The 62283-nt window shown below is 41.2% G+C and overlaps 2 protein-coding genes across 2 annotated transcripts; both read right to left on the bottom strand.

Moving 5' to 3' along the window:
* Nucleotides 1-2222: 2222 nt before the first annotated feature.
* LOC134078980 (zinc finger protein 260-like) lies at nucleotides 2223-27907 on the bottom strand. The gene is made up of 5 exons (XM_062535143.1): nucleotides 27812-27907; nucleotides 26550-27180; nucleotides 14841-15818; nucleotides 8518-8922; nucleotides 2223-2263 (listed from the first exon to the last, which is right to left on the bottom strand). Exons 1-5 carry the CDS (start codon nucleotides 27905-27907, stop codon nucleotides 2223-2225), a joined length of 2151 nt encoding a protein of 716 aa, XP_062391127.1.
* A 4918-nt stretch (nucleotides 27908-32825) lies between these two features.
* On the bottom strand, nucleotides 32826-42899 carry LOC134078822 (gastrula zinc finger protein XlCGF26.1-like). The gene is made up of 4 exons (XM_062534972.1): nucleotides 42640-42899; nucleotides 39889-40403; nucleotides 39456-39834; nucleotides 32826-33601 (listed from the first exon to the last, which is right to left on the bottom strand). The coding sequence occupies exons 1-4, from the start codon at nucleotides 42851-42853 to the stop codon at nucleotides 32826-32828; spliced, it is 1884 nt and encodes a 627-aa protein (XP_062390956.1). The 5' UTR covers nucleotides 42854-42899.
* Nucleotides 42900-62283: the final 19384 nt, after the last annotated feature.

Raw genomic sequence — 62283 nt, 5'->3', positions numbered from 1 at the left:
GTGTGAGTGTGTGTTGGGGGGAGGTTATGTGTGTGTGTGTGTGTGTGTGTGTGTGTGTGTGTGTGTGTGTATGTGTGCACACAAGAGTGTATATATGAGGGGCCGTTTAGGACATTATTCAGAATTACCTCTCACACACTATACTGAAACCTCTCGCACACTATACTGAAACCTCTCACGCACTATACTGAAACCTCTCACGCACCATACTGAAACCTCTCACACACCATACTGAAACCTCTCACACACCATACTGAAACCTCTCACACGCACAAGTGAAATGCTCTCATATACACACCTGAAACGCTTTCATAAACACATGTGAAACCTCTCATACACTATACTGAAACCTCTCACACACTATACTGAAACCTCTCGCACACTATACTGAAACCTCTCACGCACTATACTGAAACCTCTCACACACCATACTGAAACCTCTCACACACCATACTGAAACCTCTCACACGCACAAGTGAAATGCTCTCAGATACACACCTGAAACGCTTTCATAAACACATGTGAAACCTCTCATACACTATACTGAAACCTCTCACACACTATACTGAAACCTCTCAAGCACTATACTGAAACCTCTCACACACCATACTGAAACCTCTCACACGCACAAGTGAAACCTCTCACACACCATACTGAAACTTCTCACACGCACAAGTGAAACGCTCTCATATACACACACCTGAAACGCTTTCATACACACATGTGAAACCTCTCATACACTATACTGAAACCTCTCACACACTATACTGAAACCTCTCGCACGCACAAGTGAAACGCTCTCATATACACAACTGAAACGCTTTCATACACACATGTGAAGCCTCTCGTACACCATACTGAAACCTCTCACACACTATACTGAAACCTCTCACACACCATACTGAAACCTCTCACACTCACAAGTGAAACGCTCTCATATACACAACTGAAAAACTTTCATACACACACGTGAAACCTCTCATACACCATACTGAAACCTCTCATTCACACTAGTGAACTGCTTTCAGACACAACTGGTTTCATGTGTATGTGTGAGCGTTTCAGTTGTTTGTATGAGAGGATTTCAGTAGTGTGCGTGAGAGGATTTCATATGTATGTGTGAGAGGATTTCATATGTGTGTGTGAGAGGATTTCATGTATGTGTGAGAGGATTTCATATGTGTGTGTGAGAGGATTTCATATGTATGTGTGAGAGGATTTCATATGTGTGTGTGAGAGGATTTCAGTTGAACAGGAAGCCATTTCAGTTGAACAGGAAGCCATTTCAGTTGAACAGGAAGGTATTTCAGTTGAACAGGAAGAGCGTCATTGGGTGCATCCAATTGACGAATCCGGCACTGGATTTGTCTATGTTGACGAGTCGGCGCTAACGTTTATGATAGCTAGGCCTACCTGTGGAGTTGAACAAATCGTCTTTTCCCCCCCTTCGTTTTTTGGCTTACGATGTCGGGAAGAACCTGTTGTGTGTTTGGCTGTTACAACAACAGAGGGAAAATACAGATATGGAACAAAAATATATACGTTCACCCGCCGTTATTGCACAGCCTGCCCCTGTGTAACACCTACATAAGCACCAGAAAAAAGGTAGACTAAATGCATGTTTCCCAAATCCCGAGCAATCACGTGATTGCTCAGCATTTGGGAAAAATGCATTTAATCTACCTTTTTATGTTCCGTGTCAGCATTCATCCAAAAATTAGGCTATTTGACTCAACATTGAAAATAATTAAGGATTTTCCTACGAATTCTGTTTCAGCCGTTCCTCGTATTAATGCCTAATTGAAGCTCTCCCAAGCTGGCCTAGAATATTATTAAGAAACTCTTTATTAACGACTTCATCAATGGACCAAAATAAAAACCAAACCCCATAGAGCTCGATTGAGTGTGTCAAAAACACACCTCTCTGTTACATTTCTCCGCGATTATAAATTGCAGCGAGATGAAACCTTTATTGCACGAAAGAGCAGACGTGGGGCTTTCCAACTAACCACTTTATAAGTTGCGTAAGGACGCACACATTGCATGCTCATACCAAATGTAGGCTATATGCCTTGATGACATTAAATGAATTGGTATTTCCTGATTTGGTAAACTTTTAGTTTATTTTTCTTCCTGTCCATGGTTCCATACCATTCGATCTTGCTTCAAATGATCAGACTTGGGAAGCACGCATCGCATCGGAAACTTCGCTGCTCAGTAGCCTAATTCTCTGTCGACGAGGCCAGCTGCAGTTCGAGAAAAGCTGCAGATCATAGAGAAAGCATAGCTCTGAGAACAGAACATAACTGCATATCAAGTGTAGCAGAGGGTCTGTCTACGCAGAAACAACAACTGGCTTGGTGCATGCACCCCGCTTTCAACATCAATTGACTCCCAGCATTTCTACATGTTCGTGACAAAATGTGGGGGATAGAATCGCGTTTTATCGGGGGTGCTGCAAATGATTTCTGTCTTTTCTTAAGACAATTACGTGTAGGCCTACGATATAAATGACAAAAAATTAACGGCATATTTAATTTAACCGACCCGACCAAACATGACCCGAATATCATTACAAATATTTTTTCTTGACCCATAACCGCTGGTGACCGAGACTCATATTGCATCCAAATTTGTTTGACAAATAAACACTTTTTTGCCTTTACTTTGTTCATTGCAATGTAGTAAAAAGTTATTATAGAGAATCATCATGTGTGCACGTCATGTGTGCTACCACGCAAACAAGTCAGGTCAGATCAGCTCGTGTCACAAATATGGAGCACAGAAAGTGTCAAAACACAATTTTTCATCACTAAATAGAAATTGCCATTTATTTCTGTAAGGCACACACCACCTATTTCTGTAAATTGCTCAGCTCCAAAGTCCGACTACATGCATTCTTAAATTGCCATTTTCAGGGCAGTCAGGCCTACACAAACATGAAAGTCACGTCGAGCTGTCAGCTTGCTGTGATGAGATACAGTCAAAATGTAAGAATTTGTATAGTATGCTTTTTGAATTTGTATTATCTATAAATCAAAATCAAATCAACGCAAGTATTAATTAAAGCTTTATAGGCTAGGGAATGTAAAACTTAAGTTCCAGTTTTTACACCATTCAAATTGTGTGTATCTTTTCTATACACTTTAGCATTATGTTCTATAAAACATTATATTATATTCTGCAGTGCAAAGATGCCCACTAAAGACAGGAAAAGAACGCAGTTTTTTTTTAAATTTTGTTCCATGTGCCCTTTTTAAAAATTTGAGCCCCTGCCCCTTCAAAGGTCTCTGCACGCCCCTGAGCCCGCGTATCACGTTAAACGTTAGCGACGACTCATCAACATAGACAAATCCAGTGCCGGAGTCGTCTATTGGATGCACCCAATGACGCTCTTCCTGTTTAACGAAAACACCTTCCTGTTTAAGTGAAATGCTCTCACACACACATATGAAATCCTCTCACACACACACATATGAAATGCTCTCACACACACATATGAAATCCACTCACACAGTCTACTGAAATGCTCTCATACAAACAACTGAAACACTCACACATACACATATGAAAGCAGTTCACTAGTGTGTATGAGAGGTTTTCAGTATAATGTATGAGAGGTTTCACATGTGTGTATGAGAGCGTTTCACTTGTGCGTGTGAGAGGTTTCAGTATGGTGTGTGAGAGGTTTCAGTATAGTGTGTGAGAGGTTTCAGTATAGTGTGTGAGAGGTTTCAGTATAGTGCGTGAGAGGTTTCAGTATAGTGTGTGAGAGGTTTCAGTATAGTGTATGAGAGGTTTCACATGTGTGTATGAAAGCGTTTCAGGTGTGTATATGAGAGCGTTTCGCTTGTGCGTGTGAGAGGTTTCAGTATGGTGTGTGAGAGGTTTCAGTATAGTGTGTGAGAGGTTTCAGTATAGTGTATGAGAGGTTTCACATGTGTGTATGAAAGCGTTTCAGGTATGTATATGAGAGTGAGAGGTTTCAGTTTAGTGTGTGAGAGGTTTCAGTATAGTGTGTGAGAGGTTTCAGTATAGTGTGTGAGAGGTTTCAGTATAGTGTATGAGAGGTTTCACATGTGTGTATGAAAGCGTTTCAGGTGTGTATATGAGAGCATTTCACTTGTGCGTGTGAGAGGTTTCAGTATGGTGTGTGAGAGGTTTCAGTATGGTGTGTGAGAGGTTTCAGTATGGTATGTGAGAGGTTTCAGTATAGTGCGTGAGAGGTTTCAGTATAGTGTGCGAGAGGTTTCAGTATGGTGTGTGAGAGGTTTCAGTATAGTGTATGAGAGGTTTCACATGTGTGTATGAAAGCGTTTCAGGTGTGTATATGAGAGCATTTCACTTGTGCGTGTGAGAGGTTTCAGTATGGTGTGTGAGAGGTTTCAGTATGGTGTGTGAGAGGTTTCAGTATGGTATGTGAGAGGTTTCAGTATAGTGCGTGAGAGGTTTCAGTATAGTGTGCGAGAGGTTTCAGTATGGTGTGTGAGAGGTTTCAGTATAGTGTATGAGAGGTTTCACATGTGTGTATGAAAGCGTTTCAGGTGTGTATATGAGAGCATTTCACTTGTGCGTGTGAGAGGTTTCAGTATGGTGTGTGAGAGGTTTCAGTATGGTGTGTGAGAGGTTTCAATATGGTATGTGAGAGGTTTCAGTATAGTGCGTGAGAGGTTTCAGTATAGTGTGCGAGAGGTTTCAGTATGGTGCGTAAGAGGTAATTCTGAATAATGTCCTAAACGGCCCCTCATATGTATACGTCTGTTTGATGTGTTTTTTATGAGCCTGTGTGTGTGTGTATGTGTGTGTGTGTGTGTGTGTGTGTGTGTGTGTGTGTGTGTGTGTGTGTGTGTTTGTGTGTGTGAGTGAGAGTATGTGCCAGTGTGTGTGTCTGTTAGGGGGAGGTTGTGTGTGTGAATGTGTGTATGTGTGTGTGTGTGTGTGTGTGTGTGTGTGTGTGCGTACGTGTGCACACGTGAGTATGTGGCAGTGTGTGTGTATTTGTGTGTGTGTGTGCGTAAGTGTATGTGTGTGTGTGTGTGTGTGTGTGTTAGCTGCATGGTCATGAGTGTGTAAAGTCTGTAAGTGTAGTGGGCGAGGAGGGTGTGTGTGTGTGTGTGTGTGTGTGTGTGTGTAGCAGGTGAGCAGGGGAGCTGTCTGAGCCTGGCCACATCAGAGGGCCAGGCGTTCCCCGGGAAACAGAAATGTTCTTCACACAGAAAAATGGTCACACAGAAAAAAAGAAGAAAAAAAAAAAAAAACGTAACACCAACGTAAACACAGTCTGACAACTTAAACTAAATCACTTCCTCTCCACTACACACACACACACACACACACACACACACACACACACACAGAGACACACACACACATCCAACTAAAGGAGGTTGGATGTTTAAATGTAATGATAGCTGTATGCGTATGTGTGTGTGTGTGTGTGTGAGAGAGAGAAAATGTATACAGTATACATACAGTGATCCCTCGCTATATCACGGTTCACTTTTTACTTTTTCGCGGTCTCGCTGTTTCGCAGATCTTTTTCTAGTGCCTTTTTTTCCCTTTTTACCCTGATAAATTTTGGGCCAGAAAAAAACTTTTGATCTTTGTTTTTATTCTCTAATAGTCTGTCCTTATTTTTCTATGAAGGTTTGAACTTTGAGTATTTAAAGAAGATAAAATGTGAGCAAATGTTAATACCAGTCTGAGAAAAGTGTATAAAGTTTGTAGTGAGGGGTTTTACAGCCTTATAGAACCTGATAATGTAATAAATACCTGATAATATAATAACCCTGATAATGTAATAAACAAATGGCACTTGAGTCCATTGAAAATGTAATACAACCTGATAATGTAATAACTTCCCGATAATGTAATAAAGTGTATTTCCCAATAATGTAATACACTTTTTACCAATAATGTAATAACGTATTGCATTAACAGGAGGTTATTACATTATCAGGTTAGCCTTCATTTCGCAGGTCCTGATAATGTAATAATCTCGGTAACACTTTACTTGACGGGTTCGTTCATAACACATTCATAACAGCTGTCATGAACTGCACATGATGCATTCATGACTGTTTCATGAAACATGACTCAACATTCATACCAACCCTTTCATGAATGTGGAAGACAAAACGTCAAAAACTTGTCAAAATAAATGTCCAATATTTTCCGCTATTCTGACTAGCCTTTAAGAAAATTGTCATCTTATACGGACTTGTTGCCTCAACCTAATCAAATCTATATTTTTCGCGGAAGCCTGGACATTACCCATTCATATATCATCTGGCTGCATAGCTACAGTGATTACTTTGATAAAGTTTAGCGATTTGGTTTTAAAACCGCTAAAACATAGGTGGTGATGACAAAGTTTACAAGTAGCAAAACCTGTCTGGCTGCGCTAATAAACGTCTTATCACAAAATAGCTGCTGGGTTCGTGACGTTGGACTTAACAACCGAATTATAGAACACATTTAAATATAGAACAAAAAATTCAGATTTGTATTTTGTGGAAAGTCTCTGATAGTGCCTCTACATTGTGTAGCTACTATGAACATTGGTATTCACCATTACTGAAGTGGGATGGCAGTAAGACAATAAACATGGACACAGAGGTTCATGGTGCTGGCAAGACTGTGCCAAACTTTTAATGGCTTCAGCATCATCTACAAAGACAAAAGCATGAGGTCAACCTTTCAAAGTAAAAACATACTCCACTAGAAATCCATGCACAATTGGTAGCATCACACAATCAGAAATCAGTTTTTCTTTTTTCAGAAGGGATCATCCAGTCTCATCTTGAGGTGAGATATTGTAATAATTGCTTTCCCTCGCTGACACTGATGTGGTGTCCTGACATTTCACTTCAGTTCTTTGTTTTAGAGAAAAATCACATAAAATTGTCACTCATTTCTCCAGAGGGTTCCAGTGTCTTCAATTTAGCAAGTTGTGTTAAATTCCTGTCACATTAAAGCTGCCGTCGGCAGCATTTTTTTTTAGGTCATATTAGCTTGAACTGTCATGGGATTCTGGAGGTAGAATATTAAACAGGCTGTTTAGGAAAAATCCGGAATTCTCTAGCTCCCTCTGAAGCCTGTAATCGTGCTTGCAAAATTCGAGCGCTACCTATTTTGTTTAAGTAATCACGTTAGGGGGGAGGAATCGATACCTGTCAGCAAAGATCATTAAGGGCGGAGCAAGATACTTCATGAAAAGCCACTTCCTGGAACCCTTATCGCAAGAGGGAGGGGGGGCAAAATCCCCCTTTATGCAGAGCTGTTCCATAGAGAGCCGAAGTCCCGCCCTTCTACTTCCGGTCTATGGGACCTATTTTTCGATTTTTAATGCATGGGAGTCAATGGAGAGATAACAATTATTTTTTGGTCCCGTTCGAGTTGGACCGTGCATTTCACATATGATGTGTGGGAATTTAAAAGATAATTTTCCACATTAATAAAGTTCTGTTTTTCGTTAGACTTTAAAAGTTATGTAAGTTTTGTGCGAATCCGTTCAGTGGACTACATCTCTTGTCTCAAGCGATGCACGTCACCAACTAGCAAACGAGAGGCTGGCTAGTTAGCTAGCTACTATGCTAGTTAACGGTTACATCTTGCTGCCAGCTAAGTCACTTAACAGTACAGTGTTTGTACAGTCTATGAATGAAATACAACTTATCTGGTGTGTTTAATCCTCTGACTCATGATATTTTCATCGGCAAGGGGGAAGCTCAAATAAGACCTGTTGCTGGCGCCCGTGGCTGTGAATTGGTCTAACGTCACTAACGCGACTGATGTGTTTGTAGTCGTTGGAAACACGATCTTTCACAATGTTGTAATTCACTAGTTACAACATACTTTTCAAATGTCTTTACATGAAAATTTGTCATTAAAATTGACAAACATCATATGGGTAATTCAAGGCACAAGACAATCGGGACCAGAAAATAATTTATATTTCTCCATTGACTGCCATTAAAAAAAAATCCAAAGATAGGTCCCATGGAGGCAAACGGAAGGGGCGGGACTTCGGCTCTCTATTGAAGTCTATGGACATGTCACGCATGACACACCCCCTTTATGCAGAGGAAGTGATCCCCGTTTTGTGCCCATAGACATGAACTACGACAACGTATCTTGCTCCGCCTTAAGGATCTTTGCTGTCAGTCACAGCTTGTGCACATGCTGCTATCCAACCGCTGCTACTCTGCTGCTCTTGTACACAACCTCGTCTCCAGAGGGGGAGGGGTTTGGGGGGCAGTTTGGAGCTTGGTAGAGGTTGGGGGAGGGACCTGAAAGTTGAATCAGTTTGAATTTTTCGACTTTAGACTCGGAATTTTGAAGGCTTGCCGACGGCAGCTTTAAGAATACTGGTAATGTTTTGTCATGTATGGATCTTTAGGTGTCTCGTGAGAGAAGAGTTATGAGAAAAGGCCTTTCCGCATTGTGAACATGGATATAGCTTTTTATATCTTTTTGTTTCTCCAGTGTGTGTAGTCTCATGTGTCCTGAGATTACCCTTCTGTGTAAAGGCCTTTCCACACTGCAAACACTGATGTGGCTTTTCTCCAGAATGGATCCTCTGATGTAGCTTGAGTTGACACTTCTGTGTAAAGGCCTTTCCACACTGCAAACACTGATGTGGCTTCTCTCCAGTATGGATCCTCTGATGATTCTTGAGATCAGCCTTTCGTGTAAAATCCTTTCCACACTGTGAACACTGATGTGGCTTTTCTCCAGAGTGGATCCTCTGATGTTTATTAAGATTAAACTTATGTGTAAAAGCCTTTCCACACTGCAAACACTGATGTGGCTTTTCTCCAGTATGGATCCTCTGATGTATCTTGAGATGACCCTTTTGTGTAAAGGCCGTTCCACACTGTGAACACTGATATGGCTTGTCACCCGTGTGGATCCTCTGATGTTTCTTAAGAGTGTACTTATTAATAAAGGCTTTTCCACACTGAGGACATTGATGTAGTTTGGCTTTTTTTTTGGCTGATGGCTTTTCTCCAGTATGGATCCTCTGATGTCTCTTAAGAGTGTACTTATTAATAAAGTCTTTTCCACACTGAGAACATTGATGTAGTTTGTTTCCAGAATGTGTAATCTGATGGTCAGTGAGCAGTTCCTCCCTGGTTTTTAACTCCTGTGATACTTTCTGGTGTGACGGCTCCTGGCTACATGAGAGCTTTTCCTTCCTGTGTTCTGATTTAATAGCTTGATTCCTTGGAATGTCTCCTACAACATAATAACAAATCGAGTGTTTGAAATATTATATATTCACATTTTTTTGTATTCGTCTTTTTTTTTATCATAGTTCAAACTGTTCAGAAACTCACCTCTTGTAAAATAATCTGTGTGATCATGAAGATCTGAAGATATGTCTTCCTTTTTAATTTCCTGTAGTGACATGAGTATTTCATTCTTACATTCATGACCCAGTTCAGGTTCTTCTTTCAATTTCTGAGTTGTAAACAGATACTCTTGCAGGAAATCATCAGATTCCTCTCCACTCTCCTTCTTCACTGCCGTGAGCTGTTCAGATCCTGCCATTTCAAACGTCAGTATAATAGCAATCAAAAAATCCTTCAATGTAAAGACAGATGTAGTCCTGTGGTTAGGTTTACCAAAGGTGACTTCAGTATTGAGAGCCCAGTCTGTTGTGTTTATAATGTAGTCCTTTTGCCTGCCCCATTAGCTTCTAGAATTCATGCCTAGCCAATCAGCTGCAAGGGCTATTGGAATGCAAATCTGATGTGGGAGGGAATTCCATATGTATGAGCTCTCTTCACACACCTGATGGTCCTCAAGTGGACATGGTTATACCTCACACGGCTCACATTCCACAAAGGACAACAGGTGGGGGTGGGGTGGAGCCATGGCAGTGTGGAATGTAAAGGTTATGGCTTGATCTGGATACATGCTGAATTCTGTAGCAAATAGTGCATGTTTGCATTGCCTTTTTTACAGTGGTCTCACATGGTAGAATGTGGTAAAAGAGAGCCGGTCCAGTATAGTTTATGTAAACACTGACTTCAGGTATGTCTGGTCAACAGGAGCTCAGGCTTATTTGACATTATATCTGAATGGCTGTGTTGTCACATGCCGCAGCTATTTTTAGGATATTGTTGCATGCTGCACTCTTCCTGAAAACTTTTATGATTTTTATTATAATCATTATTTATGTCTGTATTGATGAGCACATACACTATCGCTATAATTTAGAATATTATATTTGATTTTTTATAATTTTATATGAGCATTATATTAGGACAGAATACCAACATGAATTATTTTTAAAACAACACAATTCAGGTATGAGTATCACGAGCTTTAAACATAAAAGTTGCATGTTGGAGTAGGCAGAGAGTTATCTCTGCACCAGAATTGTAAACATGTACACTGCACTTACACTCTTTGTGCATTCTAAATGACCTTTGAACTGCTGAGATTTGTTCTAATAGCTCAAGTTTTCTTTTCATTGTTTGCTAAAGAGACATTTTAGTTCCTTTTAGTCCATTTTAGTTTACATTCCTATCCTCTATTAGCACTGACAGATGCAGTTGCAATTCACCTTTGTGGATTTAAGTCATGCCTTCTCTCCCCTCTTTTGCCTTCAGAATTGTGGATCAAACCCAAACAGATCGTCTGAAGAGGCTATAATGCCAGTCATAATGACTGAGGGTTCTGGGTGGGAACTGCATAGGAATGAGTACTCTTCACACGTCTGATGGCGCTCAGACGGCCATGGCCATTATTCAAACTGCAGAGATGAAGGAGAGCAGGAGGATGGGTGGAGGGATACATTTCAAGATTAGCAGGGATTGGGTTGGTTGCCCAACCAATTCCTCTATTCGAACTGAAAGCATTTCATATTGTATGCTGCTTCTGTATGTAATGCAGTTCAGTTCAGCCATGTTTGTTCTTCAATTTAATATGATTTACCCCCCTTGAGTATTTTCTGTGTAACAGTATTACCTTTCATTTTGTTGGTCATAGTGAGTTGCAATTTAAACATGCTAAATCTTGTTTATTTACCTGCACTGTATAGGCCATAGCTTCTCAACTCTCTGGGGCTAAGGCATACCAATGGCCAAATCAAATCTCCAAAGCTCACTACCACTGCTAACTATGAAGCGTCACACACACACTGTTGCAGGCTAAACAACGTTTATTCATTATTCATGAGCCTCTATGTGCATTAGGTTCCTCATATGCTGAGAGTTAATTATAGAACACATTTAAATTATAGAACAAAAAATACAGATTTGTATGTATTTTGTGGTAAATCTCTGATAGTGCCTCTGCGTTGTGTGGATATTATGGACCTTGGCTTTCGCCATTACTGAAGTGGGATGGCAGTAAAGAATACCTTACATTGACAGACTTTGCAAAGATTTGGAAAAGATTTTTGAAAGACTACAGTCTCAGACCCTCTCACATCTAATGACAATTCATCGAGTTTCTAGTCACAGGCCAGTCTCAGATTAGGATTTTGCAAAGACTGTGGGTCACTATTTACGAGACTGCTACAAGATTCCTTCAAATTATTTCCACCGTGCACTAGGCTAAATGTCATCATCAACAGGATCTCATATGATAGCCTACTCATATCAAAGTCATTTTTTCGTGTTTCTGCAGCATTGTTTCATGTGTGACATCCTTAACAGATATATAGCTGTTCTGTCACGTAGAATAATTAAACTAATAATTTACATGAAATGAAATAACAAATAATCATATAAGCTGCAGCTGTCGCCTATTTTCCCCCTTCCTGTTTCGTGTTGGAGCGAGGTCACTATTGGTTATTAATGTTCACGTCACTATTTGCATGAGCCACGACTGAAAATCAAAGTATTTTTTTCGCGTTTCTGCAGCATTGTTTGATAGTGTGACATCACTAACAGATATAGAGTTGTTCTGTCACGTAGAATAGCCGACTAATAAATTATAAGAAATTAAATAACAAATAATCATAAGGCTACAGCTGTCGCCTATTTTGCCCCTTCCGTTTTCGTGTTCGTTGACCGAGGTCACTATTGGTTTTTAATGTTCACGTCACTATTTGCATGAGCCACGACTGAAAAGACTTACGATAATATCAAACATGTTTGATATTGTCGTAACGGCAAAACTAGAAAAAGACTGACTCCGACGGACTTAAAACTGCTAAGATTGGCACCTTACACTAAACGATTTAGATGACGGGAGCGCGCCGAGATTCGATTTTTTTCCGATTTTGGAAAAGTAGTCGGCGACTGTTAAAACAGACTAAAATCGTGCAATGTAAGCCAGCCTTAACTTGGATGAAAGAGAGAGAAGGTGACATTCTTAATTCGCCAGGTGATATTAGAATGTCACCTTCTCTCTCTTTCATCCAAGTTAAAATAGGATAAAACTGTTCTACACCATACCTGGTGATTTTTTAATTGTCTTAATTAGAGATGCACCGAATACTGATAACTGGATAACTGGCTTGGTGTACATAGGTGCTACATAGGCTGAGATGTTGGAAAATGACAACAAAAAAAAAACGAATTTTGAGAAGCCTTGAAACACAGCAAATGACAAAAGCTACATTCTCAGTCCACACTCTTCTTTCAACATTCGCGATTGCTTGCAGATACTAAGGAAGTGTCCATATTTGGATGGCATAATAATGTCATGCAGGAGAAACACAGCTTTCCAACGACACCACGCATGATATGTTTTGTATCACGGTCGCGGTAGTTTTGACATGTTCAAGAATGCTAACTTTTGGCGAATTTAGAAGAAATATACAGGCGTGATCAGACAAAAGGTAATGAAATGAACCTCTAAATGTGTAAATCGGACTTAGTTGTTGTAGTAGTGTGAAAGAATACATGATAAGTTGGCGAACCGAAGCAAAACTATGTTTATTCCTGCCGTGTCTCGCCTTAAGTGGAGTATAAAGGCTATCACTGCTTATTGATAATAGCGCTTGTGGTTCAGCTGTGGGCACGCAATTAGCGGCAAGGACGGGCTTTGATGAACGCTGTAACCTGAAATGACAGCTTAGTAAATTCCACGCAATGTGGCAAAGCACAGCGTTCGCTGCATAGAAAAACTCAGTATTAACGCTTTATCCAGCCCTGACTGTTGGCCTTTGCTAGCTTCATCAAACTTTGCAAACTCAGCTGTGTGATGTTGTTACAAGTAAGTGCGAGTGCATTTGACCGGCATAAAATCGGCATGTCTCAGACTGACCGGTAATCTAAACTTTGGCCGGCATAGAGTCATCCCCGCTAGCAAACCCAGAAAAATGTGACTCATCAGAGTCACTCTCACCAAAGTTTTGAATAAAAAAGTCTGCTTCTTCCTGATTCCTAAACACACGCGCCGCCATTGTTTAGGCTACTAACTTTTCGCTGAGCCTCTCGTTGCTCTGACGCTCTGAGGTAACTAGGGAAGTAACTCGTCTTTTTCCCACTCATAGTTCGACAAACTTCGGAAAACCCCGCGAATACATATCCCTTACTCCTATTTGTTAGTATACTGTTGCTAGGCTTCAGATCTGCCAATCAGATTATCTGTTACAAAGGCAAACACGGAACTTTCTCTTGTGGCCGTCAAAACCCGTCTTTATTGAAACAAAGGGGCCGTCAAAACCCGTCATTAAGGATTGGGGGGGGTCGTCAAAAGACGTCTTTATGGGGAAAAGAGTTAAGGCACATTCTGTTCAAAGGATATACGTAGTTCCCAGACTTCCGTGTTCTATTTCGAAAACAACGCTAATACGTACACCACAGTGTTCCGTACAGTTGACATTTTTGAAAGCGGGAATAATGAACTATGTTAAGGTCAGTAAAAACGTGAGTTTGAGGACCGCTAGAGCTAAATAAGTATGTCAGCATACACTTTGTACCGAAGATTTCTCAAAATGGCACCGGGGAGGGTTTTACCTGTGTTCTCAATTGACGTGGGAGAAGAGTTTATGCTGATAGAACAAATTTAAATATAGAACAAAAAAATACAGTTTGGTATGTATTTTGTGGTGAGTCTCTGAGAGTGCCTCTACATTGTGTAGCTACTATGAACATTGGCATTCACCATTACTGAAGTGGGATGGCAGTAAGAAAATAAACATGGACACAGAGGTTCAGGGTGGTGACAAGACTGTGCACAAACTTTTAATGCCTTCAACATCATCTACAAAGACAAAAGCATGAGGTCAACCTTTCAAAGTAAAAACATACTCTTGATTTCCATTGGGAATCAATAAAGTATCTATCTATCTATCTATCTATCTATCTATCTACTAGAAATCCATGCACAATCGGTAGCATCACACAACTTTTGTATAGACTGCCATTTGTTCTAGTTGCGTAAACTACCCACCAAATATCTTTTAATTTTAGATCTTGTATTGAAGGCTTTATCACACACTAACACATTTATAGTTGAACTGCTGGCTACTCAATTCTGTTTTTTTCCCCAGAAGGGATCATCTAGTCTGTAATTGCTTTCCCTCGCTGACACTGATGTGTTGTCCTGACATTTCACTTCAGTTCTTTGTTTTGGAGAAAAATCACATCAAATTGTCACTCAGTTCTCCAGAGGGTTCCGGTGTCTTCAATTTAGCCAATTGTGTGAAAGTCCTGTCACATTAAGAATACTGGTAATGTTTTTTCATGTATGGATCCTTAGGTGTCTCTTGAGAGAAGAGTTTTGAACAAAGGCCTTTCCACATTGTGAACATGAATATAGCTTTTCTCCAGTGTGTGTAATCTGATGTTTCTTGAGATCACACTTCTGTGTAAAGGCCTTTCCACACTGCAAACACTGATGTGGCTTTTCTCCAGAATGGATCATCTGATGCATCTTGAGGCTGGAGACTTGACTAAAGGTCATTCCACATGTAGCACACTCATGTGGCTTTTGTCCAGTATGAGTCCTCTGATGTAGCTTGAGATTAGACTTCTGTGCAAAGGCCTTTCCACACAGCAAACACTGATGTGGCTTTTCTCCAGAATGGATCCTCTGATGGTCCTGAAGATTATGCTTATGTGTAAAAGCCTTTCCACACTGTGAACACTGATATGGCTTTTCTCCTGTATGGATCCTCTGATGGTTCTTGAGTGCACCCTTTAGTGTAAAGGCCTTTCCACACTGCAGACACTGATGTGGCTTTTCTCCAGAATGGATCCTCTGATGTAGCTTGAGATGAGACAACTGTGTAAAGGCCTTTCCACATGTAGTACAATGATGTGGCTTTTCTCCAGAATGGATCCTCTGATGTAGCTTGAGATGAGACAACTGTGTAAAGGCCTTTCCACATGTAGTACAATGATGTGGCTTTTCTCCAGAATGGATCCTCTGATGTAGCTTGAGATGAGACAACTGTGTAAAGGCCTTTCCACATGTAGTACAATGATGTGGCTTTTCTCCAGAATGGATCCTCTGATGTTCCTGAAGATTATGCTTATGTGTAAAAGCCTTTCCGCACTGCAAACACTGATGTGGCTTTTCTCCCGTATGGATCCTCTGATGGTTCTTGAGTTCACCCTTTTGTGTAAAGGCCTTTCCACACTGCAAACACTGATGTGGCTTTTCTCTAGAATGGATCCTCTGGTGTACTGTAAGATTATTTGCATGTGTAAATGCCTTTCCACACAGCAAACACTGATGTGGCTTTTCTCCAGTATGGATCCTCTGATGTATCTTGAGATAAGCCTTTTGTGTAAAAGCCTTTCCACACTGCAGACACTTATGTGGCTTTTCTCCAGAATGGATCCTCTGATGTCCCTTAAGAGTGTACTTATTAATAAAGGCTTTTCCACACTGAGAACATTGATGTAGTTTGTCAGCAACAGAATGAGTAATCTGATGGCCAGTGAGCAGTTCCTCCCTGGTTTCCAACTCCTGTGATAATTTCTGGTATGATGGCTCCAGGCTACATGAGAGCTTTTCCTTCCTGTGTTCTGATTTAATTGCTTGATTCCTTTGAATATCTCCTACAACATAATAACAAATCGAGTGAATATATATTCAATTTTTTTTGTGTTTGTATGTATATATATACTGTATATATATATTGCTTTTTTTATCATAATACAAACTGTTCAGAAACTCACCTCTTAGAAAATAATCTGTGTCATCACAGAGATATGAAGATATGTCTTCCTTTTTAATTTCCTCCGAGGGCATGAGTATTTCAGTCTTACATTCATGATCCAGTCCAGGTTCTTCTTTCAATTTCTGAGTTGTAAACAGATACTCTTGTAGGAAATCATCAACTTGTTCTTCACTCTCCTTCTTCACTGCCGTGAGCTGTTCAGATCCTGACATTTCAAATGTCAGTTTAGAGTATAATAGCAATCAAACAATCGTTCAATACAAAGACAGATGTAGTCCTGTAGTTAGGTGTACCAAAGGTGACTTCAGTATTGAGACCCCAGTCTGTTGTGTTCATAATATAGTAATTTTGCCTGCCCCATTAGCTTCTAGCCAATCAGCTGCAAGGGCTATTGGAATGCAAATCTGAGGTGTGAGGGAATTCCATATGTATGAGTTCTCTTCACACACCTGATGGTCCTCAGGTTTACATAGTTATACCAGAGAGGGTAAAAGCGGAGCGAGAGGCGCAAACGTTCGAACATTTCAGCGTTCTGTCGGGAGGGGGGCTAAATCCCCCTTTACAGTTTTTTCTGATTGGTTAAGCACTTTTTTGTAACTATTGGCTATTTTTGCAAAACTCTACACACAAATAGCAAAACCTTTCACCAAATTATCAAAACATTGTAGTTCTCTTGCAAAAGCGAACACAGCTTGATTAACTCTTCACCTTTGTAAAAATGGTGTTTTTGTATCAATCAGTAAACACAAGCCATCATCTACTAAGCACACATTGTGTCAACTAAACACTGATGGTATGAATACAAGACACATCTGGCTTTTGCTTTCTCTGTGCACAAGGTAGGCTACAGTATGTCAGTTTGGGGTCATACTTTTGTCATAGTTCTGTAAACATATAGGAATCCAAACGTCAAGTATTGGTGTTCACACTCATCAAAACAAATACAAAGTCAAAACACAAAATAGTAATTTCACGAGACAAAAAAAAAAAAAAAAAAATCTGTCTACATCATGACATCTCTCTGGGTACGGCCACAAAATTTCATCTACAGTACATTGCATGCAATGTCCTCCTGTCCAAGGCACCGGGCTCCTTGTACTTGTCGTCCTCTCCCTCTCCCTCTCGCTCCTTCACTTCCACGTCCTCTTCCTAGGCCTCCTCTAATTCTCACTCTTCCTGCTCCTTCCATTGTACTCCACACGGATATCTTACCTGTGCCTTATTTACACTGCTTAGGCTGATTGCAAAGTTAACTAATGGTCTAAAACAGTTTTCACATGTGAAAATGTGCCAGACAGTTGGCAAAATAGTGTTAATGATAGCCATACATGTGTATGATTTTGCTAGGAGTGTGTTGGAAATTTGGTAATTGAGTGTAAGCAGTGAGTTGTGTTTAAAGTTCCGCAAAGTGTGTGTTACAAAATTGCAAACTGAGTTCAAAGCAGTGTTTGTGCTTTAGTTTTGCAAACTCAGTGAGTGGTTTTGCCATATGTGTTACAGTTTTTGCCTATTGCTTACACACTAAAATCAAATGCTTACACCAAAGCCTCAATACCTCAACCTCTTGTATTATACTTTACACACAGTGTAACCATAGCTTAAACACATTCTCTGCTTTGCACATTGTTTGCAATTCTGCAAAACACTTTTTGTGAAACACTACACACGTTTTCTTACATTAGACACTTTGTGCAAAAACAAAATCCCCTGGTATCATTGGGAAAACACTTTGTTCAAAATGTAAAACTCATCTGGCAATTGTAGGCACTTACTTATCCTGTACTGGAACGGCGTGCCGCTCACGACTCACCCCCCACCCCCACTCCCCCCTCCCATAATTTTAGGCATCATATCACGAAGTTCCATAGTCATGTCACATATTGGTTGAAAGCTTAGACTCTCACGAATCAAGATATGTATAGTTCGTTATGAAAAAAAAAAAAAAAAAAACTTACTGTACTGTACTGTACTGTACCCCCCCTCCCACCAAACCCATCTCGAATCAGTGACTCCTTACAGTCCTTGTACGACCCCATAGCGATCTGCCAACCATAGAATGCTGGGCCTTCACATGTCCGTAAGAACCCATAGTAATGGAATATCCACGTTGTTTTATCCATAATACGTTTGGTAGATGTATAATACAGTTCATACAATAGCAACAAACTAGAAATAAATAATCTGCGACTTGAAACTTATCTGTATAGCCGCGTAGCATTCCATAGCAAAGTGCTATCGCTAAGCTAAAAACATCGGAAGATTCGTCTGCCTCTTCCGCATTCATAGAGCCCTCCCATGTCTCTCTGCGACCTTTGGTTGTCGAGATATCCGTAACCGGAGGGGATTGGGCAAGAAAGCTGTCAATCAGGGACCTCCGCTTTGAATGACGATAACGCGGGACTGCAGCAAGTCTCGGAGATGGGACCGACGGTTCCGGGATGCTAAGAGTTAGACGGATCGATTGATATGTGACACTACCGGATATACCATAGAGCTAGCCCTTCCAAATCCATTCAAACAAGGAAATAGTCATTTCGGCCAAAAGAATTCAGAGATTTGATGGTGCATACAAACAATAAAACCCTTACTACACAAGAACCCCTTTTGAGTAGAAACATAATCTTGGTGTCAAATGAAAGCTAACATTCTGGAGATTCTAGTTTTATCCACTTTTGCATGACACTGACTGTCATAGAATCAAAGAAAAAGGATAACTTTACATATTAATTTGCTACTCTGGCAGATTTCTAAAAATGACTCGCATAGGTATTTCAACACAAATAAATTTGTGAAAACTCCATATTTTAGCCCATAGTAATCTACTTTGAGTTACAGGCTCACAAGACCTGTGGGGTATACTACGAATCTCGATTAGTGGGCTAGCGAGGTATGTTGCGCTCAAAGCCAGGGTATGCTGTCATACGAAAGTGGATTTGTTTCAGCGTCGCTGTATCACCATGGTATCTTATGCTCGCAACCAAACCTGGTCGGGAGCAGGTTATGTGCTTAGTTATAGCTCAAATCGTGAAAAATCACCGCCCTCTGACCAATTCTAACCAATCCATTATCTTGAAAAACGAAGTTATCTCACGTGTGCTAATCTGTCAAACTTCGAACAGGTTCAGCCACGCCTCTGCAAACATTTTGAATCTCGACGGCGCTTTTAACTATGTTGCGCGAGCAAATATGTCACTACTATGGACGTGTATACCATGCAATATTTGATGACCATCGATTTTTTGATGTTATGGGTTAGACACTAAAAAATACCACCCTAGATTTCTCTGCCGCTCATAAATGCGGAAGTAATCGTTGGTTAACCGAGGCTGTCTTGTGCGTCTCCACGTTTCCCGATTGGTCAAAGTCACCCCAACCACGAGAACGCGCACATATCTGAGCTGAAAGCCTAGTTTGATAAATTCATCCGTGAGTGAGTTTCGTAGTACCAGTCAACTCTGATTGCGACTTTCGTTTTTAGCAATCCAGGTTATCCTAAGAAAGCTTGGTTATGTTCAGCAAGATTCGTAGTATACCCCACTGGTGTTAGGTGTTAGTTGTGTTTCAAGGCTGACATGGTGATCTAGAGGGCCCAAATGTGGGCAGTTCCAGAGATGTATGTTACCGGCTGAAAGAGAAAACAATATTCAAGCCTCTGTAACACTTTGCCAGTACATCACACAGTCAAACAGACTGTTTCATATAATACCTCTGAGTGTCAGGTTTCAGTAGAGGTCAGGTTTGTCATGGTGGGCCAAAGTATGTGGGAGCAGTGCCCTCCTGAGTAGATGATGTGCAATGCGGGCAAAAACACCCCAAAATTAGGTGTTCCAGAACAAGATAATTATACACCTGAAAACACGTGCACAGAAAACAGAGCACCAATCGGTCTGAACCTTAACACTACAAATAGGCCTCCAGTAAGCCATTTTGAGAACTTTGCAAGCATGGAGACAATTCATATATCAAAAGTTGTATACCTGCCCCCTTACAGCCCCTAAATGCAATTGAGGAAATAGTTCTGCATGGTGGTGGAAAGTACTGTAAATGATCGCCAACCACACACCCGCATACCTCTTCTGCAGGCAATGTGGCAAGAGGCATGTGGAGACATTGGGGATCAATCCCCCCCCATTGTATGTGTGTATGATATTGCCCCCCCCCCCCCCAGCCCCCACCACATACACACCACATACACACTCACATGCACATGCACATACACACACACACACACACTCACACGCACATGTGCACACACACAGACATACACAGACACAGACACACACATACACACACAAAACCAATATATATTTTGTTTTTTTCAATCGCAAATGATCCAGTATTTTTTTTTTTACTTTTGTTTTGTTGCTATATTTGACTTTTCTATTTCTCTTTATATCTGTAAGAATGTTTGTTTTTTATAAAAACTTTTGTTTTGATTACTGCAGAAAATCTACTTTTGAGTTTTTACAGAAGATGAGGTCTGAGAAAATGACCAAATAAAATACAAAAATAGAAACACAGACGGCAGTGTTTTCCATAAAGTGCATCAGTGTGTTACTGGTGATATAAGGGTAATTCAAATGGTGCTTGTGTGTATAGTTTTGTTGCAAGAATTTAGTTTTTAGAAATCAGATTAGTGCTTTAGCATTCAGAAAAAACTGTAAGCAGACCTGCTAACATTCGAACTGAACTGCTTGCCGATCTAACAGAGCTCGATATCCCACAATAGGCAGGTTTCAATCCAAGGCGTTTTTGCAAGAAAATATTTTAACGCTATTTTTTTTTTTTTACCGATATAGCTGATGGAAACGCTAATTATCGATAGAATTTTGCAAATGTCGACAGAATATTTTTTCGTTTAACTTTAGCGCATTAACACCATATCGATTCTTCAAATGTCGCAAAAATTAGATTGGAAACACTTTTTGTCGGGAAAAAAGGCTTTATCGCACATTCATGTATCCCATGATGCATTATCATCACGTTGAAATAACACAAATATCGCGAGGACAGATGAGGAGACCCGCCGGTATTTCCTCAATTTAATTGAGGAAAATGATATCACAGCTATTTTTGATAGAAAACGGCAAAGGAATGCTACAACATTTGTGACACTGAAATGACTGTTAGCTGGCAAATTAAGAAAAACTGTCTGACTTGTTTGTTTGTGGAAGGGGGTGTCACGTGGAAAGCAAAAGGTAGATAATTTGCGACATACCCAAAATGATGTATGGAAACGGCTCAAAGGCAGATTTTTTTTGCGATACACCAAAACTTATGCAACAGTTCGTTTTAGGGGTGTGTGACGTCATCACGCACAGCATTTTATCAATAAAAAGCCAGTTGGATGGAAATAGGCTGAAACAACAAATATCCACAATTTTTTTGATGCAAATTCTGTTTGTCAATAACAAAACGTCGCAAAAACAGGATGGAAACTTGGTTTATGACGTCTTTGCAACACGCCTCTTTAAGCAGACAGGAACTGTTCGAATTTTGCTTCCATAGAGATGCATTACGTTGCTCTATCTTGTCAGTAATGAAGGATCTTTGGTTATACCTCACACTGCTCACATTCCACAAAGGACAACAGGTGGGGTGGAGCCATGGCAGTGTGGAATGTAAAGGTTATGGCTTGATCTGGATACATGCAGAAGTCTGTAGGTTATTAGAGGTGTAGCAAATAGTGCATGTTTGCATTGCCTTTTTTACAGTGGTCACACATGGTAGAATGTGTTATGTCTGGACAACAGGAGGCTTACAGTGAGGAGCATATGTATTTGATACCATGCTAAAACAGGAATATAAAATCATCATTTGACAATTGATCTTAATGCCTTAATTAAAAAAAATGAGTAAAAATAAAACCGCCAAGGACACCAATTTTCTTTGTGATTGAAGAATGTTTCGTAAATAAATAAATGTTTTCCTTAAATGCTAAGGGAAGGAAGTATTTGACCCCCTATGTAACCCTATGGGAATTTAACACATAGGGTTAACATAGCCAGGCAGATTTTTATTTTTTAAAGGCCAGCTATTTCATGGACCCAGGATATTATGCATCCTGATAAAGTTCCCTTGGCCTTTGGAATTAAAATAGCCCCACATCATCATATACCCTTCACCATAGCTAGAGATTGGCATGGTCCTTTTTCCAATAGGCCTATTAGCCTGTTTGATTTGCATTGAGCTCAATGAGCATCAAACAGGCTAATAGGCCTACTGGAAAAAGCTCCATGCCAATCTCTAGATATGGTGAAGGGTATGTGATGATGTGGGGCTATTTTAATTCCAAAAGCCAAGGGAACTTTATCAGGATGCATAATATCCTGGATCCATGAAATAGCTGGCCTTTAAAAATAAAAAACTGCCTGCCCCTATGTTAACCCTATGTGCTTAATTCCCATAGGGTTACATAGGGGGTCAAATACTTCCTTCCCCCTAGCATTTAGGAAGAACATTTATTTATTTACGATACGTTCTTCAATCACAAAGAAAATTGGTGTCCTTAGCGGTTTTATTTTTACTCATTTTTTGAATTAAGGCAATAAGATCAATTGTCAAATGATGATTTTATATTCCTCTTTTTAGGAAACTTTAGCATGGTATCAAATACATTTTCTCCTCACTGTATTTGACATTATATCTGAATGGCTGTGTTGTCACATGCCGTAGCTATTTCTAGATTATTGTTGGATGTTGCACTCTTCCTGGAAACTTTTGATGATTTTTATTATCTTTGTGTCCGTACTGATGAGCACATACACTATCGCCATAGTTTAAAATATTATATTTGTAATTTTTGTAATTTTTGTGTGAGCATTATATGAGGACAGAATATGAAGATAGTATAATTTGCAGACCAACATGAATTCTTTGTAAAACAACATTGCAATTCAGGTATGAGTATCAAGAGCTTTACACTAAAATGTTGTATTTTGGAGTAGGAAGAGAGTTATCTCCAGAATCGTAGACATGTACACTGCACTTACAATCTCTCGTCTCTCTCATCTCTGAAGCACAGTACTGGATCTTGTCTGTCTCATGAACCTGTCTTTGTCTTGCCCCTCTTGCATACCTGTGCTACACTAATGTAGCCTGGCAAGCCAAACTATACAGCCTAGAAATCTAGACGCCCCTAGCGGCAGCAAATGTAATTTGGCTGGCGGGGCAGTCTAGGCACGATCCATTGAGTCAGGGAGCTGAGAAACCCCAGCACCAGCGCTCCAATCACAGCGTGTATAGAGTCGGTGGGTGGGCTTAACATAATGGTGACTGACATGCGACCAGAAGTTGCGACGGTAATGCATCCTGTTATTTGAAAACAAGAAGATGATTCGTTTAGCGTTATCCTATTGCGTGGAGAGGGAAGGTTACGCATCCTGCTACTTGAAAACAAGATGATTCGTTTAGCGTTACTGTGCGTTCACACCAAAAGCTTCAAAAGCTTCAAGAGCGCCGGAAATCATTCATTTCCTATGGAGAGTCGGCGTTACCGGCTTCAAAAGCGTTCCGGGCGTGAGCGTGGCTTCATGAGCTTCACGGGCGTCAAAATAAAGTTGAGCCTCAGTTAACTTTATGGTAATTAGCTGTGACACGGTTCGGCGTCAACCAATTAGAATGTCAAACTCACAGGATTGCTGCTTGTGGTTGGTTCGAATGTTTCACGTCTTGGCTTTGAAGCTTTCAGCGCTGAACTGAGTTGAGCGTCGGGCTATGAGCTTCACCAGCGATTTTGACTCTTTTGACGGTTTCGGTGTGAATGCACAGTTATCCTATCGCGGGGAGGGAATTTGAAAGACAACTGTTTATCCCACCCCTCCGATTGAGCCCTGTCTACGGTGAGTGTCCAGACCCTACATCTTGATGTGGGTCTGGCTCGTCAGGCTACAAACTAGACAGAAATGTATAGTCTGGAGTCGGTCCATTCACAAAGCTGAAACCTGTGGGTGGGATGAACCGGTGTCTTTCACACTGCCTCTGCACGTAATACAGCGCTTGTGACCAATCGTAGCCGGTTGGCAAAACGGCAAATACATCCTTCTTTAAAACGAATGACTTGAGTGCTTCTTTCTGCTTAACCTTCAAAGAAAAGCCCAAGTCTAACTCTTCTAAAGCCGATTCAAACGAGCGCACTTTGGTAGCCTCATCCATCTTTCGTTGTTCTCTATAGTTGTTGCAACACGGTCTCACACCCAACTTGTCGAACGAAGACGCATGGTCGAGCCCCTTGGCATTCAATATCGGAAGCCGAAGGAGCCCCCGCGTGTTCATATGCAACACAAAGGGCTCCCATATCTGTCTCGCAGCTCTGTCGTCACCGTGCTAAGGCGGGCTCAAGGACTCCGTACACAGATAGAGCGCTCTGATTGGACAGGCTGACTTGGTGTCGAACTCCAGAGATTTGTTCTACTAGCTCAAGTTTTCTTTTTATTGTTTGCTAAAGAGACATTTCAGTTTCTGTTGAACTGCCACAGCTGCGACTGTGCTCCTCTTTCCAACCTGAAACTAGTACCTGCAGTATAATGTTGGTATTCCTATCATCTAGTAATAGTATTGGCAGATGCAGTGCAAAGCATTGGTAGACAAATGTCCTTGTTTTCAGGATGACACCTCTTAAAATAAGTCAAAGTGTTTTTGATCTTGATATAAGATTAGTAACACATGTTTGTATTAGATAAGCAGTTTTAGCAGTGTGCAGTAGTACATATTCTGCACTCTTGATTATCATCTCTTGCTCTGTGCTGCTTTGGATAAAAGCATCTGCTACAAAATGTCATATTTCAGCACAGTGTCTTTTTTCAGTTTGTTCAGGTGATGATGTGATCCATGCCCATTTTAAATACCCACACCAATACACACAACTCCATCATCAACCATTGGCAAAACCATGCAATACAATACAATGATTAGATTACACATCACATATAGTCTCATCTGTTCAAGAAAATGATACATCAGCGAAAAAGACTATAGGCTACAATCAAAGCTTGTAAGGAAATCACATTTTCCTTGAGCACATTGAGGGAGGCTTTAATCTGAAGCATTTTTATGACCAAACAACTTTTGTTAACTTAAGCCATGCCTCCCTTTTTTTCTTTTGCCTTCATAATTTTGGATTAAACCCAAACATATGTGTGAAGAGGCTGTAATGTCAATCATAATGACAAAGGATTCTGGGTGGGAACTCATGAGCACTCTTCACACGTCTGACGACTCTCAGACGGCCATGGCCATTATTCAAACTGCAGAGACAAAGGAGAGCAGGAGGACAGGTGGAGGTGGGGTGGGTACTTTCAGTGTCATTTTGTTTATTGGGCACACCAATGTTCAAAACAAATCTCCAAGGCTCACAACCACTAATTATGAAGTATCACACACTCTATTGCAGGCAATTAAAGGGGTGTTCATTGTTTGACAATCTATTTGCCTCAGGTTCCTCAAACACTGAGAGTATTAAAAGTAAAGAATACATTTAAATATAGAACAAGAAAAATACAGATTTGTATGTGTTTTTGGTAAGTGTCTGATAGTACCTCTGCATTGTGTGGCTACTATGAACCTTGGCATTCACCAATACCGGAGTGGTAGCAGTAAGAAAATAAACACGGACACGGAGGTTTAGGGTGCTGGCAAGACTGTGCCAATCTTTTAATGGCTTCAGCATCATCTACAAAGACGCATGAGGTCAACCTTTCAAAAGAAAATATACTTCACTACAAATCCATGCTCAAGCATCACATGATCAGCTGACACTATATTACCTTTGTATAGAAAGTAATTTGTTGTAGTTGTCTAAATTACACTGAAAATGTATTGTAATGTTAGATTGTGAAATGAAGACTTTATTACACTACCATTTTGACATTTCAACTGTTGGATACTGAGTTCAGAGACCATTTACAGCTTCTGTCCCGCATGGATTTTCTGGTGTTTCTGCATATGAACAAGTTGAGTGGAAGCCTTTCCACACTTGATAAAAATGTCCAAAACTTCCCCACAAAATGGATCCTCTGTTGTGCCTTGAGATGAAACCTGTGCATAATGGCTTCATCATACAGTGGGAAATGTGAGATGTTTCCTCCAGAATGGACCATCTAGTTTCATCTTGAGATGAGATATTCTAGAAATTGCTTTTGAATTCTGACATTGATGTGGTGTCCTGACATTTCACTTCAGTTATTTGTTTTAGAGAAAAATCACATCCAATTGTCATTCAGTTCTGCAGAAGTTTCTGATGTCTATTCAATTGATCCAGTTGCATGAAAGTCCCAGTGTGGTATGCTTTTGTTTCAAATATGAATCCTCTGGTGTCTCTTGAGATCTGAGTTAACCCTGAAACACTTCCCACATGTAGTACACTGATGTGACTTTTCTCCAGAATGGATCATCTGATGTATCTTGAGGCTGGAGTCTTGACTAAAGGTCATTCCACACTGAGAACATGGATATGGCTTTTCTCCAGTATGGGTCCTCTGGTGTATCTTGAGATTACCCTTCTGTGTAAAGGCTTTTCCACACTCAGTACACTGATGTGGCTTTTCTCCAGTATGGATCTTCTGATGTAGCTTGAGCTTACCCTTCTGTGTAAAGGCCTTTCCACACTGAGAACACTGATACGGCTTTTCTCCAGTGTGTGTGATCTTATGCACAGTGAGATCGTCGCCTGTCCTGAAAAACTTTCCACATGTAGAACACTGATGTGGCTTTTCTTCAGAATGGATCATCTGATGTTTCTTGAGATGAAACTTATGTGTAAAGGCCTTTCCACACTGAGAACACAAATGTGGCTTTTCTCCAGAATGGATCCTCTGATGTTTCTTGAGATCACCCTTGTGTGTAAAGGCCTTTCCACACTGCAAACACTGATGTGGCTTTTCTCCAGTATGGATCCTCTGATGTTTCTTAAGGTTATACTTATGTGTAAAAGCCTTTCCACACTGCAAACACTGATGTGGCTTTTCTTCAGTGTGGGTCCTCTGATGTTCCTCATGGGTGTCTCCAGTATGTGTAATCTGATGGCCAGTGAGCAGCTCCTTCCTGGTTTCCAACTCCTGTGGCAATTTCTGGTATGACGTCTCCTGGCTACAAGATTGCTCACACACTTGGCTTCCTTTTATCTCTCTGTGTTCTGATTTAGTAGCTTGATTCCTTTCAATGTCTCCTACAAGATAATAACAAATCGAGTGTTTGCAATAATATAGGCGTACAGTATATTCACATTGTTTGGTATTTGTATTTTATTGAATTTTTGTGCAAAATGCAAACTGTTCAGAAACTCACCTCTTGGAAAATAATCTGTCTCATCAATATCTGAAGATATGTCTTCCTTTTTAATTTCCTCTGATGACATGAGTATTTCAGCCTTACATTCATGATCCAGTCCAGGCACTTCTTTCTCTTTCTGAGTTGTAAACAGATACTCTTGTAGGAAATCATCAAAATCTTCTTCACTCTCCTTCTTCACTACCGTGAGCTGATCAGATCCTGACATTTCAAACGTCAGTTTAAAGAATAACAGCAATCAGTATTGAGACCCCAGTCTGTTGTGTTCATAATATAGTCATTTTACCTGCCCCATTAGCTTCTAGAATTCATACTTAGCCAATCAGCTGCAAGGGCTATTGGAATGCAAATCTGATGTGGGAGGGAACTCCATATGTATGAGCTCTCTTCACACACCTGATGGTCCTCAGGTGGACATGGTTATACCTCACACTGCTCACATTCCACAAAGGAGAACAGGTGGGGGTGGGGTGGAGCCATGGCAGTGTGGAATGTAAAGGTTTTGGCTTGATCTGGACACATGCTGAATTCTGTAGGTTATTAGAGGTGTAGCAAATAGTGCATGTTTGCATTGCCTTTTTTACAGTGGTCACACATGGTAGAATGTGGTAGACTGGGTGAGCCCTGCCTGAACTTCCGGGGAATTTGAATTTCGCCCGGCAGCTCAGGCTTGACAGGAGCAGATCTATTTTAGCTGTTTACTGCCAGAACTTCTGGCTCCAATCAGAACCGGCCATACTCTCGTCCTGGCACGCTAGTGGCCGGTGACACGCCGAAAACGAAACTTAAGCGACGCGAAGTGCAGTAGAAACAAAGCGCAGCCTCTCCAGGCTAATGTGGTACAAGAGAGCCGGTCCAGTGCTAGTTTATGTAAACACTGACTTCAGGTATATCTGGACAACAGGAGCTCAGGCTTATTTGACATTATATCTGAATGGCTGTGTTGTCACATCATGTCATGGCTATTTCTATTATTGTTGCATGTTGCACTCTTCCTGAACATTATTTATGTCTGTATTGATGAACACATACACTATCGCTATAGTTTAAAATATTATATTTGTAATTTTTGTAATTTTATAAGAGCATTATATGAGGACAGAATATGAAGATAGGATATTTACGTACCAACATTATCTCCAGAATCGTAGACATGTACACTGACTGCACTTACAATCCCTCGTCGGTAACACTTTACATTACATATCAGTAATAAGTGGGTAATGTTATGGTATTATGTATGCAATTTGATGGTAATAATATTTTTAAACCACATATTGCAAATAATTAATGTGTAATTTCTAGACAATTACTGTGCAATTACCATACAACAACAATGCAAATAACTTGGGTAAAATAAAATGGTAATAACTGTTGTAAAAATGTTCTTACCGAAGCAATACATATTTAGGATTTACTTACTGTGACATAATATATCTGTCATTATACCAACATTAAGTGTTATGACACAATTACACAGTGGTCAAAGTTTTTGTAGAAATTAGTTTGATGGTAAAATGTGACCTGTTATGTTATTATTATGAAATAAATGAGGTAATTTCACAATATCTATATGGATCAGGGCTGTAAAATACTGTTTTGTCTTTATGAAAGGATTTCAACAACTCCACCATACAGAAAACCTTTGGAAAAGTCAAAACAGTATTTTACAGCCCTGATACCATAGTTATTGTGAAATTACCTAATTTATTCCATCATTACAACAGATAACAGGTCACATAATAATGTCACAAATTCTCACAACAAGTAAATCCTAAATATTTATTGCTTCAGTAAGTACATATTTACAGCAGTTATTACCATTTTATTTTACCCTTAAATCCAAGTTATTTGCATTGTTGTCTTATGGTAATTGCACAATAATTGTTTGTAATTTTGGCTTAAAAATATGATTACCATCAAATTGCATACATATTACCATAAGATTACCCACGTATTACCGATCTGTAATGTACAGTGTTACCCTCTCGTCTCTGTCATCTCTGAATCACAGAACTGAATCTTGTCTGTCTCTTGAGCTTGTCTCTGTCTTGCCCCTCTTGGATACCTGTGCTACATTTCTGGATATCTGTACCCTGACCCTGGATTGTCTTGTGACCTTGATTTTGGATTATGCTTCCACAACTACTGAGTCTTTGTGCATTCTAAGTGAACTATGAAGTCCAGAGATTTGTTCTACTAGCTCAAGTTTTATTTTTGTTGTTTGCTAAAGAGACATTTCAGTTTCTGTTGAACTGCCACAGCTGCGACTGTGCTCCTCTTTCCAACCTGAAACTAGTACCTGCGGTATAATGTTGGTATTCCTATCATCTAGTAATAGTATTGGCAGATGCAGTGCAAAGCATTGGTAGACAAATGTCCTTGTTTTCAGGATGACACGTCTTAAAATAAGTCAAAGTTGTTTTTGATCTTGATATAAGATTAGTAACACATGTTTTTATTAGATAAGCAGTTTTTGCAGTGTGCAATAGTAATTATTCTGCACTCTTAATTATCATCTCTTGCTCTGTGCTGCTTTGTATAACAACATCAGCTACAAAATGTAATATCTCAGCATAGTGTCTTTTTTCAGTTTGTTCAGGTGATGATGTGATCCATACCCTTTTTAAATACCCACACCCATACACACAACTCCATCATCAACCATTGGCAACACCATGCCATTCAATACAGTCATTAAACTAGAAAAGCACTCAGAGAGCGCAGACCTCCGCCTGTATTGTTCTTCCTAGGTTGTTATACATTTGAACCTAAACTATTCAAATCGCCAACATGTGGCCATACCATGCCATTACACCACTAACCAAAATACATAAACGCCTGCGGAATCCCGTCGCAATTACGGATCGCTCTCAAAATTAATTGTTTCTTTGTTGGGTCATGTCCGACCTTCCCTGAAAATTTCATCGAAATCCATCCGTCACTTTTTGAGTTATCTTAATGCTAACAAACAGACGGAAAAACAGACTAACATATAGACAGACAGACAGACAAACGCCGGTCCCCAATGAAAACATATACCTCCTTGGCGGAGGTAAATTACACATCACATAGTCTACTAGTCTCATCTGTTATAGAAAATAACACATCAGATGTAGATTATAGGCTACAAGCAAAGCTTGTAAGGACATTACATTTCACTTGAGCACACTGAGGGAGGCTTTACTCTGAAGCATTTTTATGCCAAAAATAACTTTTGTTAACTGAAGTCATGCCTCCTCTCTTTTCTTTTGCCTTTATAATGATTGCCTACATGATTCTGGGTGGGAACTCATGAGCACTCTTCACACGTCTGATGACTCTCAGACGGCCATGGCCATTATTCAAACTGCAGAGATAAAGGAGAGCAGGAGGATGGGTGGAGGTGTGAACTTACTATGATTAACCCCTTGGGTACTTTCAGTGTAATTCTGTCAGGACCGCTTGGGTCTTTAATGCCAATTATATTTTTTATTGTGCGGTATGGCTCTGTTCAGAGGAAGTTCTGTGTCTTTCCATGAGCTCCATGGAAAGCCTAGCAGGGAACAGCACTATCCTCAGGGGACTACCCAGTTTAAACTGGGAGAGTAACTCTATTTCCCCCGAACAGAGCAAGCAACACTGACAACAGTTTGTCATTATTTTAAGTTAATCACTCTGAGGTGGAGCAGGGGAGGTGGTGGGTTGCAAAGCAGCGAGCAGAGAAAGCAATGCAGACTGACGCAGCTTAATATGGCGCCCTTATGAGATAGACTACTTGAAAGCGAATAGGCGCGTTCAAGTTGACCGTTTGCAGCAGCGAGATCTGCCGGTGACAGTAGGGGCGGCGATACAAACGCTGCTATGAAGTTGTACACTCTCTACTTCCCGTAGCCTAGATGTGACCGTGTGACGAAACATGAGGCACGGACCCTTGTGGATATGAAGAGGCATCTAAACACCTGCACATACTTCAGATGTTAAAGCCAATAGACCTCTGAAGTTCGCCTACAAAAAGGATCCAAAGCTGCCATCTTTGCCCATATAAGGAGATCCGGGAGTTAATTGAAGCTAACTGCCTATGGCAAGTTGCATTGTAAGTTAGCTCTGGGGTAGCGAAGATCAAAGTGTGCCATCTTCACCTACCGAAGATCACAGTATGCACTTGAAGGCAGAGGACAAAACTTTGTAGCGCAAAACGTCTGCATTTCCTATTTCTTCGTCCCCGTGAGAGTTTAACAGGTGCGATAATTCAAAATCCCCATGTTATTTTCCCATAGAAAAAATCTTGAGATACCGGATCTCCTTATTTGGGCAAAGATGGTGGCTTTTTTGTAGGCGAACTTCAGAGGTCTATTAGGGTAAAGTCCTGACGTCATGAAGGCAGGGTCTAGGCTCCGCAGTGCCTAGAGACCGCCTTGCTCCGCCTTGCTCCCGCGATAAGTTAAGGCCATGTGATAGCGACTGCCGAGTCGTAAACACACCCATCTAGACCATCGTGGACAGATTTTTAACACGTGCATCTTGTGCTGCGCAGTTCTGCGCCATCACAAACTCGCCTAATGGAACAATCAGCTGAGCGGATCAGCTGATGTGGGCTGGGTTTGGCAGCCCACATCACGCCTATTCGCATATAGCCAATAAGAAACTGACTGCTGACGGCGGGCTTGACTTCACGGCCTGCCAGAACTAACGCAGAATGCTTGATTTTTATTATCTTTCATTCTCTTGGTCTAGTCCAGACAAACATGCTAAATCTTGTTTCTTTTTCTGGATAGGCCAGAAAATAGGCCATGTTCTAAGGCACACCAATGATCAAATATAATCTCACCACCACTACTAATTATGAAATTTCACACGCTATTGCCGGCTATAAAAGGGGTGTTCATTTTTTTGACAATCTAGTTGCATCGGGTTCCTCAAATGCTGAGAGTCAGAACACATTTAAATATAAATGTGTATGTTTTATTATGTTTGTAAGTGTCTGATAGTACCTCTACATTGTGTGGTCACTATGAACTTTGGCATTCACCATTACTGAAGTGCGATGGCAGTAAGATAATAAACATGGACAAAGATGTTCAGAGGTTCAAGACTGTGCCAAACTTTTAATGGCTTCAGCATTATCTACAAAGACAAAAGCATGAGGTCAACCTTTCAAAGTAAAAACACACTCCACTAGAAATCCATGCACAATCGGTAGCATCACACAATCAGTTAAAGGAATATTTCAGTATTTTACACTGTAAGTCCATTTTCTGTATTGAAAACGAGTGTTTGAGACCGAAATCTCGACGATTGAGCCTCGCTTTGTGCACGCTCTATTCTGTCTATAAAACACTCTAAACGTTCGTTTTTAAAAGTTTTAAATTGTCACTCAGTTCTCCAGTAGGTACTGGTGTCTTCAATAGAGCCAGCTGTGTGAAAGTCTTGTCACATTAAGAATACTGGTAATGTGTTTTCATGTATGGATCCTTAGGTGTCTCTTGAGAGAAAATTGTTTAGTAAAGGCCTTTCCACATTGTGAACATGGATATAGCTTTTCTCCAGTATGTGTAATCTGATGTGTAATCTGATGTGTAGAGAGATTATGAGCTGTTCTGAATCTCCTTCCACATGTGGTACACTGATGTGGCTTTTCTCCAGAATGGATCATCTGATGTTTCTTAAGAAAAGACTTCCGTGCAAAGGCCTTTGCACACAGCAAACACTGATGTGGCTTTTCTCCAGAATGGATCATCTGATGTTTCTTGAGATCACTGTTCTGTATAAAGGCCTGTCCACACTGTGAGCACTGATGTGGCTTTTCTCCAGAATGGATCCTCTGATGCATCTTGAGATTAGACTTCTGTGTAAAAGCCTTTCCACACTGCAAACACTGATGTGGCTTTTCTCCAGTATGGATCCTCTGATGATCCTTGAGATCACCCTTTTGTGTAAACGCCTTTCCACACTGCAAACACTGATGTGGCTTTTCTCCAGTATGGATCCTCTGATGTCTCTTGAGAGTATGCTTGTGTGTAAAGTCCTTTCCACACTGCAAACACTGATGTGGCTTTTCTCCAGAATGGATCAGCTGATGTTTTGTAAGACTATTTGCATGTGTAAAAGCCTTTCCACATAGTAAACACTGATGTGGCTTTTTTCCAGAATGGATCCTCTGATGTCCCTTAAGAGTGTACTTATTAATAAAGGCTTTTCCACACTGAGAACATTGATGTTGTTTGTCTCCAGAATGTGTAATCTGATGGCCAGTGAGCAGCTCCTTCTTGGTTTCCAACTCCTGTGATAATATTTGGTGTGACGGCTCCTGGCTACATGAAAGCTTTTCCTTCCTGTGTTCTGATTTATTAGCTTGAATCCTTTGAACGTCTCCTACAACATAATAACAAACCGAGTGTTTGCAATAATGTATATATTTTTTTGTATTTGAATATATATATATATATAGAGAGAGAGAGAAACTCACCTCTTAGAAAATAATCTGTGTCATCACGGAGATCTGAAGATATGTCTTCCTTTTTAATTTCCTCCGAGGGCATGAGTATTTCAGTCTTACATTCATGATCCAGTCCAGGTTCTTCTTTCAATTTCTGAGTTGTAAACAGATACTCTTGTAGGAAATAATCAAAATCTTCTTCACTCTCCTTCTTCACTGCTGTGAGCTGATCAGATCGTGACATTTCAAACGTTAGTTTAGAGAATAATAGCAATCAAACAATCCTTCAATATAAAGACAGATGTAGTCCTGTGGATAGGTGTACCAACGGTGACTTCAGTATTGAGACCCCAGTCTGTTGTGTTCATAATATAGTCCTTTTGCCTGCCCCATTAGCTTCTAGAATTCATACCTAGCCAATCAGCTGCAAGGGCTATTGGAATGCAAATCTGATGTGGGAGGGAATTCCATATGTATGAGTTCTCTTCACACACCTGATGGTCCTCAGGTGGACATGGTTATACCTCACACGGCTCACATTCCACAAAGGAGAACAGGTGGGGGTGGGGTGGAGCCATGGCAGTGTGAAATGTAAAGGTTATTGCTCGATCTGGAAACATTTGGAGAGACGGGTGCACACATCCAAAAAAATGTTTAGACAGGTGCCAGACAAAAAACGTGTCAAAAAGTAAAAGTGATGGTCTGCACACTGCAATGGATCCAAAATAATTCTTTATTTGTTAAAAGGCAACATTTCGATCAACAGATCTTCATCAGGCAAAGTAGGAACTGGCATAGAAGGCCTTTATCACATGACCAATAGGCAGGGCTGTACACGGCGAGCAGGTCATCGCAAAAACGAGTAAAAATATATTAGTGCGAGTGTAAAAAAAATAAATACTTGCACACGTGCGAGTACTGATTTCAACCCTTTAATTCGCATTTTGATCCTAAAATGAATCCACACCAAGTGGATCAAAGTATAGTACAATTTTCGCGCAAATTTCAGAGTTGACAACTCTCACGCACCTGGCTAGACACTCACGCTTTCAGCATCAACCTCGCGCTCTCACACACATGCAAGAAATGTCACTCCAAATTAGTTGGTGACTAGTAGCAATTACCGGTGATACGGTAAACCATGATAAAACTGTTGACTATAACAATTACCGTGTTCATTTCAAATATTATTATTATCACGGTTGATAGGCTTAACACGTTGTAGAAACCGTGCGTTAATTCCTCCCAGCTTCACCCGAGCCTGCATTTGACATAGGCCTGGTAGACTTCTATGAAACAAAAATGGTATACTGATTCTGTTGTCTAAATTATGTATTTAACCACGGTTCGGTGTAGGCTACATCTGCTTTTAAGGCGGAACATTTTCATCGCAAATGTGCGCTGAATAGCCACTCTGTGTCTTTTTATGGCTACGTTCACATTAAATCCATTCCACTAACATTATCAGGAGAATAGGCTACCGTAACGTTTTATTTTGAGCACTGGTTGTCACTCATTGAATATAACAGATATAGGCTACCAAACTCCAAGACAAGTCATGGCAGAGTAAGTTAAGCACCCAGCCAATTAAACATGACCAAGGAAAAAGTGAAAGGACAATTCACAATGCCATGCCATAGGCTACCTAAATCATAGAAGTTACAGTAACAATGCTGGACACTCATCTTTTCTATTACACCGGAACAGTGACGGACTGGGATAAAAAAACGGCCCTGGCATTTGCATCCACGAGCGGCCCAACTCACAGATACAACGCACAGAAACAGCAGTGGGCTATTTGTGATAGCCCCAATGATGGTGCAGGTTCAGATAAACTCCCATATTTTAAACAACTGCATAAGAAAATTGTCATATCAATGCACAAATAAACCATGATGAATAGATTGTTAGAGCCAGCCGCTCCATAATAAAAACGTTTGTCTTACCGTCATGAAGACAACAAATTAGCTAGCTGAGGTTGCAGCAGTAACGTTAGCTTGAAAGAAACAGTCCAATTTCGCCCATTTCCCCCCTCAGACACCAGTGCTTTCTTAATTTTCTCTCTCTTTTTCTCTGCTCCCCCCTTCTGTCGCTTAGTGCCTCTATTCATTTTTCTTACCAATTTAAAACATATAATCTCCACCACCAATCTATTGAATGACTTAACTTGACCACTACTAGTCCAACTTTCAACACACAAACGCGCAGACGCGATTTGCTCATTCTTCCCAGAAGGCATTGCTTTATTTTCATTTTCTAAAACAATAAAATACAAAATACCAGTAGATTTGTTTTATTTCAAACCATGCTTTTTAAAAAAAAAAAATTGTAACACGACATTTCCCTACTAAATTAAAATAGGCTGATGTAAAACTTGAAAAACACCGTGACTGTAAAGTGTATAGGTGTATGTTGCATTTAAATACCAATCGGGTTTACTAACTGCTCAATTATAATATGCACGATTTTAAGAGCGTCGAAACATATAAGTGAAAAGGGAGGGCCTGCATGCGAAAATCATTCAGTTATCCAACGATTGCTAATGGGCCTCGTCAATGTTATAATGGGCCGCAACACATTGGCGTGCTCGGTCGGCCCACAAATTTGTGCGGCCCTTCTGGCATCTGCCCAAATGCCAGACCGTCCAGTCCGTCCCTGCACCAGAAGTATTTGTCTTTACCGTTGTTAGTACTTCTTAAAGTGTCAGGCACTCAATTAGACCTACACACCCTGTAATATCATTAAAGACCAGTGTAATCAATATGAAGCATTCAAATTACTTTGAATTTTAAGCTATAAGTAATTCTGCAGATCCTATAATGCTATGAATTGTTAACAAAATGTATACAAATTCTGAATTCAAAATATGAAATAGAAACCGGACAAGCCATTTTCTGTGTGTATGGAGGGTTTGAGCAGAGACTAGGATTGCCACTGCTGTGAATGATCTGTATCCTGCTTAAGGCAATAAGGGTTTCAACGAAATTTCATAGTGCTCCTAAATTCTTTAATTTAGGAGCACCTATGCTCCTAGTGAAAAAGCTAAGCGTACAGCCCTGCCAATAGGCCTAGTAATCAAGCACCTGCCTTAAACAGGCGGGGTGCACCCATGGGTGGCAATCAGCACAGCCACTAGGCCCAAATCTCATTGCATAGCAACATTGTGCAAAATGCATGTGCTGGCAAAACATTAGTGCAGAGATATTGTGCAAAAATGCATGAAATAGCAATATATAGAATCACAATACATATAGAAATTAAGTGTATAGGAATTTATAATTAGCTGTCATACGGAAGACTATGGTGGAAATATCACAAGAAGGGTTTAAGATCAAAATACATGTTTAGACCCTTTGGAGAGATGGTGTCTAGGAACTGTGTATCAAACCCAAACAGATCGTCTGAACAGGCTATAATGCCAGTCATAATTACAGAGGGGGTTCTGGGTGGGAACTGCATAGGAATGAGCACTCTTCACACGTCTGATGGTGCTCAGACGGCCATGGCCATCATTCAAACTGCAGAGACAAAGGAAAGTAGGGGGATGGGTGGTGGTGTGAACTTACTATGATTAACCCCTTGGGTACTTTCAGTGTAATTTTGTCAGGACCACTTGGGTCAAGATACACAAGAGAAAAGTACTTTTAAAGCCAATTGTATTTTGTGTTGTGCGGTATGGCTCTGTTCAGAGGAAGTTCCCTATCTTCCCATGAGCTCCATGGAAAGCCTAGACAGTGAACAGCAGCATCCTCAGGGGACTACCCTCCCAGTTTAAACTGGGAGAGTAACTCTATTTCCCCCGAACAGAGCAAGCAACACTGACAACAGTATGTCCTTATTTTAAGTTAATCACTCTGAGGTGGAGCAGGGGAGGTGGTGGGTTGCAAAGCAGCGAGCAGAGAAAGCAATGCAGACTGACGCAGCTTAATATGGCGCCCTTATGAGATAGACTACTTGCAAGCGAATAGGCGCGTTCAAGTTGACCATTTGCAGCAGCGAGATCTGCCGGTGACAGCAGGGGCGGCGATACAAACGCTGCTATGAAGTTGTACACTCTCTACTTCCTGTAGCCTAGATGTGACCGTGTGACGAAAATGTATTTGATACCTTGCTAAAGTTGCCTAAAAAGAGGATTATAAAATCATCATTTGACAATTGATCTTAATGCCTTAATTCAAAAAATGAGTAAAGATAAAACCGCTAAGGACACCAATTTTCTTTGTGATTGAAGAATGTATTGTAAATAAATAAATGTTCTTCCTAAATGCTAGGGGAAGGAAGTATTTGACCCCCTATGTAACCCTATGGGAATTTAGCACATAGGGTTAACATAGGGGCAGGTAGAGTTTTATTTTTAAAGGCCAGCTATTTCATGGATCCAGGATTTATGCATCCTGATAAAGTTCCCTTGGCCTTTGGAATTAAAATAGCCCCACATCATCACATACCCTTCACCATAGCTAGAGATTGGCATGGTGCTTTTTCCAGTAGGCCTATTAGCCTCTTTGATGCTCAATGAGCATCTTTCATTTGATATGCGTGTCAAGTCTGTGCTATGCGGGGTCCGCGAGTAATTCAAGCTAGAGTTCTGGATGCGCGAGTGAATGCGGAGCAATATAGACTGTAAATATGATATACTTTGATTTAACTTCATGAATTTATTTTATTTTCATACTTGATCGTACAGAAATGTCTAGTCTTGTTGGAAAGCCCCGGTTCTGCATTTTCGTGCAATATAGGTCTCATCTCGCTGTGACTAATAATCGCGGAGCAATGTAACAAAGAAGAAGGGGTGTGTTGTTTGACGCACTTTGCGTCCGTCGGGCTCATAGGGTTAAATGATGATTTTATATTCCTGTTTTAGCATGGTATCAAATACATATGCTCCTCACTGTATCACACACACTATTGCCGGCTATAAAAAGGGTGCTCATTTTTTTGACAATCTAGTTGCATCGGGTTCCTCAAATGCTGAGAGTCAGAACACATTTAAATATAGATTTGTATGTTTTATTATGTTTGTAAGTGTCTGATAGTACCTCTACATTGTGTGGCCACTATGAACTTTGGCATTCACCATTACTGAAGTAGGATGGCAGTAAGATAATAAACATGGACAAAGAGTTTCAGGGTGCTGGCAAGACTGTGCCAACCTTTTAATGCCTTCAGCATCATCTACAAAGACAAAAGCATGAGGTCAATAAAAACATACTCCACTACAAATCCATGCACAATCAGTAGCATCACAAAATCAGTTAACATTAGACTACTTTGGTTTAGACAGCCATTTGTTCTAGTTGCGTAAACTCCCCTGCAAAAGTCTTTTAATTTTAGATCTTCTTTTCAATGAAGACTTTATCACACACTAACACCTTTATAGTTGAACTGCTGGCTACTCAGTTCTGTTTTTTTTTCAGAAGGGATCATCTAGTCTCTCAGGGATCATCTAATCTTCAGGTGAGATGTTGTAAAAATTGCTTTCCCTCGCTGACACTGATGTGCTGTCTTCACATTTCATTTCAGTTCTTTGTTTTAGAGAAAAATCACATTAAATTGTCACTCAGTTCTCCAGTAGGTACTGGTGTCTTCAATTGAGCCAGTTGTGTGAAAGTCTTGTCACATTAAGAATACTGATAATGTGTTTTCATGTATGGATCCTTAGGTGTCTCTTGAGAGAAGAGTTTTTAGTAAAGGCCTTTCCACATTGTGGACATGGATATAGCTTTTCTCCAGTATGTGTAATCTGATGTGTAGAGAGATTTTGAGCTGTTTTGAATCTCCTTCCGCATGTGGTACACTGATGTGGCTTTTCTTCAGAATGGGTCATCTGATGTTTCTTAAGAAAAGACTTCAGTGCAAAGGCCTTTGCACACAGTAAACACTGATGTGGCTTTTCTCCAGAATGGATCCTCTGATGTCGGTTGAAATTAGACTTCTGTGTAAAAGTCTTTCCACACTGCAAACACTGATGTGGCTTTTCTCCAGTATGAATCCTCTGATGATTCTTGAGATTCCCCTTTTGTGTAAAGGCCTTTCCAGAATGGATCCTCTGATGTCGCTTGAGATTAGACTTCTGTGTAAAAGCCTTTCCACACTGCAAACACTGATGTGGCTTTTCTCCAGTATGGATCCTCTGATGATTCTTGAGATCCCCCTTTTGTGTAAAGGCCTTTCCACACTGCAAACACTGATGTGGCTTTTCTCCAGAATGGATCCTCTGATGTCTCTTGAGATCCCCCTTTTGTGTAAAGGCCTTTCCACACTGCAAACACTGATGTGTTTTTTCTGCAGAGTGGATCCTCTGATGTTTTGTAAGACTATTTGCATGTGTAAAAGCCTTTCCACACAGCAAACACTGATGTGGCTTTTTTCCAGAATGGATCCTCTGATGTGACTTAAGAGTGGACTTATTTCTAAAGGCTTTTCCACACTGAGAACATTGATGTAGGTTTTCACGAGAATGAGTAATTTCATGGCCAGTGAGCAGCTCCTTCCTGGTTTCCAACTCCTGTGGTAATTTCTGGTATGACGGCTCCTGGCTACATGAGAGCTTTTCCTTCCTGTGTTCTGATTTGATTGCTGGATTCCTTTGAATGTCTCCTACAACATAATAACAAATCGAGTGTTTGCAATAATATATATTCCATTTTTGTTATATTTGTATATACAGTAGGTGTCGAAATGTGAAGGTTGTTTCTCTCACGCTTTGCATGATCCACGCCCTGCGTGAAATGTATTACAACTGTATTAGTCCGCGGTAGCACTTTAGCGTTTTAGGACTCCTAATTTTTTTCAATAAAAGTAATTCACGAGGCATAGCCTAGGACAGCTTAAAATAATTTGAGAAGACTCCTAACTCACTAAGACATATTTACAAACCGCTTTTAGTGGCATTTCACGTCGCAATGAAGTGAAATGTAGGCCTACGTGCGGTCACAGCTGTCATGCGAGGGAATAATTGCATTGCAACTAAGGGATACAATAACGCCACCGACAATCAAAACCACCACTGCATGTAAACTTAATGTAATGTCTCATTGTAGGCCTAAATTAAATTAAATTGTTTCTGCTCTTTGCGAATGTAGGCTACGTGCTTTCATACAGACTCATTCAAAGCATCTGACAAAGAAACTGCACCTGTCATGTCTGCAAGTAGCTCTGCGAGTAGCTCAATGGGTAGCGTTGCACACTTTGACATGAGGATTCTAGGTTTTTCGTCTCACTTGAAGCGTTCTTGCACGGTGTAGTGCAATGTAAGAGAAACGTATCGTTATTTATCATCATTAAACATGGAGAAAACGCCAATGAGGAATACTAAAGCCAATTCATGTAGCCTATTTGTCTAATTCTCTGCACAGCACTGTCTAAGCATTCAGCATTCACTGTTCTGGGCTGCGTTTCTAGAAAGCCTCGTATGCTAACTTGCATTGCAACCTTGAAAGTTCCCTGGATTTGGTGTTTCTAGAAAAAGTAGTTCAAACTCTCAAACTCTCAATTGCAAACAAGGACTGGGCAGTCACACATGTGACGTAGACTACCTTGGGTGTTGCGGTTGGTGATGTCGTCAGTGTCCGGAGCGCCTAACCAAATATCACAAGCGCCCAACCAAAAATCACTAAAGCCTACCTTACACTAATAAGATTTGGGAAAGATTCTTCAAAGATTGTAGTCTTTTCACTAATGCCCCTCATTCAAACCTTACTCAAAAGACTACAGTCTTTCAAGAATCTTTCCCAAATCTTGCCAGTGTAAGGTAGGCATTAGTTGATGTTTTTCTCGTGACTCAATGACTGCAGGCTAAGTTAAATGACCGACCCCCCTGTTGGGCTCATTCTTGCTACTTGTGTTACCTTACGTTAATTTGCGGTTTGAGTTTTGGTGAGCTTCTATTATGGGATGTACAAACCCACATTTCATGCACACCAGTCCTTAGCGCAGTGGCTAAAGCGGGAGACTTGTTATCGATTCATTGCAGGTTCTAAACCCGTATGCAATCAACATGCTTTTGTTTCTGACTACAGTGAAACGTGGAAATAACCTTGTAATGCCGTGGAGCTATTTTTTAAACTGATGTCGTGTTCCTGGCCACTCGATGTAAAGTAGGCTAATTAAATATATTTAGGGTCTAATCCATTGTTAAGTGTGGTATGCCTCCTTTTACTCAAAAGTGACATGGAAGGGTGCGAACCTTGGCAGCGCACGCTATGTACTGACGCGAAACAGCTGGACCACTGTGCTTTCTTTTCCGTGGTCTACCGAAGGGCGCTATCTTTCCCCAAATCAGTATTAAGAGCTGCGGGCTGCACTCTCCCAAATCAACACGAACTTAGGGCTGTGGAGCAATAACTGGTCTTCAACTGATCGCAGAAATAAGATTTGTTTTTGTAAATTGTATTATGGACACGTCAATAAAATATTATGTTCACGCAGACTTCTGTATCGCGCAGAACTAGGCTAGGCTTGTGGTTTTATGATTGACTATTTGTCGAATCAGAGTCACATCTGCAGTAAATTAGATAAACTGCCTGCTCGTGATGACGTGCTATTTGTTTATCTATGGTTTATCCTTGAATTTTCAATAAAGTATCTATCTATCTATCTATCTATCTATCTATCTATCTATCTATCTATCTGATGATCCCATCGAGATCCGTAACAACAACATTGCTAACCCTGCTCACAAGTGCCAAGTGGTTGTTTGGGTCATTGCAGCTTCACTAGGGAAAAATCAATAAAATAAGAGTGATTCACACGTGAGGTCTCGTGAAGATCTCACCTGAAGCCGGCCAATTGAATCCAAAACCTACTGTATATATATATATATATAGAAACTCACCTCTTAGAAAATAATCTGTGTCATCACGGAGATCTGAAGATATGTCTTCCTTTTTAATTTCCTCCGAGGGCATGAGTATTTCAGTCTTACATTCATGATCCAGTCCAGGTTCTTCTTTCAATTTCTGAGTTGTAAACAGATACTCTTGTAGGAAATCATCAAAATCTTCTTCACTCTCCTTCTTCACTGCTGTGAGCTGTTCAGATCCTGACATTTCAAATGTCAGTTTAGCGTATAATAGCAATCAAACAATCCTTCAATACAAAGACAGATGTAGTCCTGTAGTCAGGTGTACCAAAGGTGACTTCAGTATTGAGACCCCAGTCTGTTGTGTTCATTATATAGTCCTTTTGCCTGCCATTAGCTTCTAGAATTCATACCTAACCAATCAGCTGCAAGGGCTATTGGAATGCAAATCTGATGTGGGAGGGAACTCCATGGGTGCTTCTCAAAGTCAAGGATTGCTCCTTCCAAGCCACTTTTTCAAGGACGTTACGTCATCAAATCTCGTCAAGCACTGTTCCAAAGTCAAGGATGCTTTCAAATTCTAGCAAGTACTGAGTCCTTCGTTCTGAGAATTTCGGAGAATTTTGGAGGATGCATCCATGGATCCTCGGAGTGAAGAAATAACCCACAATCCTTTGCGTATGAACAGTTAGACATTATCTGACGGTGCGGTTTAAAAAAAAAAAGACAGAGAGGGAGATGGAAGTAGATGCAAAGAAGCAGTGCGTGTTAATGTAGGCTAAATATGATTTATCAAGTGTTTTGTTAATGCCATCGTATATTTGCTCAGGCATTTATATCAAGTTATTGTGCATATTCATCATAAATGCATATGTCAATGTGCATGAACAAGTTGTGATAGACTTGTTATTAATTTATCTCAGAACTTCGCCCAATACAAACTTTGTAGAAGTTTAACATTACCGTTGCTGTTGCCAATTACCGGTATAACTTTTCCATTGACACTAACATAATTATAAACTACGGATTGTGACATGTGAAGACCAAGTTGAATGTGGAAATACTGTACTCCAAAAAGTTTATTTAGAGGAAAGTGCTGCCGCAGTTGTCGGAACTCCTGTAAAAGCAGCACAATTTCCACGGTTCTAATTAAGCGCGCAGCCGGAACCGTGCACAATTGACGTGCACTTCCACACTCGCTAGGCTGTTCCATTGCATGTGATCTTGACGGCTGGAGAGGGTACTGGGAAGGTGTGTAGCCTTGTCTCTCTAGCACTCGACTTGAAAGAAAGCATTCTATCAAGGACGAGCTCTTGACTTTGAGAAATACCCCATATGTATGAGTTCTCTTCACACACCTGATGGTCCTCAGGTGGACATGGTTATACCTCACACTGCTCACATTCCACAAAGGACAACAGGTGGGGGTGGGGTGGAGCCATGGCAGTGTGGAATGTAAAGGTTATGGCTTGATCTGGATACATGCTGAATTCTGTAGCAAATAGTGCATGTTTGCATTGCCTTTTTTTACAGTGGTCACACATGGTAGAATGTGGTACAAGAGAGCCGGTCCAGTGCTAGTTTATGTAAACACTGACTTCAGGTATGTCTGGACAACAGGAGCTCAGGCTTATTTGCCATTTATCTGAATGGCTGTGTTGTCACATGCCGTAGCTATTTCTAGGTTATTGTTGCATGTTGCACTCTTCCTGAAAATAATGAAAATCAAAAGTTATCGTTATTTATGTCTGTATTGATGAGCACATCTATCGCTTTAGTTTAAAATATTATATTTGTAATTTTTGTAATTTTATATGAGCATTATATGAGGACAGAATATGAAGATAGTATAATTTGCATACCAACATGAATTCTTTGTAAAACAACATAATTCAGGTATGAGAATCAAGAGCTTTAAACTTAGATGTTGTATATTGAAGTAGGCAGAGAGTTATCTCTGCACCATAATCGTAGACATGTACACTGCACTTACAATCTCTCGTCTCTCTCATCTCTGAATCACAGTACTGGATCTTGTCTGTCTCTTGAACTTGTCTTTGTCTTGCCCCTCTTGGATATCTGTGCACTGACCCTGGAGTGTCTTGTGACCTTGATTGTGGATTATGCTTCCACAACTACTGAGTCTTTGTGCATTCTAGATGCACTTTGAACTGCAGAGATTTGTTATAACAGCTCAAGTTTTCAAAATATCATATTTTTCTAATTGAGTATAGCATTATATGAGTACAGAATACATCAAGATAGAATTAGAGGCTATAAAGCTAATCATAATGACAGAGGGTTCTGGGTGGGAACTGCATAGGAATGAGCACTCTTCACACGTCTGATGGCGCTCAGACGGCCATGGCCATTATTCAAACTACAGAGACAAAGGAGAGCAGGAGGATGGGTGGAGGGATACATTTCAAGATTAGCAGGGATTGGGTTGGTTTCCCAACCAATTCCTCTATTCTAACTGAAAGCATTTCATATTGTATGCTTCTGTATGTAATGCAGTTCAGTTCAGCCATGTTTGTTCTTCAATTTAATATGATTTACCCCCCTTGAGTATTTTCTGTGTAATAGTATTACCTTTCATTTTGTTGGTCATAGTGAGTTGCAATTTAAACATGCTAAATCTTGTTTATTTACCTGCACTGTATAGGCCAGAGCTTCTCAACTCTCTGGGGCTAAGGCACACCAATGGCCAAATCAAATCTCCAAAGCTCACTACCACTGCTAACTATGAAGCGTCACACAGACACTGTTGCAGGCTAAACAACGTTTATTCATTATTCATGAGCCTATGTGCACTGGGTTCCTCATATGCTGAGAGTTAATTATAGAACACTTTTAAATTATAGAACAAAAAATACAGATTTGTATGTCTCTTGTGGTAAATCTCTGATAGTGCCTCTGCGTTGTGTGGATATTATGGACCTTGGCTTTCGCCATTACTGAAGTGGGATGGCAGTAAAGCCTACCTTACATGGATAGACTTTGCAAAGATTTGGCAAAGATTTTTGAAAGACTACAGTCTCAGACCCTCTCACATCTAAAGACAATTCATCGAGTTTCTAGTCACAGGCCAGTCTCAGATTAGGATTTTGCAAAGACTGTGGGTGACTATTTACGAGACTGCTACAAGATTCCTTCATGTTTCATGTGTGACATCCCTAACAGATATATAGCTGTTCTGTCACGTAGAATAATTAGACTAATAATTTACATGAAATTAAATAACAAATAATCATGTAAGCTGCAGCTGTCGCCTATTTTCCCCCTTCCTGAAAAGACTTCCGATAATATCAAGCATGTTTGATATTGTCGTAATGGCAAAACTAGAAAAAGACTGACTCCGACGGACTTAAAACCGCTAAGATTGGCACCTTACACTAAACGATTTAGTTGACGGGAGCTCGCCGCAATTTCATTACAACTCCCATGATTTCCACCCGATTTTGGAAATGTAGTCGCCGACTGTTAAAACAGACCAAAATCGTACAATGTAAGCCAGCCTTAAGATAATAAACATAGACACAGAGGTTGAGGGTGCTGGCATGACTGTACAAAAATCTAGTTGCATCGGGTTCCTCAAATGCTGAGAGTCAGAACACATTTAAAAATAGATTTGTATGTTTTATTATGGTTGTAAGTGTCTGATGGTACCTCTACATTGTGTGGCTACTATGAACATTGGCATTCACCATTACTGAAGTGGGATGGCAGTAAGAATAAACATGGACACAGAGGCTCAGGGTGCTGGCAAGACTGTGCCAAACGTTTAATGCCTTCAACATCATCTACAAAGACAAAAGCATGAGGTCAACCTTTCAAAGTAAAAACACACTCCACTAGAAATCCATGCACAATCGGTAGCATCACACAATCAGTTAACATTAGACTACTTTTGTATTGATAGCTATTTTTTCTAGTTGCGGAAACTACCCTGCAAATATCTTTTAATTTTAGATCTTGAAATGAAGACTTCATAGTTGAACTGCTGGCTACTCAGTTTTGATTTTTTTTTTTTTTTTTTTTTTTTTTTCAGAAGGGATCATCTAGTCTCATCTTAACCCTCTATGGGACTTATTAAGAATATCAATGAAAAAAATTCAAACACCTTTGATTTTAAGTCTATTTAGGCCTAAAAAACAATTCCCGAGCTCACTTTCTGAAATTGACCTTTGACCTTTATTTTGGGGTACCGTCATTTATAAATGACTATGTCCCATTTAGGTATATAATTTTTCACGATTTGTCAATGTAAAAACCAATTCATTAACGATAAATGGATTAATTATTCATGGACATATTTAATTGGAAATCACTTGATTAATTTAATTTCAGGATCTTTCTGACTAAACAAAAATGCAAAAGAAATTGTCTGTGCACAATGGATTTTGAGTATATACCATGTTGATTCAAGTCATAAAACGTCTCTTCACTGTGTGTTAGATGGGTCCCTTGTTGCTTTTCATATCGCTGGTGAAACTCAACCAGACATTTATTTGGTGGTGAAGCCCAGCCAGGTGAACATCACACTTACTGCACTTCACTCATGTGTGGTCGGGGCAGTTGTCATTTTTGCATCAGCCTTGTTTTTCAGTGCACTAAGGCCAGTGGGCAGTGCAATCCTTCCTGATATACATATGGGAGTGACTCCCTCTTCCTTTTTTGATGCCAATGAAAGGCTCCATTCCATTCTCTATACAGTTCAGAGGAATACATTTACATCATTCTGCACAGAGTAAAGGTTTGTCTACAGTACAATGTGTATAAGAGACACGCAGGAGAACACCTGCCTAAGTAATAGGCTGGCAAATGCAACATTCCCTTTATGCGGTGGATAGACCATCTTCCAGATAGGGACTAGGTAATGGCCATGGATCCCTGATCCCTGATCCCTGATCAGCGACAACCAAAAGCCTATCCCTGGTTGAAAATTCTCCTCACTGCCTTACTTTTCACTCTCATCCTACCCATCCTCACTACCATTGTTCTCACTTTTGGTCATACCTGATGCTGTGTTCTACTCTTACAACTACATTGACCTCATTGGTTATTTCACTGTCCTTACTGCCCACAGGAATTGGCATAGCTTTTCTTTTCAACTTGACATAAGTCTTGGAAACACCCTAATAAACATGTGTAAATAGTCTGATGCTGCATCACAACAATAGAAAACTATACTGAGTCATTATGGAAATTTCTATCCCTTTATAGGACCTTGTCAGTTATACATGACATGAACTTGTTAAAGGTTTTAAAGAAAGATTTTTAGATATATTCATGTGAAATGATTAAAATAGTTAAAAAACAGTTTAACCTAACTAGTTGTATTTCTTGTAGGGTGATTTTTTAATGTTTTATAGTTTTAAAATAGACTTGCCAGCATGCCACTCATGGGTGTGACTCAACGTGTGGTATTGTCTCCTTTACTTCCTTGTAGCAACACATTATGCAATAATATTGAATAATCTTTAATTTTATTGGTTGAAGGATAAGTCATGCAAAGTATTTTTGGGATTATTTGATTGGTTAAGGATTTATATTATTCTGTCAAGCAGTTTTCCTTAGTGTCATTTATAAATGACGAAATCCCATAGAGGGTTAAGGTGAGATATTGTAATAATTGCTTTCCCTGGCTGACACTGATGTGGTGTCCTGACATTTCACTTACGTTCTTTGTTTTAGAGAAAAATCACACCAAATTGTCACTCAGTTCTCCAGAGGGTTCCAGTGTCTTCAATTTAGCCAATTGTGTGAAAGTCTTTTCGTGTTAAGAATACTGGTCATATTTTTTCATGTATGGATCCTAAGGTGTCTCTTGAGAGAAGAGTTTTGAGCAAAGGCCTTTTCACATTGTGAACATGGATATAGTTTTTCTCCAGTATGTGTAATCTGATGTGTAGAGAGATTATGAGCTGTTGTGAATCTCTTTCCACATGTAGTACACTGATGTGGCTTTTCTCCAGTATGGATCCTCTGATGTATCTTGAGACCATGCTTGTGTGTGAACGCCTTTCCACACTGCAAACACTTATGTGGCTTTTCTCCTGAATGGATCATCTGATGTTTCTTGAGAACACTCTTCTCTGTAAAGGCCTTTCCACATGTAGTACAATGATGTGGCTTTTCTCCAGTATGGATCCTCTGATGTAGCTTGAGATGAGACAACTGTGTAAAGGCCTTTCCACATGTAGTACAATGATGTGGCTTTTCTCCAGAATGGATCCTCTGATGTTCCTGAAGATTATGCTTATGTGTAAAAGCCTTTCCGCACTGCAAACACTGATGTGGCTTTTCTCCCGTATGGATCCTCTGATGGTTCTTGAGTTCACCCTTTTGTGTAAAGGCCTTTCCACACTGCAAACACTGATGTGGCTTTTCTCCAGAATGGATCCTCTGATGTTTTGTAAGATTATTTGCATGTGTAAATGCCTTTCCACACAGCAAACACTGATGCGGCTTTTCTCCCGTATGGATCCTCTGATGGTTCTTAAGTTCACCCTTTTGTGTAAAGGCCTTTTCACACAGCAAACACTGATGTGGCTTTTCTCCAGTATGGGTCTTCTGATGTATCATGAGATAGGCTTTTCGTGTAAAAGCCTTTCTACATTGTGAACACTGATGTGGCTTTTCTCTAGTGTGGATCCTCTGATGTTCCTTAAGAGTGTACTCGTTAATAAAGGCTTTTCCACACTGAGGACATTGATGTAGTTTGTCAGCAACTGAATGAGTAATCTGATGGCCAGTGAGCAGCTCCTCCCTGGTTTCCAACTCCTGTGGTAATTTCTGGTAAGACGGCTCCTGGCTACATGAGTGCTTTTCCATCTTGTGTTCTGATTTAATTGCTTGATTCCTTTGAATGTCTCCTACAACATATAACAAATTGAGTGTTTGCAATAATATATATTCACATTTTTTTGTATTTGTATATATGTATATATTTTGATTTTTTTTTTTTATCATAATACAAATTGTTCAGAAACTCACCTCTTGGGAAATAATCCGTGTCATCATGATGATCTGAAGATGTGTCTTCCTTTTTCATTTCCTGTAGTGACATGAGTATTTCAGTCTTACATTCATGATCCAGTCCAGGCACTTTCTCTTTCTGAGTTGTAAACAGATACTCTTGTAGGAAATCATCAAATTCTTCTTCACTCTCCTTCTTCACTGCTGTGAGCTGTTCAGATTCTGACATTTCAATTGTCAGTTTAGAGAATAATAACAGTCAAACAATCCGTCAATACAAAGACAGATGTAGTCCTGTAGTTAGGTGTACCAAAGGTGACTTCAGTAGCCTATTGAGACCCCAGTCTGTTGTGTTCATAATATAGTCCTTCTGCCTCATGGAGGTATTATAAGAACTGGAGAAAGTGAACAAGTCCCGCCCCCATTCATTTCAATGGGAATGCTAGGCTAGTGAAATGTGCCAAAATTGAACGATTTTTTCAGGCTTCAACATGGCGTTTAAAGGGGCTTGTTTCCGGTGCCGTTTTACTTAGCCAATTAAGTGCCAGGTTACCGATTGACGTAAGGTACAGAGGGAGAGCTCGTGCCCACACTAAGCTCGTGCATGAGCTGAGAGTGGAACAGCCACCAATCAGCATGAGTAAAACGCAGGTAAAACGGCACCGGACATGATGTATTTTTGGAAAATGGCGACGAGGAAGTGCTTTGCTAATCGGCGAAGCTAATCAATCAAATCCTGACCCCCTGTTCTGCCTGCCCCATTAGCTTCTAGAATTCATACCTAGCCAATCAGCTGCAAGGGCTATTGGAATGCAAATCTGATGAGGGAGGGAACTCCATATGTATGAGCTCTCTTCACACACCTGATGGTCCTCAGGTGGACATGGTTATACCTCACACGGCTCACATTCCACAAAGGAGAACAGGTGGGGGTGGGGTGGAGCCATGGCAGTGTGGGATGTAAAGGTTATTGCTTGATCTGGAAACAGTTGGAGAGACGGGTGCACACATCCAAAAAAATTTTTAGACAGGTGCCAGACAAAAAACTTGTCAAAAAGTAAAGGTGATGGTCTGCACACTGCAATGGATCCAAAATAATTCTTTATTTGTTAAAAGGCAACGTTTCCATCAACAGATCTTCATCAGGCAAAGTAGGAACTGGCATAGAAGGCCTATATCACATGACCGATAGGCCTAGTAATCAAGCACTTGCCTTAAACAGGCGGGGTGCACCCATGGGTGGCAATCAGCACAGCTTCTAGGCCCAAATCTCATTGCATTACAACATTGTGCAAAATGCATGTGCTGGCAAAACACCAGTGCAGAAATATTGTGCAAAAATGCATGAAATAGCAATAGAATCACAATAAATATAGAAATTAAGTGTATAGGAGTTTATAATTAGCTGTCATACGGAACACTATGGTGGAAATATCAAAAGAAGGGTTTAAGATCAAAATACATGTTTAGACCCTTTGGAGAGATGGTGTCTGGGAACTCTATAAGCATGAACACTCTTCACACATCTGATGGCGCTCAGACGGCCATGGCCATTATTCAAACTGCAGAGATAGACTATTGGGCCTAGTCTGTGGTCAAAGTTTTCTCAATGGATTCCTGGTCAGAACCCCTTTTGGAACAGATTAAGACTTGGGGCATGTTACATTTTGGCCAAAAATTCAAGATGGCCGCTGTATGGGCAATTCCATATCAGTTGGAACAGGTCCGACACCATGGTCCTCAGTTTTTCCTGATTTGTGGTCCAAATGTTCCTCCATGTCTCATTAGAAGAAAACCAAAATGTTAGCTTGGTATCTTGTGAAGTTTCTGAGATATGGCTCTTCAAATGTGGATAGACGTGTCCTAAAAAAGGCTGAAAATGCCTGTATTTAATGAGCACCCCTCTCCTGTCTTAAGGCTACCATATTATTTTCTAAAAAATTCAACACTGGGGCAGTACCTTGTTTAGTTGTCCAATATCACAAAAAAAATACAGTCCTTCCCACCATTGAAGATTTAAAGTCGAAACAAACCCATATTTTTTTTAAAGCAATGAAAAACAAAAACGCCTGTTTTTGTTCTCTTATGGTCATGAATGGATAGCACTCACATTTTTAAAACTTTACATATAGTCCATGAGGAAGAGAACATGTTGAAAAAAATTGAGATGGTAAATTTTGTATTTCGAAGTTGGCCAACATGGCATTTTTTCCTAAAAATACCAATTTTATTGCCTTTTTTCAAGGACAAGATGAAATGCAAATCCAACAATTCTTTTTTCCTGCATTAGTATGACACTTTGTAGACCATGTGAATGTGGTAGATACGACCTGTCCATTTTAATATCCCCTCAGTAGGCCTACATGTCTGAAGTTAGAAAAAATTAAAAATGGTCTTGGCTGAAGGAGGTGTTGGTTTGATTTGTATGAACCTCTTAGAAGGACAAGATGGGGTTTAAACCCATTTTTTTCTGTTTGAGGGATCGGATTGCCATCCTGTAAACAGGATAAAAATGTTATATCCCATTTTTACTCTTCATTGATCCCTTAGAATATGTCCAAAAGTTGTCAATGGCCAAGTGGATCAAGTCACACAAGGCTAAAAATGTAATATAAGACAGATGAGATACTGAGGGAGAACACTGTGAAATGTATAACCCCTGTTACGATGGCCAGCGGACATAACTAAACCACCTTTGTTACTGTCAGTGGCCTTGTCCACTTGCAAGGCAAAACATGAGTGTTTGCGTTTGTCAAGCAGTTGTTGAGATCGCAGCACAGCAATTTATTGTGTCGTTGGACAGATAGCCAAGATATCCTTCAATTTTACTGCGCTCCTCACGAACATGAATGTTTTTTTTTTGTTTCCGCTGCAATTAAATTCATACATTTTGAACTTCGCCCGCCGCAAATAATTTCTCTGCACTGAGAACGTTGTAGACAGATATTAGACCTATACCTGCTATTGATCTAAAGAGCCTATACATGCCTTAAGTTCGTCTTCTGTCTACAATATGCTCTGCTGCGGTCTAGTCACCAACTGATTATGAACGGGTTGAAGAAAAAGAAGAATGGATTTTGGCGTGACATTTCTTGTGTCTGCGTGAGAGCGTGAGATTGATGCTGAAATCGTGAGTGTCACGGCGGGAGCGTGAGAGTTGGCAACCCTGCATGAGGCATGGACCCTTGTGGATATGAAGAGGCATCTAAACACCTGCACATACGTCAGGGATGTAAAAGCCAATTAGGGCAAAGTCCTGACGTCATGAAGGCAGGGTCTAGGCTCCGCAGTACCTAGAGAGCTGCTGCGCCGCTGCTCAGCAGCCACCTTGCTCCCGCAATAAGTTATGGCCATGTGATAGCGACTGCCGAGTCATAAACACACCCATCTAGACCATCGTGGACAGATTTTTAACCACGTGCATCTTGTGCTGTTCAGTGCTGCGCAGCTCTGCGCCATCAAAAACTCGCCTAATGGAACAATCAGCTGAGCGGATCAGCTGATGTGGGCTGGGTTTGGCATAGCCAATAAGAAACTGACTGCTGACGGCAGGCTTGACTTCACCGCCTGCCAGAACTAACGCAGAATGCTTGATTTTTATTATCTTTCATTCTCTTGGTCTAGTCCAGACAAACATGCTAAATCTTGTTTCTTTTTCTGGATGGGTCAGAAAATAGGCCATGTTCTAAGGGGGCTAAGGCACACCAATGATCAAATATAATCTCACCACCACTACTAGTTATGAAGTATCACACACACTATTGCCGGCTATAAAAGGGGTGTTCATTTTGTGACGGATGGGAGGGGGATGAGCCGGTGATGCACGTTACACTACACATGACTAGATCTAGCGAGTCACCTGACATTCTTCTCAGGTGACCGGATGTAGCGCAGGTAAAATGGTATGCCTCACAGTCACTCGTTCTTTTGAAATCAGATGGCGCGACTAACGTGGTGAGAGCACTGTTATCGCAATTATTCTGCCGGTGGTGATCTAAGCGGTAAGGGAAGCATTTTTGACCGAACTGTTTAGGCATAGAGCATTCATACTGGTTGTAGCCTAAGCTTACGAACCCTGATGTGCTTAACATTACAGCGTTTGTCATCGGTTGCCTGGTCGCCATTATTGACAAATACATGCCGGTTTCCGTGTTCGTGTTCAAATGGAATGGATGACTAGCTGTATGAATGTATGAAGATTTTATCAAGGTAAATGTTACGGTATTGAAGTGTGAATTATGAATTGCAAAATAACAAATGTGTGTACTGCTGTGTATTGAATATGCGTTTGTTGTCTTCATAGATGTCTATTCGCAAATGTTGTGTCCAGTCCACCTGCAGTAAAATCAGTGCAGACGTTATCAGGTATTGACTGATTATGTTAACCAGATACCATGTTAGCTCTGTCGATTGGGTGGGCATGTGATTAATGTGGTCTTTTGTCATTTCCAGGAGCCAGTTGTAGCCACTGTTTTTCCCTTTTTGTAAAATATCTAAACTTGAAGTCAGTGGGTCAAGGCTATGTTGTAGGTAGCTATATGCCAGTTGTAAAACCACCTCCAAGTTTTGCGTGTTATGTATTTCCTTTTTTTTGATGTGTATGGCGAGGCTTTCCTTCCTTTCTTTCCTTTGTCAGCCGGGGCTGGGAGAACACAGATGGTAGCATAGGCTACAGCTCAGTCGCCGCTTCAGGAGGCCTGTATTGCATGCGTGTGCAGTGATCTTGTGTTGCACTTTGTAGTGGAGGATTGCCTATGCGTGACTTAATTGTAGCACTCTTAGAGTATAGTATATAGCTATTGGTGTGTGGCTATTCCAATTGTAGCACTCTTAGAGTATAGTATATAGCTATTTGTGTGTGGCTATTCTAATTGTAGCACTCTTAGAGTATAGTACATAGCTATTTGTGTGTGGCTATTCCAATTGTAGCACTCTTAGAGTATAGTATAGGCTATAGCCAACTCCTGTGGCATGCTATTGTAGCGGTCTCATCCCTCTGAGCTATTCTGCTCTCGGCTGGCGCCTCTTTTTCCCTTGCCCTTACTGGTGTGATTTTGCCCTCTTTTGGGGTGTTTATGTATTTAGTTTTTCTTTATTTGGTAGCAGGCATAGTGAGTCTACTTGCAATGTATGCACATTGATATTGCACTGTGTAGCCTTTGTGGAAATGTTTACAGACAGACTACTATTATGAAAAGAACAACTCTCTCTATCAAAGTATTTATTCATATTTATACATTTCTACTATAAATAAAACTGAAGCGCATTATTTTTGTACACCGTCTCCTCCCTTCATTCATTTAATTGAATACCTAATAGTGGGGAATGGGCTTACATATCATCTCTTAGAATCTAGCCCCTAGTGGTAGTACTAGTGTGTCTAGGTTACATTTGGCGCTGCGAGCAGGGTGTAGAGTCGGTGTGTAACATTGTCTGGCTACTTGTATTTCTCTTCTCTTTTGTTTTCTTGTTCTATTTTCTTTTGGAGGTGGTTGTTTAAAAAGCATTAGGTATTTGGGAAAAACAGTGGTTACTTCAAGGAAGGTCCCTCACTCATCGCTCTCAAGTTGGGCTGCCTCGTCATCAGCATGTCTCTGGACGGCCTGGAGGAGCAGGTTAGGAGTTTGACTGAGATGGTTAACCAGCTTAAAGCTGACAATCAGCGGCTTAGAGGGCAGGCAGGTCCTTCTAATGCATCAGACTTAGACTCTGACTCTCCCAACAATCCTATCCCTAACACTCCTGTTGAGCGTCTTGTATGTGTACCACGAGAAAGAAAATGTCCCCGGTTCTCGGGTAAAATGTCTGTGGACAATATGTCTGTACAAGACTGGATTGAGGAGGCAGGCAGGTCATTAACAACCCGACGTATGTCTAGACTTGAACAGGCTCTGTTTATTTATGATTTGTTGGATGGGGAAGCAAAGCGGGAGATAAAGTTTAGTCCAGCAACTGATCGAAATGACCCACAGAAGATTTTTGAGATTTTGAAAAATAACTTCCGTTGCTCTAAATCTCTTAATGCATTGTACCGTCAGTTTTATCATCGCCGGCAGTTCGAAAGTGAATCTGTGAGAGAGTATTCACATGTTTTAATGGAGTTGATGGAACAGATTAGAGAAAAAGCCGACGATCTAGAGCACTCTGATCGTATGCTTCGTGACCAGTTCGTAGAGGGCCTTCGTAATGAGAAACTGCAAGGCGACTTGCTAGATCAAATTGCAGTAAACCATCATCTAACTTTTAGAGATATACGCAATGAGGCCCTTGACTGGCTTAACAGACGTGCACAAACCACACCCCGGGCTCGGGCCTACTCATGCCATTCCTATGAGGCAGATACCAATGCCGTGACAGCTAGCCCTTCCTCAGAGTTTATAGAGCTAAAGGAGTGTCTCCGCAAACAGCAGGCTCAGTTAGATGCAATTTTATCTCAAATGGGACAGTCGCATAGCTCGCCCAGTTCCACCAATAGACCGGGGGTGGCTCAGTCTAGGCCATACAAATTTCAAGCTGATGGGAAGCCTATCTGCTTACGTTGTAACCAAGCTGGTCACATAGCAAGGATGTGCAGGGCCATATTCCCAGGAGGTCAGGGGGTTGCAGCACGGAGTGATTTTCCTAGTAGAGGGCAAACTGGGGTAGCCACAAATAGTGCCATGCAGCAGGGAAACTAGCGCCCTCCGGTGTTGGGAGCTCGGCACCAGGAGGGGGTTTGTTGGGCTCAGAACAGAATAAGAGACTCCCGACCAATGCACATCTTATTGGAAGTTGTCCAGTCATCGACATCCGTCTTGGAGGAGTACTTACACGATGCCTTCTCGACACCGGTTCCATGGTGACGACAGTGACTGAGAGCTTCTTCCGGCAGCATGTACAGCCTCAGACCAACGAGAAGATGCAGCCGTGTGATTGGCTACAGCTTAAAGCAGCTAATGGACTAGCCATCCCCTATTTGGGGTATATTGAGCTGGAATTGGAGGTGCTGGGCAAAGTACTCCCAAAGATAGGAGTGTTGGTGGTTACAGATGCACGAGACCCCACCACTCGACACCAGAAAATGACTGTGCCAGGCTTGTTGGGAATGAATGCCATCAGCCGCTGTTACCAAGAACTTTTTGAGGAACATGGCCAGGGTCTGTTCCACTGTCCGCCAGTACAGACCGCAGAGAATGGATGGAAACGAGCTCTGTCCGAATGCCAAACCTTAGAACACCTCTCTGGCTCTGGCTGCATTGGAAAAGCGGTAGTGCAACCAGGCCCAGCGCTTCGCATACCAGCTGGGTGCCTTAAGTTCGTGCATGCAACTTGCTCTCTTGTCCCAGGTGCTATTACATCCTGCTTCTTGGAGCCCCTACCGTATGGTGAGGGCCGACTGCCAGTGAACCTCCTTATTTCGTCAGCCCTATTGCCAATTACCCAAGGTAAAGTGAATGTGCCAGTAGTTAACGTGGGGACAGAAGATCAGTGGCTCCAGCCCCGCATTACACTTGGAACCCTTCATATTGTAGATCCAACCCCCTGTGATGACCAGGTAGTCCTTGTGCAATCAGCATCAGCTAGCACCTCAGCCTCTGTAGATTTCTCAGGGTCACAATGGCCAAACCTCTCTTTCTCACAACGACAGGAAGCTACGGAGCTCCTAGAAAAGTATAAAGGGGTCTTTAGTGAGCATGATGGAGACTTGGGTTGTACGTCATTAGTCCAGCATGAGATTCCTTTAATGGATACAGCCCCAGTACGCCAGCGTTACCGTCGGCTACCCCCATCACAGTTTGCACAAGTCAAAGCTCATGTTCAAGAGCTAGTAGAAAAAGGTGTAGCCCGGCCTAGCAGTAGTCCATATGCTTCCCCGATTGTAGTGGTGCAGAAGAAAGATGGTGCTATTCGTCTTTGTGTAGATTACAGGCAGCTTAACGCCAAAACCAGGAAGGACGCGTATCCTCTCCCAAGAATAGAGGAATCCTTGGATGCGCTGACTGGTGCAACACTGTTCTCTACACTCGATTTGGCTGCTGGATACAATCAAGTGCCCATGGCAGAACAGGATAAGGAAAAAACAGCTTTCTGTACACCTTTCGGCTTATTTGAGTTCAATCGTATGCCCTTTGGGCTTTGTAATGCACCAAGTACATTCCAACGCCTGATGGAAAGAATCTTTGGCGATCAAAGTTTTCAATCCTTGCTGTTGTACCTTGATGATATAGTTATCTTTTCAGCTTCTTTTCAACAGCATGTACAACGGCTAGAACTAGTTTTGAACAGGCTGAAAGAATACAACTTAAAACTCAAATTAAGCAAATGTCATTTTTTCAAGGAAAAAGTGCAGTACCTAGGCCATGTCATATCGGCTAGTGGAGTGGCGACAGATCCCGAGAAAATCCAGACTGTTCTGCAGTGGAAGCAACCAACCACTCTGACCCACCTACGCTCATTTCTGGGGTTTGCCTCCTATTACCGCAGGTTTGTGGCAAATTTTGCCAAGCATGCGGGTCCCTTACACCAGCTCGTAGCCAAAGTTCAAAGTGGAGGGAAAAAGTGTGGAGGATCTAATGCTAAGCTAGGGAATCTTTGGGATGACCACTGCGAGCAAGCTTTTCAGACACTGAAACAAGAACTTGTAAGTGCCCCTGTACTAAAGTATGCTGACTTCTCAAAGCCCTTTATCCTCGAAATTGATGCCAGCCATCAAGGCCTGGGGGCTGTCCTATCTCAGGATGTAGACGGCAGAGTAAGACCCATTGCCTTCGCCAGTAGGACTCTCAGACCACCCGAACGAAATATGTCCAACTATAGCTCAATGAAGCTGGAGTTCCTGGCATTGAAATGGGCAGTGACCGAGCGCTTCAGGGAATATTTGCTGGGAGCCAAATTTATTGTCTATACTGACAATAATCCCTTAAGCCACCTACAAACTGCCAAGTTGGCTGCCGTGGAGCAGAGGTGGGCCTCCCAGTTGGCGGTTTTTGATTTTGAGTTGAAGTATCGTCCTGGGACTGCCAACCGGAATGCCGATGCTCTGTCCCGCCATAATAGTGAGTCACCCACACCGTCTATTTCAGCTATGGTATCTGGCATTACTGTTCCGGCGGAGCTCAGGGTGCCCAGAGTGCTAGCACAACAAGCGCAAGCAGCAGAAATTTCTACAATAGATGCAGCTCCTGCCCGGCAGCAAGCAGATCTACGAACGCTGCAGGCAAAAGATCCAGTGCTCGGTGCATTCTTGGTGTATTGGAGGAGGGCTCGTCCACCTAATAGACAGGAGCGAACACAGGAGGCACAGGCAGTATTGGAGCTAGCCCGCCAGTGGCGCCGAATCCAAGAACTAGAAGGCATCCTGTATCGAGAAGTACAACTACCTCCAGCACGGGACTTCACACTACAGCTTCTACTGCCAAAGGTACTGCACAAGGAAGTACTAGTGAATTTGCATGACAACCATGGCCACCAGGGAGTGGAAAGAACCACTGAACTCATTCGTCAGAGATGTTACTGGCCGAAAATGCGTCAGGAGATTGAGCAGTGGTGCAAACAGTGCGAGCGGTGCACCCTGGCCAAAGGAATGGTCCCTACTGCCCGCACCTATGCTGGTCACTTGTTGGCCGCCAAGCCCCTAGAAGTCATCGCCATTGATTTTACAGTCATGGAGAAAGCCAGTAATGGCTACGAAAATGTCCTCATTGTCACAGATGTCTTTTCTAAATTTACACAGGCGTACCCCACCATTAACCAGCAAGCTGATACTGTGGCAAAAGTCCTCACAGAAAAATGGTTTTATTCCTTCGGAGTGCCAAAGAGGCTTCATTCAGATCAAGGCCGGGCCTTTGAAGGACAGCTACTGAAACGACTGTGCAGGTTGTATGGGATTGATAAAAGCCGAACTACACCATATCACCCAGAAGGAAACGGACAATGTGAACGTTTTAATCGTACACTCCATGACCTGTTACGGACCCTCCCCCCTGAGAAAAAGAAAAAGTGGCCACAAGCACTTCCCCATTTGCTGTTTGCCTACAATACATCTGTCCATCAATCCACAAACCATTCTCCATACGAACTCATGTTTGGACAAAAGCCCCATCTCCCGGTAGACTCGCTACTGGGGCTGGCGAGAGCGGAGTCTGATAGCACCCATCCATCTGACTGGGTTACTACTCACAAAGAGTATTTGGCCGTAGTCTACACTGATGCCAGGAACCGTCTGGAGGCAGCCGCAGCCTCTAGAGAGCGTCACAATTTGCCTCCATCTCTCCTGCCAGTGGGCACCAGGGTGTACCGTAGGAGCCATCCTCTCGGGCGGCATAAAATCCAAGATCTCTGGGACCCGAGAATACACCAGGTAGTCAAATGCCGAGACGAGAAGGGCTTGGTGTACCACATCACCCCTGAAGATGGGCTGGGCCCAGACATGAATGTCCACCGGTCTGAATTAAAAGCTCTGCCAGACCAGGATGAACCACCTCTCAACATCCCTGTGAACATTCCATGTGACCCAGAAAAGGGAAGGGGGGGGCCGGAGCCCATTGAGGAGGATGAGATGGATGCGTGGTTTCAAGTCCTATCTCACCAGCCAGAGAGGAGCCCCCTTGGTGAAACAAGACAAGATCCTGCGACTGAACAGCTACCCAGCCCAAGTCCATCAGGAGGTGATACACAAGGTGACCAGGCCGCCCCAGTGATGTTAGTTGGTAGCCCAACTAGTCCCTCTATAGAAGCAGAGTCAGAATCCTCTGACGACATGTTGGCCGTGGGAGAAGACCCAAACAGCCGCCCACGACGAGAACGGGCGGGCCACCACTCCAACCCTTTCCGGTTGCCACAATCAGCTATCCAGCATCTGGAGGGCCAACCAAATGCCATTCAATCAGTTAGTGTTAACCCCAGCTATTATTTTAGGCCATGGCATTAAAGAATAGCTATTATTGCCACCGGGACGGTGGCCTTCTAAAGTGGGGGGAATATGTGACGGATGGGAGGGGGATGAGCCGGTGATGCACGTTACACTACACATGACTAGATCTAGCGAGTCACCTGACATTCTTCTCAGGTGACCGGATGTAGCGCAGGTAAAATGGTATGCCTCACAGTCACTCGTTCTTTTGAAATCAGATGGCGCGACTAACGTGGTGAGAGCACTGTTATCGCAATTATTCTGCCGGTGGTGATCTAAGCGGTAAGGGAAGCATTTTTGACCGAACTGTTTAGGCATAGAGCATTCATACTGGTTGTAGCCTAAGCTTACGAACCCTGATGTGCTTAACATTACAGCGTTTGTCATCGGTTGCCTGGTCGCCATTATTGACAAATACATGCCGGTTTCCGTGTTCGTGTTCAAATGGAATGGATGACTAGCTGTATGAATGTATGAAGATTTTATCAAGGTAAATGTTACGGTATTGAAGTGTGAATTATGAATTGCAAAATAACAAATGTGTGTACTGCTGTGTATTGAATATGCGTTTGTTGTCTTCATAGATGTCTATTCGCAAATGTTGTGTCCAGTCCACCTGCAGTAAAATCAGTGCAGACGTTATCAGGTATTGACTGATTATGTTAACCAGATACCATGTTAGCTCTGTCGATTGGGTGGGCATGTGATTAATGTGGTCTTTTGTCATTTCCAGGAGCCAGTTGTAGCCACTGTTTTTCCCTTTTTGTAAAATATCTAAACTTGAAGTCAGTGGGTCAAGGCTATGTTGTAGGTAGCTATATGCCAGTTGTAAAACCACCTCCAAGTTTTGCGTGTTATGTATTTCCTTTTTTTTGATGTGTATGGCGAGGCTTTCCTTCCTTTCTTTCCTTTGTCAGCCGGGGCTGGGAGAACACAGATGGTAGCATAGGCTACAGCTCAGTCGCCGCTTCAGGAGGCCTGTATTGCATGCGTGTGCAGTGATCTTGTGTTGCACTTTGTAGTGGAGGATTGCCTATGCGTGACTTAATTGTAGCACTCTTAGAGTATAGTATATAGCTATTGGTGTGTGGCTATTCCAATTGTAGCACTCTTAGAGTATAGTATATAGCTATTTGTGTGTGGCTATTCTAATTGTAGCACTCTTAGAGTATAGTACATAGCTATTTGTGTGTGGCTATTCCAATTGTAGCACTCTTAGAGTATAGTATAGGCTATAGCCAACTCCTGTGGCATGCTATTGTAGCGGTCTCATCCCTCTGAGCTATTCTGCTCTCGGCTGGCGCCTCTTTTTCCCTTGCCCTTACTGGTGTGATTTTGCCCTCTTTTGGGGTGTTTATGTATTTAGTTTTTCTTTATTTGGTAGCAGGCATAGTGAGTCTACTTGCAATGTATGCACATTGATATTGCACTGTGTAGCCTTTGTGGAAATGTTTACAGACAGACTACTATTATGAAAAGAACAACTCTCTCTATCAAAGTATTTATTCATATTTATACATTTCTACTATAAATAAAACTGAAGCGCATTATTTTTGTACACCGTCTCCTCCCTTCATTCATTTAATTGAATACCTAATAGTGGGGAATGGGCTTACATATCATCTCTTAGAATCTAGCCCCTAGTGGTAGTACTAGTGTGTCTAGGTTACAATTTTTTTGACAATCTAGTTGCATCGGGTTCCTCAAAAGCTGAGAGTCAGAACACATTTAAATATAGATTTGTATGTTTGATTATGTTTATAAGTGTCTGATAGTACCTCTACATTATGTGGCCACTATGAACT

The sequence above is a fragment of the Sardina pilchardus genome, chromosome 4 (assembly GCF_963854185.1).
Source record: "Sardina pilchardus chromosome 4, fSarPil1.1, whole genome shotgun sequence".
Taxonomy (NCBI): domain Eukaryota; kingdom Metazoa; phylum Chordata; class Actinopteri; order Clupeiformes; family Clupeidae; genus Sardina; species Sardina pilchardus.
Note: the sequence above shows the minus strand (reverse complement) of the source record. Positions and strands in the feature narration are given on the sequence as shown.

Excerpts from the sequence above, each read along its gene's own strand:
- LOC134078980 (XM_062535143.1), bottom strand. The coding sequence starts at position 27,907 with ATGTGTCCAGATCAAGCCAAAACCTTTACATTCCACACTGCCATGGCT. Across the intron at positions 15,819-26,549 it reads CCATACTGGAGAAAAGCCAT|ATCAATGTTCTCAGTGTGGA; the intron begins ATCCATGTTCTC and ends CTGACAAACTAC. Across the intron at positions 2,264-8,517 it reads AAAGGCCTTTACACAGAAGG|CTTTTCTCGAACTGCAGCTG; the intron begins GTAATCTCAGGA and ends TATGATCTGCAG.
- LOC134078822 (XM_062534972.1), bottom strand. The coding sequence starts at position 42,853 with ATGTCAGGATCTGAACAGCTCACAGCAGTGAAGAAGGAGAGTGAAGAA. Across the intron at positions 39,835-39,888 it reads AGTGTTTGCAGTGTGGAAAG|GCCTTTACACAAAAGGGGAA; the intron begins GCTTTTACACAG and ends CATTCTGGAAAG. Across the intron at positions 33,602-39,455 it reads CAAGAGACACCTAAGGATCC|ATTCTGGAGACAAACAACAT; the intron begins ATACATGAAAAC and ends ATCAGATTACAC.